The sequence below is a fragment of the Lepisosteus oculatus genome, chromosome 15, assembly GCF_040954835.1.
Source record: "Lepisosteus oculatus isolate fLepOcu1 chromosome 15, fLepOcu1.hap2, whole genome shotgun sequence".
Taxonomy (NCBI): domain Eukaryota; kingdom Metazoa; phylum Chordata; class Actinopteri; order Semionotiformes; family Lepisosteidae; genus Lepisosteus; species Lepisosteus oculatus.
This window is the reverse complement of record NC_090710.1, coordinates 1726910-1779464: the sequence shown is the minus strand read 5'-3', so window position 1 is coordinate 1779464 and position 52555 is coordinate 1726910. Positions and strand designations below refer to the sequence as shown.

Genomic DNA, 52555 nt, shown 5'->3' with positions numbered 1-52555 from the left:
GCTTTTGGGAAGATGGTCCTGTCCCAAGGTGTGAGTGTGTGCATGATTGTGTTTGTGTCTGTGAGTCTGCCCTGAGATGGACTGGAGTCCCACTCAGGCTTACCCTGCCATTCGACAGTTGCTTGCTCCGGCTCCCACAAGCTGCTGCTGCTACTAGTGGTGCTGGTGGACCAGTAGGTGGTGCTTTTGCTTTTCCACTAAAAAGTAATGCCCACTGTGGAGACCAGAGGCAGCTGGCAGGGGCTTGCTGTAGGAGGCAGCATACGTCAAACAAACATGAAGTCAAGGCTCTCAGTACCTGCAATCAGTGCCCTCAATTGTGTACATAAAAGTACTTATAATGTTTAGTATGTGAGTTGTTTGTAATGCCTTACGATTCAGTCTCAAATATACTATTTTTTTAAACAATGTCGTCTTACTTGAGAACCACCAGGTGAAAGTTTTGGGGCAGGGTCCCCTCCTCTTATTAATCAACAGTCTGCTCGCCATTGAAACCTCAAATTCTCAAGTGCTTATGCCTCAGGTTTCAATTTTACCTCCACCTCCTCTTTCAATTTCAATGTTGACTTTGTATCCAGGCTCCTCCATGCTGTTAGTGAAGTTCATTTCTTGGCCTCAGGTTAGCAGTGGCACCTAAGCCCTGCTGGGGACCCCGACCACTCAGTCCTTAGGGGTGCCTATGCCTTCTTCCTTCTCTCCCCAGAGGGCTCAGCTCTCACTTGTGAGGTAGTGCCTCTCGAAGCAACTCAAGCACCACGATTGCACACGGTTTCCCAGCACGGTCCTACACTCTCTAGCCCTGGCTTCTACCAGTGAGATACTCTTCTTGTGTTTTTAATTGATACACCTTATTTTCAAAATACCATTATTGACAAGTATGTATCACTAGATTTTTCAAACAAATAATAATAATGGCCACATTAAAATATTAATACAATGACTGATAGACTGGTGTGCTCTCCAGGGCAGAGTTTTTCCTTGCGCACTGATCTCAGCTAACAGAGAGGGACACAATAAGAAGTCTAGATAGAGCTCCAAGAGGAGCATAGGGTTTTGTTTTGGTTTCTGGAGTTTTGTCACACTGTATAACAAATGAGTATTGATTTTTTTACCATACGGCAGCATTTGTGTGTCTTACAACACCTTCCTGTTTAAAGATACCGGCTACAACAACCTGCTCCCCCAGGTGAAATAAATTTGCTAGACAAAGAGGGTGGACATCTCAGCTTTTGCTACCACCACAATTAATAATGGATATTTTCCCACTTTACAATGCTGTGTGTAATGAGGACCTAATTATTATACAATTACAACACATCCCTTTGCATAACGTTGCATGTACAGATTTTATTTTTTCAAAAGAAAAATTAGTAAGTATAATTTGTACCTTGACCATGGATTAATCTCATTTGATTTGGTTTCCTGATCCATCCATTATTAGAAGGCTGCTTATTCCTGGCAACCAGAGCCAGTCAAAACATATAAGTCTTTATGACTTATGTAAGTACCTCACTAAATAGTAGGGATGAATTAATATTAAGGCTTCCACCAACAGTCCTGCCTGAGAACTTAGAAAACACTAAGTGGGCATTGCAGGCCAGTCCATGATCCACCAATACCTGCACAGAACATAGTTAAATATAGGTTAGGTTGTTGCTGAAAGTACAAAAAATGTGATCTCTCAAAGAAACAAGAAGTTCAAATGTGAAGACGTATACTGTGAATAGAGATATACAGTACAGTGCATATATTCAAATGTAAATAGAGAAACTATTGGGGGTAAAATTAAAATGAACTCTTTAGTATACTTCCCCCTTTCTAAGATTAAAGACCAATTTCTTTACACTAGGTTCGAAAGAGAGGACAGGAGGAGCAAGAGATGGAGTCTCTCTGAGGTCTGCAGTTGGAGACCTCTGGCTGTAGTCTTGTCTTCATTCTTTTGTTAGAATAGATAGAGGTGGACAGAGAATGGGAGCCAGCAGTCCGTTTGAAAGCTCTGTATATCTGCTGCATCATCAGTTCCACAGAGTGATGGAACAAGGCAGAGTGAGTAACAAGAGCCTGCAGGTTGTAAGAGCAGATGTGAACCCAGCAGTTATGCAACTGGAGTCTGATACTTGTCCCTGTCACATGCGGGTCAAATCAAGCACAGCCAAATACAATTCAGTCCTTCTCAAGAACTCCAGTGAGAATATCAGTGTTCTCCAATAGGCCGTTTCGTGCCCTGTAAAAACAGTGATACTCTAGCGACAACTATGTGATCTTACTACGTGCGTATAGCGCCTCTCTTACACAAGCAGCGTTTTAAATAGAAGGCGGGCTCTGTGTGCAGAGATTTATTTGAATGTATTTTTAAATATTGATACAAATAAACATTAAAAGAGACACCAACTTTATAACTATATGTGTTTATAACCACTTTTGTGTATTTAATTGCACTTTTTCAATATTATTAATCTTGTAAACAGATTTCCCAATTTTTTGTAATGCAGACAAAGCTAAACAAAAAAGAAACCAAAAGAAACTCCTGCACTCTGGGAGTTGTAGTCTTTGCAGGTGACCAGTGAAGGTGGCTTATACATTGCCTGAAAATCTAACGCACAAACAGTTCAAAGATACACACTGGAAACTTACAAGGAATCTGTGATAATTTAACTTATTTTTTTGTTTGTAGTAAGAAACCGCAGAACTTGTGAAATGTTTTCCTAAGAAAAAAGGAGAACGGCCCGCGATGATTCACTTCTGAATTGACATAAAATACATTTTAACCAATCAACGTTTACCGGCTAAAACGTTTCCGCGGATGATTGGAGAAAACGTACAAAACAAAAAAGGCGAATAATTCTGACCAATCAAGTGTTAAAAAAAAACACAAAACACATGGTCTGGGTTGTGCGCGGGATTAATTAGATTCGATTTGGGACCATGGCACCTCGGAGAAGTGGTAAAGCTTGCAAGAAGGTTCTTAATTTTCAGAAATATTTGCAAGCGACCAAACGTCAGCCAGCAAGCCCTGGCGCCCGACTGAAAGGCAAAGGTGATGCAAACGCACCGTTTGCGTCTGCTCCGGTCTCCAGAAAGGTCAGCGGAGCCCTAGCCTCAGCGCGCAGGTATGAGGAGCCCGGCGATGACTCCGAGCCGAGCAGGTTTGCGGGCTCCGGCGACACCCTTGTGCTGCAGGATAGCGACGAGAGTTCCTCGGGGCCAGGCTGCGAGGTGCTGGTCCAGAGCGTGGTGATGCTGTGCGGGTCGTGCAGGACGGTGCTGGCGGACTCCTGGCAGGTATGCGGAGAGGACAGGAGAAAGGGCATCATCGCCTGTGCCAGTGAGTACCAGCACCGACGATCGGACCCCAGAACAGCGCTAAAACTGTTCTTAATAATAACACGGATAGTATAAAACAAGAAATAGTAGCTCCAAGTGAATTATGTTGTGGTTAATCCTTAATCTGCACAAGCGTTAAAAATGGCCATGTATCTTTCGTAAAATAATACAAAGCGTTTTGGTGAGCTGTAAATTACATTTCTCAACCGACTTGACAAAAATGGCTAGATTTGTCTATAAACGAGAAGATCAAAGTATTTTGTTAGACTGCGGCGAACTGAAAGCAGCGTATTTACTGGAGATTCTCTCTTTAAGGGATACATTAAAATATGTTTTCCAGGCCTGGAAAATGTGAAAATATATTATAAAACAACAGTGGAAGTCTTTAAATGAGAGTACGACATACTAACAGATAAATACGTTTATCCAACTGAAGATCATGCGATTTGAGAACGGTGTATTCCTAAAAACAATGAACAACCTTATGCATAAAGCGCGAGAGTGAATTATGACTGCTTTAAACAAATATGGTTTGTTGGAACATCAAGAGTTAGCATCCTACAAAATTATTAAATTTTACTTCGGTGACTTCAATAAAAGTCACTAAAGCAAAGTTTTATTATAGTTCTATAGTAGACTATATAAGGCGTTTTGGGTTACAGTAGTATGGTGTTTGGACAAAAAATCATTTCAGATTTTATTACATGAATTTGAAGTCCTGACTCCTGCCAGATGTACTATGAATGTTTGCATGTTTAGTATTGAAATACTCCAAGATGTGATGTATAAATGCCACAAAAAAGCTCCAGCTGTGTAATTACATCGTATGAGTATTTTTAATGAACAAAAAGCATGAGAACTGATAATGCATTGTCCGTCATGCACACTTCTGACAAATGGACTTTCTGGAGGAAGTTTTGTACAGACATTGATTGTATTCCCACTGTCCGCTTCACTTGCATGCCATTCAGGTGATTTTTTTATTTTTACAGTCAACACGCTAGAGGTGGGTTGCAACAGCAAGCCTAGTTAACCGCACAGCTATGGTGACGTGTCCTGCTTCATGATAAACCTGCTAGGTGTAATGTCTTGAATTAGCTATCAATATTCATCCATCTTTCATCTGTCCGTTTCATGCCCATTCAGGGTTGCAGGGGAGCCGAAGCCTGTCCCAGCAGGTAAGGGGTGCGAGGCAGGGTACACTCTGGAAGGGACGCAGTGCGCACTGCAGACAGCCAGACAGTGTCCACACTCACAGCAGGGCCACGCTTCCCAGAAGACAGTGAACCTGTTTTGTCAGAGGAAAACCAGAACACCCAGAGAAAACTCGCACTAACACAGGAAGAATGTGCAAACTCCGTGCAGATAGTAGCCCCGGCCCGATAGTAACCGACATGGCTTCTGGGAAGATTGGCCCCGGTGAGTGTGTGTGCCCTGCAATGCACTGGTGGCCAGGCCAGGCCAGGGTGTGTTTTGTCTGCACCCATTGCTTGCAGGAATACATCCTGGCTCCCTCACGACCATGTACCAGATAACGTGATTATAACACGGATGGATAGCTTTATACACCTTTTAAATTGATTTTTAATATCTTTTATTTTCTCTCAAAACCAGAGTGTTCAAACTGTACACTTTTGTGGTTGAAAGAATTTAAATGTCAGTAAAGACCTGTTAAAATATGTGTTTTTAAAAAAATAATAATTTTAACCAATTATGTTTCCAAACCAGAAGTAACCCACAATGTCAAGATGAAGGAAGATCTTGAACTTGGACTTGATAGCTGGCTGACCGACTGGTATGCACATTTCCAAAATATAATTTTTATTTTATTTTCTTTGGTTATATAGTGGTGTCCAACACTGTTGCAAGTTATACATGTATACATACAACTGTATACATCTTAAATCATGTCCTTTTGTTCAAGTGTATGTAGGGAGTCTTTATTTTTGTCTTTAAGAAATTAAAATGTTTTTTCAGAGGTATATTGATGTTGTTCTTAATATAGAGACAGTAGATTGCAAGAAGTGGTCTCATTTAGTTGAATTCAGAGGATTTAATATTTTTTTTGTTTTTGTAACTGTATGATGTGCCTTGTGGCTTAAAAAGATGGGTAAAATAATGTGGTCCAGCTCTATATGAAGAACACAATTGGATACTACAGTAGCTTAGCAATTTAAATATACATAACTAAGAATACTGAATTGTAAACTGTGTATAGTAGTGAAAGACGCTATACAAGGAGCAAACATTTGGAGTCTCGGAGGAAAAACGCAATCTCTCCACCACCAGCACACTGGCAGATTGTCCTTACAGAGTTAAGTTAATTAAGTTATCTTAAATAGATGTTCTCACTCAAATACCTGCTTTCTATTGGCAGACATTGCATGCATCTGGTCTACTTGTTCAGCCTTTTAAACACAGTTGCTGAGTCCCTAAATCCAGACTGAGATACTTCACTGCCTGGGAAAGTTTAGTTTAGCCCATGCGTGCACATGGGTATCTGATATCAGATGTGCAGTTTGAGAGAGGCTCTGAAGAGGGCTCTTGTTGGGCTCAGGTTTACCAGAGATTTTGCATTTGAGCAGTGTTTCTTGTTGATTGGTCTGAATGTAGAACTTAATATGTGCTGCATTGCATCTGAGCCATAGAGGAAAGAGAATTTATACGGAATGAAGCTTCATGTCTATGTTGGTAATCATTCTGGATTGCAACCAGCATGGAAATAACTTTTATTTGGTTGCAATGTACTGTGCAAAAGCCTGACGTAAGCTTGCTGTGCACTTGTAAGAACACTCTCAGTACAGAACGTGAACAATTAAAGCCTTTGTGTTATTAGCACTAAACAGAATGAAATTAAGATTTAATCTTTTTTTTACAGAACCCTGGTGTGTGCAATGTTATTATATATGAACTTTATTGTTATATAGATCATCAGAAGGGCTGCGAAAAGAGCCAATGGGTATAGAAAGGTTCCTTTCTTCTGCCAAGTGCCTATAGCTTTACCCAAGGGACCTGGGAGGATTGAATCGCTTCAGGATGCAAAAGGATTGCAGTCAGGAGGGGTGGGTTTGTGGTTCCTGAAGTGAAGCAGTTTTACAGTGGCCTGTTCTTTTTTGTTATTGTAGTGTTTATTACAGCCTCAACTGCAGTGGCTGTAAGAGTTTTGTGGGCGTAGTTCTGCATTCGACACCTCCGGCTCTCTCTTCTTTCCGGAACCTCTTCCTTTTGATGAAGGAGCACCTCATCTGGTCAGTAAATAACACCCATTATAAGAAATTGTCCTCTCCCTGTAGGGAAGCATTTATATTCCTGAATATTTAAACCTACGTACTATGTATTTTGTTTATGCATTTTACAGGGTGTTTTTATACATTATTTACATTTCTGGTGTATTTTTTTTAAAGTTTGCTAAAGCATAGGAAACACTAAAAACGCATAATGCATCCAATTTGCTGACATTATACCACTTTCCCTACATTTTAGGATGCCATTGATATGCATGACTTTTAGACTTTTATAAGGGTATGTTTTACACATTTTTGCATTTTATTACATCTGTTTTGTGGGGAAAGTCTGGTATTTGAGATTTTGCAGACAAATTTGCGGAGTTAGACTGGCTTAGAAAAATCTTAGATGATGAAAGGTAACACATATTGCATCGGTGGGATTTCGGTGAAGGAAGCTGAGATCCTGACTGCCTAATCATTAACACCAGGTTTCAGCCCGGACCACTTCAGGTTGATGTGTAAAGTGTTTTGGGAAATTCTGTGTGGAAATGTAAGGAATTATTATTGCACAAAGTTATGTAGGTTCTGTCCCAGATTATTCCACCAATTTTGAATAGGAATTAGAGCTGGCTATTGTTCTGGCCAAGGATAGAAAGAAACACTGTAAATGAAATAGATTTATGGTGCCTTTCATCCCAAAAGATTCCAAATTCTTTCCTGAAGGGAACATGAAGGAAGTCTTTATCATGTTTATTAAGCTATCGCGCAAAGCACATAACTTAGTGTATATGTTTGACAGGCGGTTTCTGATTTCTGTTGTCTGTGCCAGGATATACAGTATTCTGGATTTAGATTGATGGACACAGTGGAAAAACTTAACAGGCTTTTCAATTCATACGTTTTGACAGCAGTGTGCAGAATAGGTCGGGGCTGTGGACTTAGGACATTACTGGAAGGTTGTAGGTTCACATCCCATTTGAAGATCTGCTCTGGTACCCTTGCAAGGGTACTGGAGCTCTGACGGCTCCCATAAATTGCCTACCAGTATTAATGAGAACAAATTTAAGTTGTTTTAAAAAACATCTGTCAACAAATATCATTATCAGGGATCTCAGAAGTTCTGCTCTCAGGTGGACCTTCAATATACTTTGTGAAAGATTAGTCCTCAGATGTTGCTCATTCTTCCTTATCTTTGCAGTTATATTCTGAATACTTGTGAAATTGTGAAGGGTACTGATGTGCTGTTTGACCAGCATCTCATTGGCGATGACATCTCTAAGGTAGGGCTATTAAAGATGGTTTATAATCTAAAATATAAGCTCAGATAATAAAACTTTTTTCTATCCAAAACTCATGTGCAATTACTGCTTATTCAGTGATCTGGTAAGAATGTGAAGCAAACTCTGGAAAACCGTTATTTATTTACAACAATTGAGTATCGCGGTCATCGATATTCTCACCATGTTCGCATAAGTTTTCTCCAGGTGCACTAGTTTCCTCCCACAGTCCAAACTCTTACTGGTAGGTTAATTAGCTTCCTGGAAAAATTGACCCTAGGTGTGAGAGGTGTGCCTTCTGATGGACTGATCTACCCTGCCCTGTTTCGTTTTTTGGGATGGTCTGCAACCCTGAATTGGAGGAAGTGGTTAGAATATGGATGGATTTCATAGAATAAGTTACCTAAACATTGTTGCTGATAAGTGTTTAATAGCACCTGTTTAGATCCAGTTTAAGATCCTTGATCTAACCCGCAGCTGTCCTCGTCACACTGCCTCCCTAGTTTTGGTACTTTGTCTCCATTCATACTAACTCTCATTCTCTCTGCTCCTGCCTCTTTCTCCTCTCTGCTGCACCCATGTGGTGGAGCATTGATGAAGAATTCCCAGCCTAACAAGATTAATCTTTGCCAAAACAGACTATCTTCAGCTTTATTTAATTGGCTAAAACATTAATTTCAGCTGGCACATTGGTCTGGCAGACAGTGCTGCTACCTCTCACCTCTTGGGTCCTAGGACTCAGGTACCTTCTGTGTGGTGTTTGCATGACCTGCGTTTGTGTGGGGTTTTGTCACAGTTCTCTCATTTCTTCCTACTGTCAAAAACATGCTCTGGACGTTATTGCTCTTGTATAGCTCACAAATTGCAACATGTTTGTGTATCCAGTGATGTATGTCAGGTCTGGGCTGTAGTCAGGAACAAGTGGCTTTCTGATAAGGGATGGGTGGAATCTCTGTCACTTAGATGACTTTGGGTGTGTTAACCCAAAATAGGTTTGCTTTTTTCCTTTTGGAGCAATTGTAGCTTCCGATCAAACTTCATCATATTTAGCTATGTTTATGCATGGTTTAATGTAGAGATCGGGATAAATACATGTTTAGATATTCCGCTGCTAAATGTTTTAAGTGTACAGTACCTTTCTTAAATGGCAGGAATACTAAGTCTTAAATGTATTACAAACAATCTGTCTTGTAAAAGCATATGACTGCAATCATGAGCAGATAAAATAAGAAATCAAAACTTTCAATAGAAAGGTATTTAAGATTATTTAAAACAACTTTTTAAACCCCTTTAACAACCTGTTCTTTAGAATATGTACTGCTTAATAATTGCTCGTGTGCATTTCACTAGATGAAGTGATTACTCCTGTAGGCTGTGCCTTTGAACTAAATGAAAAAATGTTATTTGGGCTTTCATGTCCTGGTGCCTTCACAATCAAAAGGAGCAGGTAGCATTCAGTGCCACATGGGTTGTTTACTGATTAAATGTACATTTTGTAAATATGTCTTGAGGAATATTTAATATTGTTTCCTTTGTTTTTCCTTTTGCAGTTAAAGAGCAAGCTTATTCAGCTGCACCAACGTGTTGCGATGATAGAAGAGAAATTAGCCAGGTGTCTGAATAGATAGATCCCTGAGGTGGGCAGCCTGAAGCCAAAGGAAAAGGCATTGCATTACGCCAGTCACCCTGGAGTTCCAGGGAGTGGTGAGAGATACAAGCCATCTCTGTCAGACCGTGTTTTGGGATGCACAAATAAAGAGGCAAAGGTCCAAGTGTTTTTCACTCTGGCAAAAATCAGATTTGGGTGGTTGCAAAAACACCACACTTATTATTTTAGATTTTGTGAGGTATAATTTTGGTTGTCCAGTTTTGGATAATGTCAGACCACCACCAAATGATTTTAGTGATTTGACTGCATTAATAAGGATGTAAAATTTTTGGTTTGGTTGGGCAGATGCCTACAGCTTCTAAGCCTCTGGTTTGGTGCACACCATTGTCAAGAGCTCCAGTCCACTATGGGCATGTTCTGGCTGGATTTGTTGGTATGTTACAGTTAGCAACATGTATAAGGCTTGTAAATTGAGAGGTTCAATTTATAGTTACCTCAGTTAAGTGATGAGTGCCGTGCAGTGCAGCAAGAACCAGGGGATGCTGCTGGCCTTATGGATGGGTGTCTTACAGTTCCAGATCCACCCACTCCAGCTGTGCTTTGTAGTTTCCAGGGCACGGAGCAGCCAGGTTTTTTCATGTTTCCAGAATGGAGTAAAATAAACTATTAGCAGCTAATTGAAACAATGTAGCACAAAATGATTTTATTTTTTTAGGTTTTTAGACTACATGTTAAAGAATAGTTGCAACAAAATTGTTAAAAGAAAGTTCTGCTTCTTAATGTTATTGTTAGTGTTTTTTCCAAGTTGTTCAGACATTTGGGTTATTTCGTTGATCAGATGTTTTTAATAGTTCTGTACAACTTGATTTAAATTAACACCTGCCCATCAGGATGTCCACATTCACTTGATGCAGAGGTCTTGGTGAGTCTGAGGATTACAGTGAAGAAGAACAGTATTGTTCTTTTCTTCAGCCTCACTATATGTTGCTTCAAATTTCTAAATAACCACTATGATTGTATATCTATGTACTGTATATTTATACGGTAAGTTGGTAAGTGACTTACCATATAAATGTAAATGGTAAGTCAGTAAGTGAATTAGTTGTGAAGTCTAATATACTTCACGGACTAATTTGTTATTAGTATCAGCCTCTGGGAAAGTCCTTCACTGGAATCCAGTAGTGTGTGATCTAGATTAAAAGGGGTTTTTGATGCTTAGTGTAGTCCTGATGAGGAAGACAACTGCAGTTGTCGTGTTACAGAAGAACCCCCTTTATAAACAAGCAGCAGTATTGGGCATGTTTATGGATAGGGACTTTGCTAAGGACTCCTCCCAAGTGGCTTAACCAGCACAGTCCTGGGTTTATGATCCAGATGTCATAAATTCCAGCCTGGGTCATGTTGCTAGCTGACTGACTGGTATTCCTCACATCTGAGGGTCAATGGCCAGGGCTCTGTTGGTGATAGGGCAACCTGTGGGGCTTCCTGGGCACTTGCAGACACAAGGTGCTGCTGGTGAGGGATACACCTCTGCTTCAGTCGGTGCTGAACCGCTAGAACAAGACTTTGATGTTTTTAAAAAAAATGAGTGGCTCAAAGGTGGACAAGTTGGAGTAGTCTTATACTGAGGTCACTTCCTTGTTCTGCTCTTTGTATGGTTGTGGGATTCGTAGACTGAAGTCAAGAGGTGAAAAATGAATTGGCGATTCTAATGTTTTAAAAAATCAAAAATAATTATCTGAAAAGATATTTCCCATCTGGCAAGTATATTTGGTAAAAAACTTTACTTTCTGACAAGCATGTATACTGTATATATTATGTATAGATTCTCTGGAAGTATGTTAAATATTTTGTACCTGTTGTTTATACCTATGCATAACCCAGTGCTGTTCCTGTTAGTTTGCATTAAGGTGGTCTGTCTCTGCAGAGATGAGTGTAGCTTGGGAACAGCAGAAGACTTGGACTTGTAATCTGTTTAAATAACTTGTAAACAAGTGTGGTCTTGAGTTGTTAATAAATATTTTCTTAAATTCGTGTCTCTTAATTGCTGTGCCATTTAAACAAGTTACAGTGTTCTGGTTATTGGAGTTTCATTTGAACAGTGGAGCCTGACATTTTAGATTAGCACCAGGATTATTTTTCTTTTGCATTAATACACAACAACCTGTGCTTAATTTAACCTTTTTTTTTAAGCTGCACTCTGGGACCTCTAGGGATATTACCAGGTTAGCAAGAAAGATTTAGTTTGCGTGTTTCATATTTAAGATATACCAAGAAAATAATTCAATAAAAAGGGAATACAATGCTAAAAAACCCATGAGCAAATTAGGGGGGAAAGACGAATCTCAACTGCACCATTTGTTAAAAGTCAGAAGACTTTGATAACTGTGTCCAGAGAAAACATGCATGAAACTAGCACAAGAGTATCATTCACTGTTACCACCTCTGCTCCAGAAATAGTTACTTCTTAATACTTCTTGCGAAATATTGCTCAAGAAGAGAGAGATTGTGAAACATGCTCAACCAAGGCACATTTAGGTGCATCTAATATTGTCTTTTGGGGAAATTTGGTCCTGGTGTGAGTGTTTACATGTCCTGTGTCTTTGTCCTGTGATGGACTAGTGCCCTGTCCTTACCCAGCCAATAAACAGTGCCTCGCACCCACTGCTTGCAGGGACAAACCCCAGTTTTCCCATGACCTTAATTGGAAGAAGTTTGGAAATTCTAGTCCATAGGGAGCAGTGTCATCTACTGGTCTACCAACAGCTATGGAAAAATGTGGTTTGTTAATAATAATTAAGTGATCAATTGTTTCACCGACTTGAATACAAGGAAGTCACATGAAAGATGATTAAAAAAACATCTTAGTTGTAGATAAGGATACTGAGTGAGGTCATCCAGAATATGTAATTTTTTATGAACAGTTTGATCATTTAGAAGTTAATAGGCAATCATTTCAAAGGGAAGGTTTTAATAAATTGAAGCATAAGACTGAATATTTATAGATATATAGAAACAAATATTTATAGATTATAATGTACAACTCTGTTGCCCAAAACATGTATCCATCCTATTCACAAACAATTTCTATCACAGACCAACTACTGCACATAGAGATATACATCATCTGGGAAAGGAAGTCTGATTTTTAAGAATGGTTATAAATTAGAGGAGGCTGGTTAATTTAGCCCACCTAGTACATTTGATAGTTAATTTTTCTGCAGAGCCAATCCAGCCATTTCTTAAAAGAAGATGAGGTGTCTCAAGAAACATGTCTTGGGAAGAAGTGAGAAGACCAGGACGTGATGCCTTCCCTCTGCAGCATATCCATCAGCCAACATCTGTGCAGCTCCATAGGAACCTGACAGCACCTCTCACACGCTGTTTGTCTGTGCCAGGATATATTCTGGCTTTAGACTGATGGACACAGTGGAAAACCTTAACGGGAAGGAGGAGTGGCTTCAAGAATCAATTCATAACTTTTGTCAGTAGTGTGACGAATATGGCAGGGCTGTAGACTCATAACTGAAAGGTTGTGGGTTCACATCCCATTTGAGGCTCTGCTGTTGTACCCTTGAACAAGGATATACTGGAGTGCTGACTGCTCCTGGAAATGGCTGAGCAGTATAAATGAAAACAAATGTAAGTTGTTTGAAGTGTCAAAAATATCGGGGATCTCAGAAGCTCTGCTCTCAGGTAGACCTTCGATATACTTTACGAAACATTCACATTGCTCAGTCTTTTGTCTCTTTGCAGTTATATCCTAAATACCTGTGGAACTGTGAAGGGTACTTATGTGCTGTTTGACCAGCACCTCAACAGCCAAGACAACATTACTGCACATGGAGATAAACATCATTATCTGGGAAAGGACATCTGATTGTTAAGAATGGTTATAAATTAGAGAGGGACGGCTAATTTAGCACATGTTCGTTTGGCAGTTAATTTTTCTGCAGAGCTAATCCAGCCATTTCTTAAAAAAACAAAACAAGGGAACACTTTTAAAATGCCTCCTGTTTTTGGCTTTAAGGGCACTTCCAGTTCATGTTTCACTTTTCATTCTGAAGAAGTTTACCGTGTTTACTTCATCAATGCCTTTGAGAATTTTGAATTGAATCACTTCCCCATATAGTCCTTCATCATACAATAGCATCATACAATTATCAATGGCACACAGATGTATAAAGATAAGCATGAGTTAACTCTTGGAATGCCCCTTCTGAAATGTTGACAGTCCTTGACTTTGTACATCAAACTCCAAAAACATTTGAAGCATTGGAAAAATTCAGCAGTTCTTGTGAACAGCACCAAGGCTATAATAAATAATAAGTAATAGGTTTATTCCATGCTGGAAAAAAGAAGAAAGGAAACAACGTTTCGGCCTTGGAGCCTTCTTCACAGGAAAAAACATCATTTTCTGGAATGAGAATACTACAGTTATAGCTTATGTTCTTCCACAAAAAGTTGTCAAATTTGTTTTAAACCTCTGACCAGTAATACAGCTTGTACAGTGAAGCATTGCAACTTGCCAATCACAAGAAAGCTCGTTAGGTGCACTTTTACCCAATGAGGTCCATACCTTATCAGGTCACCTTTAAAAACCTTAATTCAAAGCTTAGGTCACTTCAAGAAAAAGGACACACTTTTTCAGTTTTCTGTGCATTCAATAATGCGTCAAATGTCACCAGAAGCACCCTGAAGGGAACAAAAGAGGTGTCTCAACTGGGATTTGAACTCAACCTTCTGGGCAAGAGTCCAGAACTGTAACCACACTAACTGCTGCCTCCATCTCATCACAATTCATCAGACATCAGAGTTCTTTCAGAATTGTGCACTCTGATTAAAGTATACCACATTGTTTTTACCACCTGGGAAAATGTGAAAGCGTCTTAGACCTATACCAATTGTTGGGATTTCTATAAACTGGGGTGACTTCAAAAAGCACAGGGGGTTTCATGACTTTGACATGTATGTGATGGAAATACTGTCCAACAGGGTTTTTAATAACTGCCAGGTTCACCAGAAAAGTTGGTGCAGTTTTGTTAAACACAGAAACATGAGTAACATAATTCAATAACATAAAGCAGTAATAGTTTTTGTTCAAAATAATGATCAGAAGCTTTTTAATTGAAGATGTTTATTAAACTTCTTGTGCACATTTAAGATACAAATGTACACATCCTCAACAAAAACCTTACAAACTGGAAAACAGCTTTTGCACATGGATAAACATGTACTTTTACAATAGAAAATGACCTTTTTTACAACTGAGCCAAGCATAATAAGCTTGAAGTAAAAACTGTTCAACAAACTATGGTTTAAAATGACCATTTACTGTTCAACAAACAGTGAAAACAACATTCCAAAACGAATTCTGGAATTTATTCTGCAAATATTGTCTGCAAACAAATTCAAACTTCAACCTCAACTTGAAAACAGCATTACTTTAACTTATTTACATTAACAATGCAGAATTTTAGGAAACCTGTAGAAAAATCACTACTGTTCTTCATCAGCTGAGTCACCGTGGCCCACGAAAAGGTCTGCTATCTGGTCACCCTGCAGGATATGTGTGACAAAAATAGCACCTATGTTACAGACTATGTCTCTTATCTGTGGATCGGTATAGTCCCAGAGGTTAAAAAATAGTGTTGTACAGACTGATAGGCATCAATGACTTTTTCCAGAAGTCTTCAGGAATATCTTCTGAGTAGGGCATTATGTGCCTCTAAATCCTGTGTGCTGAGAACATTATTGTAATGATGAAAGCCATAGTTTGTGAGTTTTATAGACAGCAGGGCTGTGAACAATAAGCCTGTTGATAAATAAAATAATCAGTATGTGAATAGGCTGGGCTTTGATACAGAGGCTGATACACTGGAGCTATTTGAACTGCTCAGCTCTGTGACAGAAGGCTGAATTGTTAACAAAATACATTTTACTTGAGGTCTTATTGTTTCAGAGAAAGAAACGGCCAATCAGAACTAATATTATTTGAACTTACAGACATCTGAATTTGCATAGCTCCCAGATTTTGGTTGACTCAGTCAAGGATCTTGAGCTCTTTCCTAGCTAAACTAGACAATTGTGACTGGATTCCCCAAGCAGAAAGGCACAATTGGTCAAACAAAAAAAGGGTGTTGTAAGCCCTGAGTTGAATACTGTATTGTTGGCTTGCCATATATTGCCTCCCTAGGCAGGGCTGGACATTTTTTAAAATACAAGTTTAAAAACAACAGACACTAGTACTGTTCTTTTAGCTCTTCCTTCAAACACTAAATTTAAATTTGTTAGGATGCTGCAAAAAGCACTGAATATCTTCATATAAACCAAATAACTCCCAGTCTTGCTGGTGGATTTTGTGTATATATGAAGCAAACCATGTTATTAATCTAATCATCCTAATCATCATCTTGCAATTCAACTCGGATTGACTAGTCAAAAATTTCAGTGGTCAATTCCAGTTCAAAATGCTGAATAAATCTCCACTAGGTACAAGAAACGAGAAGTAATCCATTGCAGGACCAGGGGACTAAGACACTGGTCATGTCAGAGGAGAGTACCATACAATATAAATTGTGCTACTGAGTTCACTACATCCTGACAATTCCACAATGGAAGATGATAAAACAGAAAAATCAGAAGGAGTTGTGACTTGCCTTCTACATCATCCTGAAACATCAGATTTCCAGTTCTCTAGAAGTCACAATAGAAAAGAGTTAGACAAGATATCTTCTCAAAAAATTACTGAAAATCAGTTTATTGGCTATATTTCAGTTATTCTGTCTAGTCCTAAATATTGTACAAATTGTCTTATATCTCTTTCAAAGGCAGAAAGATAACCATTTTATGTCTTGTTACTGATAAAGAAATTTGTAGGTTCAATTCCTTATTTGCCTATAAATTAACATGAAGGCAAAAAAAAATATTTTAGAAGATTAACGTAAAGAATGTTTGTCAAATGAGTACTCATACACATTCTGTAAAATAATCTTACCTGAAAAGAATCCAGTCCTGCTGGTGAATCTCTTCAGTTCTGCTTATATTGCTGCAACATACTGTACGAGCTTCTAGAAATTGGAGACATTCCCCCATTGCTTCTAGAGCCCTCATGATTAATGGTGTCAGACAACCCTTGGAATCTTTTCGCCTCGGGATAGGTATGATCTTCAAACTCACCCATCCTTTTCCCCACTCTGGCATTGTGAATGCTGGCAGGAGAGGTGTTTTCGCGTACTCTGTTACCCTCTGTGCAAAATGAAGTACCACTCTTGCCAAGAACCATTCTTTGATAGAGATCTTCAAACTCTGGCTCAATATCTGGTCTGTTGCTCTGCTGAAACACCGAAGAGGAGGAGTGACACCTCTTAGGAATCTGGTTAGCCTCACTTATTTTCTTGACTAGATATCCTTCTGTGGAGAACAGCGACTGCTTTCCAACTGAAAAAGCATTAAGTGGTGGTTTGGAGCTGCTTATCCCTTGCTGTGAGGCAGGAGACCTTGGAAGAAACTCACCCTTATGGACTCCATCACTACAGTGATCCTTAAAGTCTACCATAGGAGCCTTGTAGTAAGTCACTGGCTTGGTTCCGCCGCCATTTTTGTTTCTAACAGGAGTCAGAAAAGATATCTCCTCTGGTCTCCGCAATTCTTTTATATAATGGCCCTTCTCACCCTCAAGGAGTTGTCTTCTTGACTGACTGGCATTCGAAGAAAAAATGTAGGCTCTAGAGGAATCCCTTGTGTCTGGCTGTTCGAAGTCAAATATAGATTCTGCATTCACAGGATGACTCGTTCTAGATGGACCCAGAAGCTCTGAACTGCTGTTATTGCGTCTCATGGCCTTTTTAGATCTCAATTTCTCTATTGGATTCAAAGGGGAGTAACCTTTAAGTTTAGGAGAATCAGAGCCGTTTTGCTTTTCAGAAGAAAGAGACCTCTGATGAAACGCACCTGCTTCCATTACATGTTCACACACAGAGTCTCCCAAGCATGTCACAGCATTAGTTTCTGGAGACCTAATAAAAAAAGCCATTGTCTGGGAATCACCTTGTTTGCACTTAACAGGAGACATTTGCAATTCTTGTCTTGGCTTACTTAAAGGGCTCTTCCTACCCACAGTGAGTGACTGTTTTGTATGAGTGGCATCAGCAGAAATAATGAAGGTCCTAGACCTCATGTCTGACTGCTCTGGAGAGCTGCAGTCAGATGCAGATTTTGTATTCAATGGCAAAGAAGGACGACTGGATCTGAAAGAGCCCACAAGCTCTGAACTGCCATTATCAGTCTTAACAGCCCTTTCATATCTATATTTCTGTTTTGGAGTCACAGTACTGTAATCTTCTGACTTCGGCAAACTGCAGCCAATGGATGTAACAACACTGTGCTTTTCCGACACAAGAGTACGTGGGAGCTGTGGCTGTACAGATGCGACCCCTTCTTGAATGGAATGAGGAGATCGCAGAGGAATGACACTCTGCTTACTTAAAGGGCTCTTCTCACCCAGAAAGAGAGGTCTTCTTGAGTAACTGGCATTAGAAGAAACAATATATGTTGTAGAAAAAGGCCTCACGTCTGATTGCTCTAGAGAGTTGCAGTCAGATATAGATTCTTCATTCAACAGACGAGCAGGATGACTGGATCTGGGATAAAACACCATCTCTGAACTGCTGACTTTGGACTTCATGGCCTTTTTAAATCCCCGTTTCTGTATTTGATTCATACTGACATTACTGTCCATCTTGGGAGAATCAGAGCTGCTGGCACTAATAGCAGGCTTTTTGGGTGAAAAAACAGCTGGGTGCAGTGGTGGAGGGCAGCTGATTCTGTTCTGTTCAGAAGAAAGAGACCTCTGATGAAACGTGCCTGGTCTCATGACATCCATATATTTACTCATGCAATCTTTCCAGTATGTTGCAGAATTAGCTCTTGGAAAGTAAACTAAAAAACTTGTTGTCTGGGATTCACTTTGTTTGCCCTTAACAGATTTTGCAGCAGGAGACATTTGCAACTCTTGTCTTGGCTTACTTAAAGGGCTCTTCCTACCCACAGTGAGTGACTGTCTTGTATGATTGGCAGAAGCAGAAATAATGAAGGTCCTATTGCTCCTCACGTCTGATTGCTCTGGACTGCTCTGCACTGCACATTGGCTGGATTTAGAAAACCGTACAAGCTTTGAATTGCTGGATTTGTTCTTTGAGTCCTTTTTTGATTTCTCTTTGCGGTTGAAACTGAAAGTAGTGTCTAACATGGACCTGTTGGCATTCCACAAGCGCTTCCTATAGGACTTCACTACACTAAATGCAGCCTCTGCGGTGTGTTTTCTGTGGAAGGCACTGCTCATCCGGGACATCAGCTGGGAATACAGATCGATCATCGCACTATCACTGGTGCTTGACTGCAGCTCTGCATCCTCCCTGGACCCGTTTGCATGGCTACTTGAGAGGCTGCTGGATTCACCGTTCTCATCTGTCATGTCACGTCTTAATGAACCTTGTGTTGATGCACCTGAACATGTATTTAAAAAAATGACATTTTTAATACAGATGTTTCAAAATTAAAAGTTTTACACTCCAAGAAAAGAGACTTTTAGGAATAGAGACACTTGATATTATCCAGGGGCAAGAAGATAATGTGCAAAAATTAAAATTAGTGCCCCAGACTGCTGGGGCTTCTCCTGTCAATATGTGACTGCTCAGTTCTCAGCAGCAAAAACTGCCATTTTAGTATTTGTCCTGTGTTAGTACCATTTACTGTATATTGGCAATGGTCTGCACTGGATTTAAGACTATTTTGCAACAGGCATTTCGTAATCAAAGGTGATAAAATGTTTGGTTTTGTTCATTACAGTGAATATCGATTATCTAATGTTATTCTGAACAGAAAGCTGAAAAATAATTCAGATGAGCACATGAGTGCATTGAGGGAATTTTAGAAAAAGGTTGCTCAGATCTAGCATACAAAGGCCCCTATTTTCTGTGCTAACTATCTTGCACTGCCATCATTCCACTGGCCCAGGTAAGAAAAAATGAGGCACCTCACAGCTATTCTTTAAAAGAGTCATTATGGAGTATCCTTCAGCTTCAAGGATGCTACACAATTTCCCTGCTGTGTTATTACAAGGGATCCCTAAATCCCTGGAATATGATTTGGGAATGAAGAATAAATAACAACACCACTCTGTAAGCTTAGCCAGTAAACTCTCAAAAAAACAAAATAATTTAATTGATTTTTTTCACATATCCATCTAAAAACATTAGAGGGAAATGTGAACTAAATTTTGTCTGAGATACTGAATGCAAGAAAAAAATGCATTTACCTTCAATATCTCCATAAGAGGACATATCCTGAAAAAGACAAAAGGATAGGAGGGCAAAAAACATTAATATAAAAAAACACTTTTAAAATCCCAAAGCAAGGTAAAAAACACAATACTTCATTTATTGCATTTCATGGTGACCATGTCACACGGCACTAGGGGTCACAAAGCAGCCCTGGTATTATCTCAGACTATTATATTGACCACTTTAAAAACTCAAAACAATGTATTTTTAATAAATATTTTTTTTAGCAAATCCATGTGTTTAATAACCCCCATCTTATTTTTCAATGCCAAGAAGACGCATATCTCTCACTAAATTAAGCAATTTGAGACAACTTTGATTTTATGACCAATACATGCATATGAAAATGGTAAGCAGCTAGTTAATCTTTCTTTAGATGAAGCTCCCTAACTACTGGCCAGATCAAGGAAAACATCAGTGGTTCTCAATTTAGGTACTAACTAAATAATTAAATGTAAAAACAAGTTTTTATGGATTTTATGCTCAAGGTCTAATGGATAAATAACTTTTAAATGTAACCTTCTTAATGGTCCCTATAGATTAAAGCTGCTGGTCATAACAGCTGAGCACACTGGTCAATATCACCGTGAAGATAAACACAGCTCATATTCAACACTCATTAACAAGTTTATGCAAACATGGCCTGGGAATCTCAGCACACTCTTAATCAGAGGATCAGGGTCACTCTTGGAGCCTTGCTCTAAAAACTTAAACAAGGAACTGACAGACTCAGCACTAAGACCCATCAACCAGCTGATACATAAGAGGTGCAGTACCTGAAACATGATTTGGGCTCCTGAAGGTTAAGGAGAGAAGGAAAAACATGTTTTAATATGTTAAGGTGGCATATGTGTAACTTACCTGAGCACTGCTTCTACCTTCACCTAAAATGTTTTCTGTTTCCAAGGGCAAAACTGAACCTGTTTGTAAACAAATATTTTAAAAGTTATGAAACAGTGCAGGAAAACAAGCAAATAAATCTGAAGTCTGCATTGAAGCAATCTACACCTACACCCCAGGACACACAAGACTAAAAACGTATTTAAATTCACCTTTCCCTAAAAACCTCCCTTGGTCCCATAGTAAGAAATTATAGGAATGAAGAGTTTATGTTAAATGTTTAAAGAATAAGCAGTGCAACAAATTACATCTGCGGATGAATAGCTTAATATAATGCAGTCACCACTAGTAAACACCAGGACGACATTAGGTTACATCATTAGGCGTGCTTTGCTTTCACATTTCTCATCTCATCTTGTGTTTTTTCTTTTAAACTTATGAGAAATCCATACTGCAGTCATGTCAAAAAAGTGATTTTATTAAATCTATATATTGATATGATCAAATGTACAGTATTTAGAAATAAAAATGTTGTTACAAATCTGGTTTTACACAAACAGCGAAATATCAGGAAATGATCAAGCAGATTTCTCAACAAGTAAAATAATCATAACCTCCCAACTTGTAAGGATTTCTCCAAGAATATACCCAAGCGGTTGGTATAATTAGAGGCATGTGAATTCTTTTGTTTGGTGCCACAGATTTGGTGAAAATAATTCAGGCACACTTGGTTAAATTATTCTATTCTAAAATGCAGCCGTTAAGTAAGAGGCTTTTTTAAACCAAGGATTCTTCACTCAGGAACTCCAAGTTCCCTAAAACCTACAGAATAGCAAGCTCTCTTAGCAAGATAGAAATACGTAGCGTGTCCCACAACCAGCACAACTTAGTAAACATCCCTTGATTACTTGATTATATGTGTCTATGCACACCTAAGAAAGGGTGTCTGGAAAGTTACGTAAATTTGATTTACATAAAGATTTGCAGGAATCCTCATGTAATCTGGGGAGTGGGTGTACATTATGCATACATCTTGGACTGTTGAATAAAACATGAGATTTATAATTCTTACCATTCTGCAATTCTTCTTTAACTTCAGGCCAATCCTAGACAGCAAGACATACAGGTTAACAAAAAAGTGATTTTTAACAAAAATAAAAAAAGGAATGTTAAAAAATGTTTGATATATGAGTACATGGGCTACACTAACCAGAAATGATAGTTTGTCTGATGAAGATAGATCATGAGTGGAAACAAAAAAAACATCAATACATGTGACGGGCTTTAATTTTATTTTCAAAAACTCCACAAAATCAGGTGCAAGGCATTAAAATATTGTTTATACAATGACAAACATCACAGTGAACTTTGCAATGAAAGATAATGGACTTTTAATCACTGTTCTTTGTACTTGTCAATATAATTTGGAAAGTCTCTCACAATACTTCATTTTCACAGTTGCTTATTACAATGGACCATGGGAAACAACATAGGTACATAAATACACAGACAACACAGTGATTTCAATTGAAAGAAGTAGGTTCAATTTAATTAATGACCATCTGAAATGTACTTGCTTACTTATTTCTTTGAGGATGTAACTGCAAACAGCTTGCAACCCAATTAGCTCATTAAAATCTTTGTGGGATCATTGTAGATATTTTATAAAGCCTTTCTGCAGCCAATGAATCAATCAAGGTTTATTTATCAATGCATGAACAGTACATCATACAGCGGTGTTGTCGGCAATTAAATGCTTTATCCGAGAACTGGTTAAGAGGGATAGAAGAGTAGAGGGACAGAAATTTATAGGAATGAGGTTAGGATTACAATACAATAAATTATACAATTGCTATTTATAATACAGTAACAGATTGCATGAATGTAACACAAGGTTAGGAGGTATTTAGCGCTGTTCATATGTGTCCTGAGAGTGCAATGTGACAGGAGGGTGCAGGTTTACTGTATCAGTTCAAGTGGTTGCTTATTCGACAGCGGCCGTTTGGGTAATTGCAGGTGTCTGCTGTGGTTGACTGTTTAGCAGTCTTACTGCCTGGGGAAAGAAGCCATTACGAAATCTGGCGGTCTTGGTCTGTATACTTCGTTATTGTTTTCCCGATGGTAGAAGAGAGAACAAGTCATGGTTAGGGTGACTTGGGTCCCCGAGGATAGACCTGGCCTTCTTGAGGCATCTAACAGAGCAGATATCCTCGATATTCGGTAGCGTTCAGCTGGTAGTGTTTTGAGCCAGTTTCACCGCCCTCTGGAGTATCTTGCGCTCTCAGGCGGAGCAGTTATCATATCAGGCACTGATGCAGCTGGTTAGGATTCGTTCAGTGGGGCACCAGAAGTTGGAAAGGATGTGTGACGACATGCCAAACTTCTTTAGTCTGCGGAGAAAGAATTGGTGCTGCCGTGGTGTCTGGGCTACAAGGCTGGTGTGGGGAGTCCAGGTTAGATCGTCCGTGATGTTGACACCTAGGAATTTGAAACTTGCGTTGTCTGTTCATCTAAAGTACAGTGGAGGTAAGGTGTTTAAACTGAAACCTCTAGGACTTTCACTGTAGCCAATGCCTATCTGTTCCTTTACTCCCACGCCCATCAAACAGGGAACCTGCAGAAATGGACCTATGCATTGTGATTTTGCACTACAGAAGAGGTCACACAAATAAGCACCCAGGAAAACAACACAAGCTGATAGAAGCAGCTCATATATGTGTATTATTTAGAAATAGCCTTACCTTCCAGACCTCTTGGGCTGCACCAGGGCTCCATTCTCTGGATTTGGCAGATAGAGGTGCTCCATCCCAGGGCTTAATTCCTGAGTGTTTTGAAAGAAAGTCACAATATCTATTATTACAATATTGTTACAATATCTCAAATCCAAACATTTTTCTACCTCGTTACAAGTAAGATTAAAATTTAGCATAGCTCTCATCTTTTTCTCCATGAAAAAGTACAAAATTCTTTTATCTTACCCTAATCTTTGTGTGCGTTGTGGGTAATTGTGCTTAAGTGCAATATTTTTAAAACGTTTTCAGAGATACATACAAAAGAACAGAACATTTTCTGGAGTGAAAACTGTCCCAATTTAAAAAATTGACTTCACTTACTAGGGAATTATGTAGGCAATCTTCCCTTGGTCTAGAGGGAAGACCGCCACTTACAAGAGCAGGTTGGTTTTCCTTACAGGTCTCCCAGTACAGTAATGACAACACCCAGACTTGCTTAACTTCCAAGAGCTGCGGTACAATGTGATAAAACTTCCAAGGACCTACTGCTATTATTATATTGCTATTACCCATTTCCACATGTCCGAGTTGTCACGTAACCTCACTGTATCAATTACTGACAATATCACTTTAGCATTGGTTGGCAATATGTGATTCTTAACACTTCCAAGCATTGTTAACTACTATACATGCGATCATAAATGAAAACCAGTAGGTGTGCAAGGCTTTTTCCAGTCAACACCTTTATTATATGAATGGATCTATTTTGAATCTTAGTTTTGATAATGTGCTGGAGGGTGAAATGCTGCTACCGAAGCTAGTTTCCACTTGATCAACACTGTAGAGTTTAATGCCCTAATACTTAGAATCACATCTTTTAATGACGGTAAATGGTAACACCCAAGGAGTACTAATAATTCAATTATATAACAACCTGTTTAATTATGGAACACTACAATGTAGGGTAATAAAGCTATAGTATTTATAACTGTGCTAAGATCAATTATCTCTGTCCAACATTTGTAAGCTTTATTGTACATTTTAAGTGTTATATTTGGGTTTAATGATTAGAATTTTCATTCAATGTTCTTTCAAATCTTCCTTACATAAAGGTAAGTTTCCTTCCTCTCCCCACCTCATAGGCTGTAACTGCTGCTACAATCTCTGTTGCTCTCTGCTCTACTCCACAATCAGCAAACAAACCTGGGACAACTCTTTCTGCATATACCAGAAGGTTCTGTATTACTATGATGGAGCCAGGAATAGCAAAACCATGTCCTATTAGAAAATCCTAACTAACCTAATAGTTTTCGAAGCCCCTTTTATATACAATGCATTGGGAAATTATTCAGAGTGTTGCACAGTTTTCACATTTTGTTGTTTTAAAAGCTTGCAGTCATTACACTTTTTCAATTGATTTATATACAGAACTTATATACAGTCCACAAAGAACAAAAATGAAACAGATAATATGAAGTAAAAATGGAAAATACATGTATGCACAAGTATCCAAACCTTTTTTTGCAGCAAATCGAAATTAATTTAGAAAATTAGCTAGCCTTAGTCCACAATGAATTTCAAGCCTAAATGCAACCATGAAGATAAAAAAATTAAAAACAGATCAGAAGAGTACAAAAACATTTCGAAGACCCCTCATAATTTCTTGTGCATGGTGATGTCCATCACTATGAAGTGGAAGGCAACCAAACACTGCCTAGATCAGAGTGCACCTGCAAACTCAGCTGCTAGGTAAGCAGGAAAGATCAGGGGTCAAAATTTTCCCAATCAATCCACCTAGCCCCTTGTGTGGAATATCTCAAATCCTGCAGGGGTTTGCAACAAAGCATCTAGTTCAAAAATAAAAAAAATTCTGATTTGTTCCAAGCTAATGTACAAATTTGGCAGAGCCTTAACCAACTGTAATTACTACTTCCATTAATTATTTAGGTCTGAATACCGATCGATTTATTTTGTTGACATTTACTGTAACGTATCTTACCCTTAGAAGTCGGTTTGAGTAGTCAGGTTATAAAATGTGTATCCTTCCTTTTGTAATTTCACAAAATGGGACAAGAAATAGATCTCACTACAAGCAGTGTTAACGTATATCATGCATAATGCATATAACAGTTGAAAAAATATTTTAATTTAATTCGTCACAATAAGGTGTATGAAATGATACTTTTCACTTATTTACCATATTCTTCTCATATTAGAGCTGCAAATGATAAAATGTCTAATAACAATGACATTTACATGAAGTATTAGAAAGAAGGAACATAACTTAAATCATCCATTTCTGGTTTACAGATGCTTTACAGAGAATTTCACAATTTTTCTGGAAGTTTTACTGAATGGCAAGACTTATGATTTCCACCAGGAACAGCTCGGTGGTGCATTGGTTTGCTTTGCTTCCTTGCAAAAGGATATTGCTGGCACTGGCTCCAGCTCCCACAAGACTCTGTATTGGATAAAACTGTTAGAAAATGGATGGATGATTTCCACCAAAGATGTTAGCACAAATTCAAAGCTACTGATAGAAATTCAGTGAAGAGACTCTCCTGAGAAGGCTACAAAGTTAAAAGGAAAGGTGAAACACATCTGAGCACTGGCATATTGCGCTGGAGAGAGCAAGGCTGCTTTTCTGCATTCCAGGACAGACTATATAGTCTTACCTTTTGAGGAGCAACACGTCATCGATGAAAAACACACCACCTCATCATCTTCCAATTGGGAGTACTGGGAAATGACCAATTAAGAAAATAATTACAACAGGCAAAATAAATGAAAAAACTCCTAAGCGTATTGAAAAAAATTTTTTTAAGGGAGAGGTTTTCAAGTTATGTCAGCTATTTTCAAGTGTAACACATACCACAGCACCCTAACTCCATATTTTTGATATACCCAAGTATTAATCAGCTGCAATTTTGCCAACATTTTGATTTTCAGTAACATAAGCCTTGTGATAGGCAAGGGGTGGTGCATTTACCCACTGAAGTAGTTCACTAGGGCTGCACTTACTGCACAAGCAGTAAGGTAGTTTATGTTACGTTACAAGGTTTTATGAATTTATATTAATAAACTCTTAAATGACCAGCTTTTAACATTTCGGGTTTGGTGTTCTTAAATTCACAATTTTCTACTTTTTTCTACGACAGGAACTATATAGACTTAATAGCACATTCATGAAACTCCAATGATTAAAGTGAAGAAACATGCTTGATTTCTTATAACTGCCAATAGATAAAATGTTTAATCAGTGTGCAATGGGGAACCACTACACTTTCAGGGTGGCGTTGTGGTCAGCGTTGCCGCCTCCCTGTCCGCATGGAGTTTTTTTATGTTCTCACTGTGTTTTTGTGGGTTTTCTCCCACAGTGCAAAGACATCCTCGCAGGTTCTAGAAGATCTGTCCCTAGTGTCTGTGTGATGTGAAACACATGCAGCCTATAAATACTACATCGCAGTGTAGCTTGATGCAATCTTTTCTTAAATGTTTTAAAACCATCGACACTTTCGATTTGCCGCTACATTTTTAAAGAAAAAATACTGAAGAAGTCTCTTAAGTCATAATTTGTTTCCTTAAAGCTCAATAATAATTTGAATTAAGCACTTTGCCATAACCGTTCATAGTTAATTTACAGTATTTTGTGCTTGCTGTGAGACGGTCGAAGGATACATTTTTTTAAAAAACGGCCACATCTGCAACTGCCCCGATCAGTAACGGCCTCACGGAGGTTGCAGGAAAAGAAAGTCCTAGCGTTTTTTTTAATAAACGTCTGTTAGATTTTATGCAGTCCTTTAGCACTGCGTAGTCTTCATGGAGAGCAAGCTGGGGTATGCGAAAAGATAATTTCTAATGCAAGAAATTGTAAAGGGTAAATAAAGTAATGTTATATTATATTATAGTCGTGTGTGCTCATGAGCCGAATGCACGTAGCGAAAACGCCAGCAAACATTTTGATTTGAAAACATAAACCCACCTTTTGACAAATCTCATCCAATTTATTCTCATAAGCATCGGCATTCTTATCAACCTCTTCATAGAAATCTTTCGAAAATTTCACCGAATCGTCCATCTTTAATCGATGCAAACATTCACTGCGTTTAGAGCCATCTACGCGCGTAGTCACACACCACCAACTTCAAATTCAATCTGGCTTCATCCAGCAGGCACACCACTGATTGGACATCGTTAGGCGACAACGCGAGCATTTTACGCCATCAAAGGGCGACAGCATGAGCTCTCAAAACTTGAGGATGAAGCTAACAACTTTAAACTTTTGTATTTTATTTGGAGGAATAAACCCCATTACCTTAAAAATATATTATTTGTCGAACAAAAGCAGAATAGGACCAAAATGCTAAACATATCATTCTATTTTTAAGATAAAATGCATGCAGAATTATTTAAGAGAATTTTTATCAAGAAGTATGTAAGAAGTGTATAGAAATAAAACCTTAAAGTTCTTTGAAAACTTAAATGTTAAACTGGTATCATCTGGGTAAAACAATTAATTGATGTTGATGGTGAAATGTGTAATTAAACAGATTTTGTGGTCTACAAAATTATATTGTATATTAAGGATACTGATATTGACATTTCTTTTAGAGAAATAGATGTTACGTTACTTTCATGTTTTAATGTTAATCACATTGATAAATACAAAAATATAATAAAAATATAAAAACATAAAATGGAAAGAGACCCACATTTAAACAATTTAAAATAGAAATGGGCGGATATCTCCAGACTAAACGTGAAAGCTGTACGTATCATATCTTTACTTAATCTTTTTTATTTGGTAAAATGCAACTGAATTATGTATTCTCGATGATGTTATACGTACTTTTATGTGTATTATATATATTTTTGTTTTTGCAATACAAAATAAGGATAAAGCCACCATCTTATTGCCGTCAAATCACCCATATAATGCATTGCAGTTTACACATATAACCAGTACTGTAATAAAATCAGCATTTGTGTTGACAGTGTCTTTAATTACAATTTTCAGTTTTTAAATACAGATAGCCATATGTTGAAATTAAACCTATCTAAAAAGACACCTTCATAACACTACAAACTCAGCTTCAAATGCAAGTACTACATATGATCTGGATTAAAAATACATGTTCAGCAGTTTAAATAAATTATAGTGTATCTTGTTTAGTTTAAATTAGAATTTAAAAATGCTGTGGGTAGACCACTAATAGTACCTTTGTCAATAGAAAACACACCATTCAAAAATAACCACAAGGTGGTTGCTTCTGTAGTTATTTCTCAGCAGTTCATCTGCATAATTAATATTCAGGTGGGTAGCTGCGTCAGCATGCGTAGGCTGCAAAGGAACAAGTAAAAGGTTTATTCCATGCTGAAAAAAAGAAGAAAAAGAACACAACGTTTCGGCCGTGGAGCCTTCTTCAGGTGTGGAAGAAGGCTCCACGGCCGAAACGTTGTGTTCTCTTTCTTCTTTTTTTCAGCATGGAATAAACATTACTTGTTCCTTTGCATAATTAATATTCTGTCACTACCTGCAGTAACACCCAAGGCCGCTAGGTGACACAGAATGCGCAGTAAAGAACTTGAGAAAGGTTATAATGAGAGGAAGCTATTCAACTAGATCTAGATCAACTATTCATCTAGATTATTTGGTAGTTAATAGCTAATTTTCCCAAGTATCTTATTCAGCAGTTTATTGAAAGAAGGGAGAAAAGTGACTTGAGCAACACTGTTTTGTAGCTTGTTCCATACTACCACAATAATTTGGGTGGAAAAATACCTCCGCTTCTTGGTTTTTAAAAATACTTTCAGAGTTTCCATTTGTGTCCTCTGATTCATGTTTCACTGCTCTAGGCTTCCAGGCTTTATTATCAACTAGGGGAAAATTACTTCGTGGTACATTCCAACACAATACAAAAAGAAATCTTCAGGAAGGGTTTACTAATTGGTCTTGTTTAGTCTGGTGTTCCTCAGGGCTCAATACTTGTCTGGTGTTCCTCAGGGCTCAATACTTCTTTTTATGCTGACGATACTCAAATATACATCCATACCAAACCTGACACTGATGTGGCTGTCTCTATTCTATCTAATTGCATCTCTGACATAAAAATTTGGATGACTCAAAACTTCCTTCATCTTAACTGCGACAAGACTGAAGTCATGCTTATTGGCACCCCCCATCAACTTCATAAAGCCAGTCCTGTAACCCTATCTGTAGATGGTTCTGTACTTGAGCTTCACTCAAAATTGAAAAACTTGGGGTTATATTAGATTCTGGCTTAACATTCACAGCATACTGTCAAAACATCTTTTATTTACCTCAGAAATATCGCTCAACTACGCCTTATGCTATCACTAACTGTGGCTGAAAAGCTGATCAACACATTTGTGTTCTCTCTAATTGACTACTGTAATGCTCTACTCGCTGGGGTATCTAAATCTACTCTGAACAAACTGCAGTATGTCCAAAATTCAGCAGCCAAAATCCTGACCAGGTCTAGTGCAAGTGTTCACATTACTCCTATCCTAGAGTCCTTGCACTGGCTTCCGGTCAAATTCTGTGTAGACTTTAAAATCCTCATGCTCACCTATAAGGCTCGGCATGGCTTGGCACCTCAGTACCTGTCTGAACTATTATCGCCCTATTCCCCACCTCACAACCTTCGCTCTTCTAATTCTGCTCTCCTTACTGTCCCCCAAGACCGTCTACATTGTATGGGTGACAGGGCCTTCTCCTGTTACGCTCCCAAACTCTGGAACTCTCTCCCCAAGGATATCAGAGAGTGACCTTCTCTAAACTCCTTCAAATCCAGACTCAAAACCCTCTTCTTCAGAAAAGCCTTTACTTCACTGGTTCCATTCTTCACCCCCCTGCTTTTCTTAGTACCACCATCCACGGTCTCCTCTATATATTGTAATTGTGTTTTATCTTGTGTATTCTTCTTATTTATTGTTGTTGTCATCCTGTAAAGCTCTTTGAGAAGCCACCTTTAAAGGTGTTATATAAAATAAAGTTTTTTATTATTATTTCTATAACAAGTTTCAGGAAATTTAATTTAATATAAATAATAATTATAAATAATATTATTCTACTGTACTATTGATTAATTTACCTTACTTATATAAGGTTGCGATGAGATGTTGATTTGAGATGTGTTGATTTCCAAGTCTATTTCTGTTACATTTTGGGGCAAAGAGGCATCTTCTAGATGAGAATAGTGTAAATTCTCAGATGAGGGGTTGTGTAGCACATACTGTAATGCTGTTAGCCTTCTTTAGAACCCTTTGCTCAAGAAATACATTTAGATTGATTTGATTTATTTACCTAATGACTTTGATGTGTATTTTCACTATTCGCTGGCACAGTGGTTGGCATTGCTGGCAGGTAATACTACAGCACTGGTTTCCATTCCAGACTTGTGTTCTACGAGGAACTTTTGCAGAATTAGTAAAAGGAAATAAGGTTTAGAAAAGAAGAAAAGAATACAAATGCACTAGAAGTTTATGTGTTAACTACTAAGAAGATGAATAAATCAAACAACAAACAGTATAATAAAAACAACCATAGAAGACTTGATGATGTCTGGTGGCTAAAGCAACATGGAAGAACTTACAAAAGACTCTATTTTTCTGTACTATTTTCTAGAACAGGAAATTCTAGGAAACTAACTATGACCTGGAGAACCACATTCATATTCGTTTACATTCCAGTCAAGCATAATTAATAAATTGAAGAGTTAATTGAACCAAAAATGTATGTGACTGAAACATTTGTAAACTTTTCTTTTACTCAGAAGTTAGGAATTGTATATTAATTATAAAATGCAATAATTAATAGTTACAATGCACCTCCCAAGAATTTTAAAGGCTGGAATCAGTCAAAGAGATTTAAATGATCATAGTATTGAGTGAAATAAAGGATCCATAGTTTAGCTAAGAGTTTCATTAAAATCAGGCAAGTGTGTAGGTCACCAGGACCAGGACAGGAACACTTTGATTTAGGACACCTTGGAGTCTCAAAACATTCTGGCAGATGTGTGACATGCAAGATCAACACCTATTATGCAGGGTTTGTGTCAAAACGGAACACGGATTATGAAGTGTGGGTTCATCGTAGGGCCCAGGATTAAAATTGAAGCATTTGCAGAAATTCCATTCCACTAGCAATGGAATTTGGCAAGATCATGTCCAGCATTTTATGGGATAAAGAAGTGGTCCTTCTGCTACTGTACATTACCCTCTGCACAAAACTTGTATTACCGGCCCATATTGTGCAGTGTTATTAGTGAAGTTAAGTAAGGGCAGGGTGTTGACTCTGTGGCTAAGGATCTACGCCTGTGGCTGGCAGAGGAATCCTACTCCATTTGGCCCCCGAGTGAGGCCCTTAACCCCAACTGCTCCAGGGGCGCTGTGTAAATGGCTGACCCTGTACTCTAACACCAAGCTTCTCTCCCTGTGTGTGCGTCTCATGGAGAGCAAAAATAAATTCCTAATATAAGAAATTGTATATGGACAATAAAGTGATCTTATTTTAAACACACCGGCAGATTATGACATGCAGTGTTCTGCTGCTGAGAAGAAACAGGGTTTGAGTAGAAGAGACACTGTTTGTGTGTGGGTGTGAACAATGGAGCTGTAGGGGAAACATGGCCTGTTATAGTTATGCAAAGGAACACGTAATAGGTTTATTCCATGCTGAAAAAAATAAGCAAGAAAACACAACGTTTCAGCTGTGTACCCACCTGAACTGTTATAATTATAATTACTATTTTCAACACCTGGAGTCTAAACTCTGTGCCATGTGGAGTCAAGACAATAGTTCTGTTTATGTCCGCTTTTTACAAGAGGTTAAAGAGGAGTAAGAGAGTTTTAAGTATTGATTATGTAACGTTAATTGATGGATCATTTTATAAAAAATCAGTTTGTCATACAAGATATGCAACAGGCAATCCAATAAACAAGACGACCATCTTTTTATTTATGCAACACACACAATGAAACCATTCTTTATTAAGCTATGATGGACAAGACCACTCTTGTCTGACCCAGTTAATACATAGCCACCAAAAAACCCAGAATCTGTTCACAGTAAATAAACCCAAATGTAACAGCAGCTTTCACAAACCGACCAAACAAGACCAGGTATACAACCTTATATAGTGAGACCTTGGCCACACTCAGTAGTTTCATGATAGTTTCAAACAACTAGTTTTTTAAATACATTTATTTCAATTATTTTGAACAATATGCATATACATACAATAAAACACATAATCAATAACATCACTAGTTCCACAGAGCTCAATGAAGTCCCTCACCTCTCCATAATAACAGGCAGAGGACAGAAGAATTCCTGAAGGGCACAGACGGCTATTCCAGCTGACACAAAGACATATTGGAGCCAAGACCAACAACTCTAAACCCTGGGTAGAGGGGCTCCGTGAAAACAGTGTGGAAAGTGTGCAGGTGGATCATTATTTCAGGAGAGACACTGTAAAATGACAGTGTGCCGACTGGCCAGTCCAGATAAACTCCTGTTTTTTTGGTGAGTGGCACAGTTATGTCAGTCTTACTGTTATTGTGCCAAGCTGAACTATTCGAACCCCAGCGCTGCAAACACCAAGACTTGTCATTGTGCCCAAGGTGAGTGTCGTCACCCTCTCCTTTCCTCTTTATTCCTTTATATGTCACTCCAATATAAGCCCAGTCTCCACTCCACTCAGCCTCCCAGTAACAGCGCCCAGTCAGTCCCTCGCCGCACAGCACTTGTTGCCAGAAGTCAAATCTCTCGGGGTGATCAGGATATGGCTGCTTCTCTCCCCTTGTCACCTTTCTGTTCTTTTCAGACAGAGACAGCAGGCAATGTACTGTGTTAGGGTCCAGTGTGAGGTGACAGGAACCTGCAGACAGGAGGGAGGTTAGAGTGAAGAATTTGATAGTGAAACAAAAACAGCTGAGTCAGAAGTAAAGCCCAACACTTCCTTTTTTTAACAGATCAGGACATACGAAAGCATTTAAACCTAAAATAGTGATATCACAGGATACTTTTCTCCCCCTCTGTCTATTCTCAACAAATTAAAAATATACACGCCAAACTACATATCTATCCCCCATATCAGTGAAACAATAAAAAAAGCTTTCAGGTGTCAAGGGTTTTTAGTGGAAAAATATATTTCTGGAAATGGCTGGATAAGCCACACTTTGGCGTGGGATATGTCCACCCCTTTGAGCTGTTTTGTCACCTAGTTGTATGCTTAGGTGCAGTCAGTCCAGCTGGAGGCCAAATTAGTGACAGGCTTTCTCAAAATGTATTAGTTTAGTAGTAACCGTATCCACTGTAACAGAAGGGTGGCAGAATGGCACAGTGGTTAGTATTGCTGCCACACAGTACTGGCCTCTTGGGTTCAAGCTGTTGGGGAGCTGTTGGTGTGGTGTTTGCATGTTCTCTCTGTGCTTGCATGAGTTTCCTCTGGGTGCTCTGCTGTCCTCCCACTAAGACCTGTTAGTAGGTGAATTGGCTTTTGTAAAAAACTGGTCCTGGTGTCAGTTTGAGCATGGCTCACTGCTTCATCTCAGTTGCTCCAGCTGTACAGATGGAGACCAGCATTACTTGAAGTAACTCTGCGATAGACTATATCATGCATTTATTATCAACAGAAAGACTTGCCTGCTGCACTGCGCACCCACTGTCGTTCTAGAACACAAACACAGAAAGTATTAAACATATTTATTTAGCTATGTATCAGTTAAACCAAACTGAGACATATTCTAAAGTGCCTACATTAACAATTTTTTGCTCCAGAACAGATTTCAACTGAAAATAAACTTCAGGACAATTATAAGATTTCTGAAATTAAGTCATAGAATACAATGTAACGGTCTTGACAGAACTAAAGTAGTTTGAATAGGCATTGTTCAGTCCAGGTACACTGTGAATATACAATCACATGAAGATTTTACATTTTGGACTAAAAAAAGACATCATTTTCAGTGCTAATAACAGGGATCGAAACATTTGCAGCTGTTATCCATACAGGGTACAGACCTGATTTAGGGATAGGTCTCTCTGCACCTGTAAAGATAAAAGAACATTATTATAAGAACTTCATTGCATACAGCCCTACATTTCCAATGAGCATAACTGGGCTTCTATTCAGGACACATAGTGGAGTTACACAGAAGTCGCCAGCAGAAGGAGGAGGGTTTGTTAACTGTGTGAAGATGGCGGCCTTGTCTGGAACACTTTCATCAGACCTCTGGGGAATGAGCTGCTGCTGAACTTAGCCAACTGACCAGTTGTGGGAAGACAAATGGTCCGGTAAGAAATTAAAATCCAGGTTCAATGATATCTGCTGCCTGGAAAGAGAGGGAAGAACCTCTGTATGCAAAATAACAGGAGAAAGGACTGTTCTTGAGATGTTGGGTTGTCCTTAAGTTTTGAGATTTCTATTTCTTTCAGAGACTGAGACAATGTTTTGTGAGAATTCTTGAGAAAAGAGTTTGGAAAACTGGTAAGTATCTTTGTACTCCAGTTATGACTGTAAAGAACAGAAGACTACAAAAGCTCTTCTGTTTTGCTGTTTGATATAGTTTTGTTGTCCTGGACCCGACTAGTTTAAAGGTTATCCTGTTATGGCACACCCAACAGAGTGTCACAACTGTAGTTTGTAACTTAAAAAATTGTAGAAGTGTTACACGTTTCAGAGTAAAACTCTCAGGTTAGTTTAACTGATCCATGTAGCACAGGTTCTTTTTGTAACTCTTTACATTATTTTCTAAAGTACACATACATCTGTCTCTTGCTAACGCCTAGCCCAAATATTAACAGCAAGTCGTGCTGTATGGCTAGGTTTTTGTATCAACACAAAACTGGTATATTTGATTTGCATGTAATTTATATTTGTGATTGATTGTGAAAGAGAAGTACAATATATTGCACATGTACAAGTAATAGGTTTATTCCATCCTGAAAAGAGAAGAAAGAAAACGCAACGTTTCTGTCGCGGAGCCGAAACATTGTGTTTTCTTCTCTTTTCAGCATAGAATAAACCTATTACTTGTTCTTTTGCAGCCTACGCACGCTGACGCAGCCACCCACCTGAACTACTTCATATTGCACATGTTGTCTGCCCAATCCATGAAATTGACTATATTTTTATAATTCCCTTAATTCTTTCCCTTTTGGTAGCTATTTCTGGACTTGCTACCCCCCTATTTTTGTGTCATATGCAATTTTAACTAGCTTTTAAACATAGTCAAAATTTAAATTAATAATATAAGAATCCTAAAGAGCAATGGGCTAAGATTCCTTACCCTGAGACTGGAAAATTGCAAATGTTACACAAGTTAGAAAAAACTAACTAGTACAGAAAACTATAGATCAACCAGTCTTGATTTTGTCACAATGAAAATTTTGAAGTTGATAGTGAGTGTTCCATAATTACAAAAGAAGAATTCTTGCAAAAATTCATTTTATGAGAGTCCAGATGAATTTTAAAAGGAAACATCCTGCTTGCCAGAATTCTTCAATGAAAAGGAACAGCAGATGAAACTAAAGCATTCAACATTATTTATCTATATCTATATATTAGACTACCAGAAAGCTTTGATAAAGTCCCTAATAAAAGACTGAGTCTTGATTCAAAACCCATGGGAGTTCAATGTAATGTTGCACATGGATCGAGTAGTGGTTAACAAGTAGAGAAAAGCTTACCTCTAACTGGGCATTTGTAAGAAGTGTACTGTGTACTGTTGAGATGAGTTTTAGGCTTCCCAATCAATAGTAATGATTCAGACCCTAATACAATTTGTCAATTACATAAAAAACGTAACTATTCAGACTTTTACCAATACAAAAATGCTCTACTCAACGGCATTTCTCCACAAACAAAATCATCCATTTTTATGCTGATATAAAACTGTTCTCACTTCCCAGTGCCATGAGAACTTGGTTGGGCAAACTGTCCGTGCTACCTGCCTCCACTTAACAGGTAATTATCTCATCAGCTCCAGGATAACTTAAACCCGGCTCTGTCCATAAGCACACATTCTGTTATTGAGCTTCCTACCAAGGGAAGTGCTCCTTGCACTAAAGAGCTCATCAGAACAACAAGGAATCTGTCTGAATCAGTCCAACTACCTGAGCCCAGTCTCAAGGTGAATCGGCACAGCAGCTGGATCCCCCTGTTCCACAGCTGCTACACTTCACAGCAACCAGCTAGACCCGCGGGACTATGCAGCTTCCCTGTTCCCTGCTCAGTTGTATCGTATCTTCAGCCAGACTACAAAGTGCATTCTCCATTTCATCCATCTTCCGTCTACCTGAACAATGTCTCTCCAATTTGTCCAGTTTTTGCGTGCACAGCGCATTACTTGTTTCACCCCTCTTCTGTCTCCCTGCACAGCTCAGCCCAAGCTCTTGCCTTTCCGCTTGCATTAACCAGTGTAATGGAAAGTTACTGAGAAAAGGTGTTTTATCCTAAAAATGTTGTTTATAGACAGAGCTGTGCTGCAGAAGCAGCTGGATACTTGGAACAAAGTGTGAAAGCACCCAACTCGTGAAGGGCACGGGATGTTTTAATAATGTTTATCTCTGCTTCTTGAAGAAAGGAGTATGAGAAACTATCTGAATAACTGCTCTTCTTTGCTTAAAGCAGAAACCTATAAGGAATGGAAAATTACTGCTTTGCCTGTCCTTGAAGTGTGGCATCATCTTAAAAAAGATATAAAACAAGGGCTCTCCCTGCTTGCTTTTGAATCAGCTTTCACTTCTCTGCACAGACGGGTGATGGCTTTTTCCCATATTGCAATATGAATAAAGACCTTACTGAGTGAATGAGAATACCTCTCCTGGCTCTTCTTCGATAAAAGTCCACGACACCAGGACCAAGTGGACTCCTTAGCCTGTTGTACAGTACGCGCTGCGGCACTTTACCAGCTCAGTGCTGTGTCATAACACCATCCTGCCAGCTGACCACGCTCACAAACAGTATAGAAATATTTACAGTCATTAACGTGGAGTATTTCTTAAGTATGTCAGTGCAAAAAAACACAAAACAATCCAATGTTTTTATGAACTAGTCCAGTTCAGTAATATTCAGAACATATTTCAGATTTAAAACTGCGGAATTCTGTTCAGTTTAGAACGACTAACGATTTCCCTCATTTCAATGTAATTACATGGACATGATTGTTAGTAGTGTTAATGATATTGAATGTTGGTGGTGGCGCAGTGCTTAGCAGTCTTGCAATGCTGGGGCCCTGGCTCAAAATTCCAAACCTGGGATGCAATCTGTGTGGAGTTTGTATGTTTTTCCCATTTTCGTGTTTTTTTTTCCAGGTGCTCCAGTAGGTTAATTGGCCTCTGAAAAAAACTGGACCCAGAGTGAGTATGTGCATGTCAGTGTTTGTGTCTATATGTGTCTATAATATCTCTGCAATAGCAATTTCTTTTTATTTACAACTGGTGCCAATCCATACAATCTTCCATTAAAAAAGGCCCAAAACAACTGAAGAACAAAAAGTGCAAAATATCTTCTAATCTGCCATTGGAATGCTATGAAAACATGCCAAAATATGAAAATAAAATTGTGAGGCTCAATTAATTTGTACTAAGGCTGTATTAAACCTCTTCTTCTTCTTCTTCTTTTTCACAGCCTTAGTCCCAGACTGTCCTGGGGTCAGCTGCTTTGGTTGCTCTTCTCCACTTGTCTCTGTCGAGCACATCTTCCTCACTCACTTCACATACCTCCATATCTTTTCTCACACAATCTATCCATCTCTTTCTAGGCCTGCCTCTTCCTCTGTTACCTTCCACCTCAAATTCCATTACCCTCTTTGTTACTTCCTCAATGTCCCTCCTCATGATATGTCCATACCACCGTAAGCTCGCCTCTCGCATCTTCTCAACCACATCCACCACCCTACATCGTCTACGGATTTCTTCATTTCTGATCTTATCCTTCATTGAAATCTGCAGAATCCATCTCAACATCCTCATTTCAGTTCTTCTCATCAAGTTCTCTTCCCTCTTTCCAACAGCCAAGCATTCAGCTCCATATAGTAGGACAGGTCTAATCACAGTCTTGTACATTTTGCACTTTAACTTTCTAGAAATTTTCCTGTCACAGATTATTCCAGTTATTTCTCTCCACTTGTTCCATCCAGCTTTCACTCTTTGTTTTACTGCCTCCAGTGTTTCTCCTCCCTTTACCAGTTTTGATCCAAGGTATTTAAAGCCATCAACTTGTTCCATTTGTCTCCTCAACATTGGTCATAGTATCTCCTCTTCTCTCCATTACCATTATTTCAGATTTTTCTGCATTCATTTTCAGTCCACCCTTTTCCAGACTCCTCTGCCATTTGAACACTTTCTCCTGTAGTTCTACTTCTGAAACTGCCATCAGTGCCACATCATCAGCAAAGATGAGTTCCTAAGGCACTTCTGTTCTTACCTCCTCTGTCAATGTGTCAATATGAAAAGGAAAGGACTTAGTGCTGATCCTTGGTGTACTCCAACTGTGATTTCAAACTCTTTTGTCTCTCCCCGTTGTGTTATCATCTTCGTAGTTGCATCTCTATAGGTTGCTTGAACTAACTTCACCATGCTTTCTGGTACTCCTTTCTTCCTCAAGCACCAATACACCACCTCTCTGGGCACACGGTCATATGCCTTCTCCAAGTCCAGAAAGGCCACATACAGCTTTTTCCCTTTCTCTGGTGTCTTCTCCTGTAACTGTCTCATCACAAAAATGGCATATGTTGTGCTTTTCCCCACTGAGAATCCAAATTGTGAGTTGTGGATCCTGACTATCTTCCTGAGTCTCTTGTCCAGAATTTTTTCCAGGATTTACAATCCATGTTCCAGAAGTTTTATTCCTCTATAATTTTTACACTCTATTGGGTCTCCTTTCTCCTTGTAGATGGTAACCATACTGTTTTTTGTCCATTCTTCTGGAATTCTCTCATCCTTTGCAATATTGTTTAGCAATCTCTTCAGCCACTGAATCCCCTCTTTATCGAGATTCTTAAAGTGTTCTGCTGCTATTCCTGGTGGTCCAGTTGCTTTGCCCACTTTCATCTCTTTGATAGCTTCTGTCACTTCCTTTACTGAAATTTCTTGGATTGGTCCACACACTACGTCTGCCTCCACTAGGTTCTCCCTCTCATTTTCTACATTTAACAGATTTTTGAAGTACTCCAGCCATCTTTGCTTGATCTGTTCTTCTTTAATCAAGACTCTGCCTATCCACCCGGATAATATCTTTTTTCTGTCTCGCTCTATGTTTAGCAATCTTGTATATTTGGTCCTCTCCTTCCTTTGTTTCAAGTTTCTCATACCATTCTTTCCAGGCTCTTTCCTTTGCTCTTGCTACACTTCTTTTTGCCACCTTCTTTAGTCTCTTATATTCTTGTAATTCTCCAGTGCCATCTTTCAGTGCCTTGTATGTTTTTTTCTTTTCCTTCAGTGTTTCCTGAACTTCCATATCCCACCACCACTCTTCATTTTCCCTCGGTCTGCCTCCTCTTGTCTTTCCACAAACCCTGGTAGCAGCCTCTTCTAAGATGTGGCTCATCTCAGTCCACTCTTCTTCAACTGAAGGCTCCTCTGTTTCCTATGTGTTGTTTTTCATTTCTCTCACCAGCCTGTTGAAATCTACTTTGTTTTCTCTCAGTTTCCACACTTTTGTTTGTGCTGGGTGTTTCCTCTGCCTTATTCTTCACTCCTTCAATATTGTGATGTCCATCACCAGTAGCCTGTGTTCTCTGGTAACACCCTCATAGGGCAGGACTTTAGCATCTTGGACTTTCGCTCTATCAATTCTTCTCACTGATATGTAGTCTATTTGGGTATCATGGCCTCCACTCCTGTATGTCACCTTTTGCTCATAATTCTTCGTGAACCCTGTGTTCACTGCAAACAATTCAAGAGCTTGGAGTATTTCTAGTAGCCTTCCTCCTTCTTCATTTCTCTCTCCTAGCCCTCTCTGACCATGTTCATCTGGATAATCTGGGCATTTCTCTCCTAAATGTGCATTGAAGTCTCCTCCAATTACCACCATTTCATTTCCTGGGATTCTGCTAACCACTTCTTCGAGATCTTCCAAGAAGCTATCCTTTTCCTCCTATGGTCTTCCTACCTGTGGTGCATATACAGAGATAATATTCCACAAACCACTCTCAAAACCCACCTGTACATTGATAATCCTGTCTGAGTGTCTAACCACCCTCACTATCTTGTCTGCTAGGTCTTTGCACACTATCACACCCACTCCATTAATTTTTGTACTCTTTCCAGCATATAGAATCTTGTATCCCTCTCCTAGGTGTCTTGAGCTGTTTCCTTTCCACTTGGTTTCTTGCACACACAAGATCTCCACTTTTCTCCCTGCTATAGTTTCAACCAATTCTCTCCCTCTCCCTGTCATGGTACCAACATTCCAACTCCCCACTCTCATTGACTTAACATTCCTTCCAGGCCCCTTCACCTTGTTTCTTTTCTGTAGCCCCCACTCTACAGTTTTCCCCACAGTAGCATAATTTCCATTAGTACCCTGTTGGGACACAGCACTAATGGCGGACGTTGTTAACCCGGGCCCCGACCGATCCGGTATGTGCTTTGTGTTCTTTGCAACCATGGTTTTGGCAAGATGGTTTTACGTCAGATGCCGTTCCTGACACAACCCTTTTAGTCGCCTCTTACGACAGGCAGGGATACCCAGGAGGTATTCTGATCCCCCTCCCGAGGGATATAAGGCTGTATTAAACCTGGGCTACTTATATTTCTACCCATTTATACAGGGACATTTTATGAGTGAAGCAGCTTGCATGGGAATAAAATGTCTGCACCGTACTCATTTATACCTACAGTATAACTTCCCATTTATGAGCCCCCAACCTTAACAACATATACTTAGGTGTATCTTTGCTTACTATAAAAATCGATGAAATTCCTACACAAAAATACCTATGCAAACAGGTTTTTAGAACTACAGCAGATATCATTACACAACAGTACAAGATACATTTGTGTTTTTTCTTTGTATTAAAACATCACTTACCAAGTTCTCTACGCAGTAAAGGAATAGCTGTGGACAAGAAAATACTTATCACACTCAAAGATCCAAGTTCTGAAAACTGATTTAGCAAAACCTTACATCACACCATTGTTTAAGATATTACATTAATGATTTTAATTATTATTCGATTTTTAACAGTGTTTAAGATGTTAATTTCTGCACATAACACATTACTATAAAAGTCAGAAAAGGCTTGAGTAATGCTCTTTAAATCTATTAGGAAAGAATACAGAGCAGCTGCAGACAATAATGATCATTTACTTGCCTTTATATTCCACATTTCTCTCATTTTCTGTAAAGAAACACAAGGAGGGAAACAAATTACTGCCATCAGCACATTTCACTACACTAGAAAACTGCTTTTCCTGTTATATTTAGATAAGAATATGAAACAGGCAAGGAGAAAAGGAGTGGATTACCTTTAAAGAATAATGGAACAAACACAAACTCTTTGGTAATATCTCCTTTAAATAAATACACAAACATTTGTACTCTATGTTTAAAAGTTTAAATACCACGTTTCCCACTCCTCAACTAGTATTATAATCACAATATTTGGAGAAAAAAAAACCATAGTATGCCTCTTCTGTTTTCGTATAACACCATACACTGTTTCCAAACTAATTCTCAATATACAGTAGCTTGGCAATTTTTGTACCTATTCTTTTTATCATAATCTACTTACCTTTCTGCACTGAAAGCATGACAAACCAGTTAACAAATTTAGTTATCAAGTGTAGTCAAGATCAGCTGTTTCACAATCTTTTGTGGTGATGAAATTGAAAACAGGTCAATGTAAGGCAAAGTTGGGTACATAAATAAGAGGAATACAGTCGCCTTTATCTGTCTCTTAATGTGATGTTTCATATAAAAATCTGAACACAAATATAAACATTGAAATTACCTAGTCCTGTTTGTAAACATAAGGCTCCTACAGTATAAAAGCTTCTGAGCTGAATCCTGCTTGAGTCTGAGTTTATGTGGTGTGAAGTGCTCCCCAAACAGGGAGAAATGTAAGGTTCCCATTGGATCTGATGTCCAGAATTCTGGGCATGGAACAGGCTTACATTATAACATTAGGACGGTTATCCACATTTTGGAAAGGTTTTAATTATTTGTTTAATAATACACACATTTTATTCACAAAAATTTCAAAAATGTAAAATTAGATTCACTAGAATTCACTAGAATAGCTTACACACATTCTTAATATTTCTCAACTGATTTACTGTTTAAATTCTGACATTCACCATAATTCAATAGTAACCTAATCGAGGAACAAGTTAAAGGTTTATTCCATGCTGAAAAGAGAAGAAAGGAAACTCAATTTTATGGCTGTGAAGGCTCACATCCAAAGAACACATCCAAAACATTGTGTTTCATTTCTTCTCTTTTCACCATGGAATAAACCATTATTTGTTCCTTTGCAGCCTACCTATGCTGACGCAGCTACCTACTTGAACCACTGTAACCTAATCTATTCAACATCACATGTGATGTTATTTTAACAAACACCATGGAGTGCATTTGCTATGTATTTCAGTTTCAGGACTGTTTCTGTTAAAGAATAATTCAGACAAAATGGCAAAATACCTGCTTGCTATATATTAGACCCTGTTACATCTGTAAGTTTTGAGGTGTGATGTGAACATGCCAACACGTAAGAGTCACTTTTCCCATGTTGGAAAGTCAGAATAACCCAATTTATTCCAGGGGTCCCCATTCTAGCCCTGGGGGGCAATGTGTCAACAGGTTTTCAGTCAAGCTGAGTTTATTAGCTGATACTTAAAAGATCAGCAATGAACATCAGCCAAGGGACTGCTTTCTCTTATGAGCAGCTCCGGGCAGGCCAAGGATTACAGTGAGAACTGAGAAACTCCTATTTTACACACCCAATCTACTCAAACACATCACCTCCCAACTGGTACTTGTTTAGTCTGTCAGCATGTTCAGCTAATACTGCAGCCACTACAGCGGTTAAATTATAAACAGACATGAGTACATACCATTCATTTTCTTCCACTGGATTACCAGAAGTACCACTGCTACAACAGAGGCAACTGGTATCAAAAAGAAAGCCACCATGAATCCACTGTGTGCTGAGAAACTTTCACCTGGGAAAAAACAGAGGTACTTTAGCTCACAGTAGAGGTACAGTAAGTTAGTTGGCCCCAGCTTTTTGGGGGCCCTAGGCAAGATCCTGGAAAGGGGCCCCTACAGATCTGAATCTGTACTTATACTACTAATATCAGCTCCCACCCCAAAATTTAATTTACTGTTTAGAACAACTAATTACAGTATATTAATTATATAACTACAAAACTGTTATAAACCAGCTGTGAAGAACACATAATAACTTTAATAAATAACACAAAGTACACTTTTTATAAAGATAACTTATTTTAACATTGAAAGTAATAAATAGGAACATCAATATCAATAAATAACGATGAACCCCAGATAAGATTTACTTTAAAATTATAGCAAATCATAACCTTCAAAGTACTGCACTGAAACCTTTGTAATTTTTTTTTTTTTACAGCAGCATGATAGAAAGCTTCCTCACTAGTGTCCTCACTGTGTGGTATAACAATACTACAGTACCATGCATGACAGAGATGCACTACAAAGGGTTGTGGCAACTGCCCAGAGGATTATAGGATGTGATTGACCATCAATCTGTGAGATACACACCATCTGCTGCCGCAATAAATCCCAATCCATCATTCAGAATCCCAGCCATCCCGGCCACAAACTGTTCTCCCCCTGTGCTCTGGCAAGCGGGTACCGCACTGTTAAAGCTGGACCACTAGACTCAAGAACAGCTTCTGTCCCATTGCAGTGCGCATCCTCAACAGCTGACTGCAGAGCCTCAATACACATCTGCACTAAACACATTTTGCATGTTCTACCATGTTTTTTTGTCTCACCACTACATATTTATTGTTCCACAACATATTTATTGTTGTCTACATTGTGTAGTGTTGTCTGTTGTACTGTGTATGTCCTGAGAGATCAGCGCGATTAAGAATTTTAATGCACGTGTACTGTACATACAGTATGGTAATAAACTACTCTAGGAAGTAGTATTATCTAGCTAGAAAAGGTGGCATGTCTACTGTTCTCTAGTTACATGGATCTGACAAACTCAAAACCAAATGAAATACATTTCTAATATTTCTGTCTATTTTGCATTTTTGCAATGACTTGATTTGGCTTAGCCCGCTCTTCCTTTCTGCGCTTCAGAAACATATCATGTATTTGATTATTACTGGTCATTTTTTATTAGGCTTCCATTAACATAATCAACGTAAAGAAAGCAACAGAAAGAGGCACTCACGCACTCACTCGCTCAGGTTTGAAATTGCTGATTAAAACAAATATTGTTACAGCTTTGGGTGACTGAGAAGTGTCTGATTTTAGATAAAGCTTGTGACACCGGGAAGAGTACAGTAAATACTTCTAACTTCAAAGCAGAGAGGAGTTTTGATGAGGTCTGGGAGGGTCCATTGAGCAGAAACAATAGTAAAGTTTATCTAAGTATGCCTAGGCAAGTTGTGGATTAATGTTTGGCAAGAAGCAGCACAGAAAGAGACAATATAAGATCACATTAAGAGCACAGAGGAAGGAAGAGGGGGGGAGATGGAAGAAACAAGGAGAGCACGGAGAAGAGAGAGGAGACCAGAGGAGCTGTGAATTAAAGCTTGCGCCAGGCGAGAGCCCCTACTTCTTGATCATCCAAATCACACCTGACTGGAGCTAAGTATTCAAACCTTGTTAGAAAGAACGTGCTTTTCTGTATTTTTAGAGAACTTGGGTTTCATAGGTAAAGGATACCTCAGTTAGAAACGTCTCTCCTGCTTAGGGTGCATTTTATGGAAAGGGGTATAGGCTCCCATTTATTTTGTAGCATCCAGGGTGCAGAGAGAGAGATTTAACTGCAGGTTGCTTTGTATTTAGTTAGAAGGCAGCCCATCTCTTGTGTGGCCTCTGTAGCCATATTAAGAGTTTAGTGCTTAGTCTGGGGTTTTCTGGGTGACCAGAATGTTAGTGTAATGAACAGTTCTTTCCGGACCCTATGTGGATGACACGATCCAGGGAAAAGTGAAGAAACACAGGGAAAAAAGTCATGCAGGATACAGAGATGAAAACAGGGGGCGTGTCCTTCGTGCGCTGGTATTCGGGGGAGGTGTGGCCAAGGCAAACAATCCAGGAGAAAATCCAAGGTGGAATCCAAACGAAGGCAAAAGTCCAAAACCGGGCGGTATATCCAAGACAAACAAGATTTAAAAACGGGAACCGGATCGGAACCAGTGGGGGACAGGAACAGAAAATAAAACCTTTAACGGGACCAGGCGCTTCCAAGTCCCAGACTCGCCTGGTGTGGAAACCAGAGCCGAGCCCGGAATAGAGTGAGCACCTGGCTTTTAAGGAGAACTGAAAGGGGGGTTGGAACAGGGAGTAGGTGTGGGAGATGAGTGGAAAACAAGGAAGGGCTGGAGTGTCCTTAAGAGGAGGGGTTTATGAACGTGACAGTTAGGCCTCTCAAATGTATCGTCTGTAAATACTGTAAATAATATAACTTTGTGTGTTGTATGTTTTGTGTAGTTTATTGTAATATTTGATTTAACCAAGTGAGCCTGGATTATTACTGGATTATCAACAAAGCTGTGCCAGAGAATTAAGAATTCACGTGTTTCTAGTTATACCAGCCATTCGGGTAATAATCGTTATAAATCACGTACAAATTGGGGTTTTGAATAATTATTTCACTTATTGACTAAACCACTCGGTTTAGTTTCGAAACTCCCATTTGTAACAACATGTTGTACTGAACACGGAGGGGGCCCTGCGGTGGCCTGGGGCCCTATGCAGTCGCCCAGTTTCCTTTGCCCAGGGCCGGCCCTGCACTCAGCAATAGCCTGCTGGTTATGTGAGAACTTCAGATACGACATCCACATCATATAGTTCCTAACAAGGGGCATATTGTAAGATTTACTGCCGGTTTGTACCTCAAATATTAGTTTTGAAAGTGGTTTGAAAGTAACCACTGTGGACGACCATTCTCCGACGTTCCTGTTTATCAGTCAAACTGCCACTAGAGCCAATTAAAGGTCACCATTATTATAGATACAACAGGTGAAAATTAGTTAGCTAACCGGTGAAGGGTTCAGAAATGTAGAAATCTGACACTGGCTTGGGGTCATTACTCCTGACCTGGTTTGAGTGTGATTCAAAAACAGACAACTGCTGTTGCATGTGACATCTCAGGAATAACATTATCCCATGGGCCACAAGTGGAAATGTTTTCTATGAGGACAAAGGAGGCGCTGTTGTGGTGTGGTGTAAGGATCTATATATCTTTGAAGCCTCTAGACAACTGACACTTTTGCCTACCTCCCTCTCAAACAGGACCCTACCACTGACTGCCATAAGGAAGTGGTATCCATCATCTCCCTTCTTATCAGCAGTAAGGAGCTCCCCCAGGAGGCAAACCGGCTCATCATTGAACATCCACAGGTATCTCAATTTTACGTCCTCCCCAAAATCCACAAACCGGACACCCCTTGGACGCCCCATTGTTATCAGCATGCAACTGTCCGACTACTTACATCTCAGCCTCACGAGACCGCTGGTTGAAGGTCTTCCCTCATACACCAAGGACACCAACCATGCGCTCCAACTTTTTAATGATTCCCAATTTCAGGGCCCCAAATGCTACATTTTTACCATGGACATCACATCTCTTTACACCGTCATTCCCCATAATGACGGCCTTACAGCCCTCAAGCACACGCTGGACAAATGCACAGTGCTTGATCCACCCACCCACACCTGGGTATGCCTTGCAGAATTGGTCCTCACACTGAATGCATTCTCATTCAATAACCTCTTTTACCAACAGGTCAGTGGAGCTGCCATGGGCACCAGAATGGGACCCAGCTATGCCAATATTTTTGTCTGCTGGGTAGAAGAACGCTTCTTCACTTCCTACACTAGCTATGTCCCTGACCTCTACAAGTGATACACCGATGACTGCGTTGGTGCCGCCACATGCTCCAACGGCCAGGTTGAGTGCTTTCTGCATCATTTCACCAACTTCCACCCGTCCCTCAAATATACGGTTAACATATCTTCCACAACTCTTCCTTTTCTAGACATCAGCTTCTCCATCAACTACCCCCGACTCTCCACTTCGGTCTATTACAAACCAACGGATTCACACAGCTATCTCCTGTATAGCTCATTTCACCCCAAACACCCCAAAAAACTCTCTCCCATTTTCACAGTTCCTTCGGCTACAACAATTATGCAGCAACGACATTGACTTCCAGAACCAAGCCCTCAAAATGTACTCCTTTTTCATCAACAGAGAATACCCCAGCAGTGTTATTGACAGGGCCCTTGCCCGAGTCAAAAACACCCCTTGGACCACCAACTCAAGCAGGAACTCCCATTGTAAAAACCGCATTCCTTTGGTGCTTCCCTACCACACCAACACACTTTCTATCCCAGGACTATTAACGACAACTTTTCCATCCTACAGGATGATCCCTCCATTGGGGCCCTCTTTTCTGACTGCCCCATCATCTCATATCGCTGACCACATATCTGCGCAACCTTCTTGTTCACAGCTCCCTTGACCACCCTCAGCAACCATCCACAACAGGTACTTTCCCTTGCAACAGAGCTCACTGTACCACCTATACATCTAACACCACACTCATTCAAGGTCCCTCAGGACAATTCCGGATCCCTCAGATGGCATCTTCATTGGAGAAACAGGAAAGAGACTTGGAGACCGCTTCAGAGAACATGTTAAGGCTGTGAAGATTAAATATCTCTCCAAGCCCATTGTTTCCTGACTTCAAACCTCATGATTGTCCTCTCTTTCTGTCCCCTGCTCCTGCCCCTCGCTCCTCCTCTCTCCCAGCTTTTGTTCTCCTGCTACATTACCTTTGCTTACTGCCTTGTCTTTCTCACACCTGAAGAAGGCTCCATGGCCAAAACGTTGTGTTTTCTTTCTTCTTTTTTTTTAGCATGGAATAAACCTATTGCTTGTTCCTTTATAACCTTACTTATACACTGTTATGTGTATTGTTTGTTTTTTTTCTTTATATCGTCTGCAGTTGTAAAACAAATTTCCTTTTGGGGATAATAAAGACTGTCATAAGAGAGTATGACGGAATAATAGAAAACAATCATGTTTAATTATGGAAATTCAAAGACATAGTAATTAAAAAAAACTGAAGGCAACATAGGACTATTTAATGATTCTTACCTTTTTATTATATACTGCAATAGCTGCAGTACCCCTAGGTGTCAAGAGACTGTTAATCCTTAGAACTCACCAAATATATAAAGCTGAGATTCCCAGTCTGGTTCAGGTAGCGGACTTCTAACCATGCAGGAGAAGACAGTAGACTCCTGATTGACTGGGATGTAGCTGCTGACACTGAAGAGGCCTTGACTGTCCTGCTTAGCAGTAGTGGTGGAGAGTGAAGTAACGTTGTTTCCATCCCTGTCTGTCCAGATCACTACAGGTTCAGGGTACCACCCTTCTGTTCGGCACAGCAGCTGTGACTGCTCCCTTCCAGGTGGAAGGAGAGAAACTGAGGGATGTGTCCCCAGGGCTGTGAACAATAGTTAACAGATGTAAACTCTAGAACAAGTCTTGTCATTCACTGAAACTACATGTTTCCAAACTGCTATAACATCAGAAATGTTAATGTTAGCTGCTGTGCCCTTTTACAACAAAATGTGTAACATGTGAAATGGGTAAAATTGTTTTAAGCATAACCCAACTAGTTTCCTTGTCAGGCTATAAGAACAGTTTAAAGCCATTAAGGTGTAAAACCATATTACTGCATTTAACTAACTGATCACCGCTGTAATACTGGCATTCTCCTGGAAACTACCCCGAAAAACGAATATTAATAAACTTTATGATATTTAAAAGCATGATAGGACACTTACCTCTAACAGCCAGGTAAATATTAGCTTCTTCATACCACTGCTGAGATTTAACCATGCATTTATACAGTCCATGATCGGAATGTCTCACACTTTTCAGTTTTAATGACACATTAGATTTCTTAAATTCCTCTGGGAAAAGCTCTGCCCTCCCCCTGTAGGATGTGATCTGGTTGTTAAAATTATACCTGCCATATCGGTATAAACAAACAGGGGCTGTGTAATCCTCTCTAAACCACCTGATCTCTAGGTTCACAGCACTGATGTTGGGTGAGAGGTAACATGGTAGAACAGTGTCTTCACCACGGAAAACAACAACAGGAGCAGATGGTCCAAACACCCGAAACGTATCTGAAAGGGGAACAACACAGGGTTAATGGTGGTTTTTCTTTTCCGTGCATGTCAATATAAAGAAAACAATTTAAGTACAATATAGTAATACAACTTGCATAAGACACTTACAGTATCAGTCTAAATGCTTGTATGATTTTAGAAAGGTACATAAGTTTTGGGTAATTGTTTTTTGCTATTATTTGATTAATTGTTTTGTCATGATTGGCCATGGCACACTTGAGTGGTTTTGGAGCATAGGCACCATGCCAACAGTGTCTTGGAAAAACACCTCAGAATTGCTTACTATAGAAAATTACAGTTGTGTAATATACCACCTTAACGGGTGTCAATGAGTGTGGCACAGACATGCATACTGGCTAATTGATGACCAGCTGATTTGGTGGTTTGGTGATCGTCTGAGAAGGAGTGTCCAGTTGCTACAGAACTCTCGTTGATTGATCAAGTCCTCCTAACTTGATAAGTTGTGTTGAATATCCCAATGCTCTCTTTTCTCAGCTTTGTTTACTCTGTATATACCTCTACCACCCAGGACCAACTGAGATTGTGCCCTGCAGAAGTATACCCCACACATATACCACTGGTATTTACAGGTTGAACCCAGTTTGCATTCTGGAGGAAAGATATGCCTCGCTAGTTATTTTGTGGTTATCGTTTGGTGTCTCTTTACAAGGGTCATAAAATTAATGACCATGTGGACGGCACAACTGTATATTTCTGCATCTCATTTTTCAAGATGCTGTACTTTGAGGCATCACAGGGGTCAATTGGGTGCTTAGGACACAAAGGGCCCTGCCCTCTTTAAAAACCAAGCATAACAGAAATGCCAAACTACATTTTCTTACCATTAATTTCAGCCTTTAGGTTGCACCACACATCTATTTTAAACATGTGAACACATGTTCTTGTTTTTTAATGCCAATATTCCTCCAAAATAAAGATTTGGTTCCACTTGAATAACTTAAGCCACATTTGCAGAATAACTTTAAACCAAAGCAGAAAATCGGTTGTGTTATTTTGAATATACCAGCTCCAGTATGTAGAAGCAGTAGCTCTCCTTGTTAAATCCATGAGGAACCAAATCTTTATTTTGGAGAAACATAATGTCCATGGTCATTCTGCCTGTCCTCAGTCACTGGGCCATGAGATATTTCTATCAACTCAGGCTTGCTTCACTGGTTTACCATTTTAAAAGGTTTTTTATACAGTTCACAATAGCATCTTAAAAGATAACACAGTATTAATGTCACATGATCTCACAGGGTATGCAGAAACAAAAATTAAGAATGCTAATCCGCAAGGTTCAAAGACCACACCACTGGAGAAGGTGACTTTTGCCTTGCAACTTATGTTTTGATCCATAACAGTCACTGTACCTGATTGTGACACAGAACACTGGTGGACAAGCAGAAAAGTCACATGAAGCCACTTCAATTGGTCAGACTTCATTTCTAAAAAAAAAAACTCTGAGTGGTCAAACTTTATCATTGAACAAATGGTCACTAAATGGTCTATGTTCTAAATAGACTCATTTTAGTGCATCCTACAAGATTTACATAATTTGTTTTACACTATAGACTTGGATATATTCTAGCATTCTGTTTGACTTTTTTAATTCTTCTCTGCAATGTCTATAAGGTAAAATGATTCAGACTGGAATGTGGAAATAAGCATCAGTCAGGTCCAATGTAGTGATCCAATTTGCTTATTGGGGTATTCGTGTGGTGAGATAGAATTAGACTGTCTACCCTTTAACAAAGGCTGTTTAAAAAACAGCTGTGAAGCACTCAGTTTATTCAGGACATCGGAAGCTGCCCAATTCGACTCTTATTGTCGCACTTAAAATATAATAGTGTAGTGTGCGAGTGTTGGCGGATGATTATAACTGTGCTGGACACAGTCTCATGTCATCTAAGCCAAATACCAATGCGTTGCCGCTGCGTTTTTACTTTGGTCTAAATCGTATACGTTATATAGAAAATAAATTTATAAAAATATTTAATACAAACTGTTAAACGAAATGTGTTATTTGCACTTACCGTTTTCTCAGAAAGAAAACTGTAAAGCCCTTTCCGGTGGCACCAGAATGACGATACCCAGTTATGAATCTGCAGCCTGTGAATAGCGTTGAACGTTGGCAACAAGAACTGACTTCCTATTCGCATTACCTTTCAAAATAAAAGTCTTCCTAACCTATGCCTCAAGGAAAAAAAAAACTAGACAGGGTTAAGTTACATGAATGACAAAGAAGTTGTGCATCCTTTAAACTGGGTGGATTGTGATATAGAGACCCACAGCTAATAGAAAATTACCGTTCTTTGTTCGCTTTTGCGTCCTTGCTAATGCTATTTTTAAAGATCACTTCCTCTTTCCAAATTGGCTTAGTGCAGAGCAGGACAGCGAAAAGTATGATTTCTGACCAGACCAAAATTTGTGCATCTCCAAAAGGGGTGACATCTAATACACAGACCCACAGCTAATAGAAAATCACCTCTCCTCAGATGTGCATATTTGTCAATGTTGCCAGAATACCACCAAACAGTAGCACATCTTGATGTGAGGTATTTGTCTGCAGCTGAATACTTCCCAATGACTTCTGACCTGTACATGTACCTCAGTGACAAATTCAGCATGCCCATCTTTTACCAGCTACTCTGGTGCTCAGCATACATGCAGCTACTGTATGTTGTCCTTAATGTACAGTATACTGATGGTCATTCCAGCCAGGGGCAGATTAATGAACAGGCTAGCATAGGCTGTAGCCTAGGGGCCCAGATTGATCAAGGGCCCCTGACTGG

At 39.2% G+C, this 52555-nt stretch overlaps 3 protein-coding genes across 6 annotated transcripts; 1 reads left to right on the top strand and 2 right to left on the bottom strand.

Annotated features, from left to right (window-relative positions):
* Window positions 1-2798: 2798 nt before the first annotated feature.
* On the top strand, window positions 2799-11467 carry LOC107079419 (protein Mis18-beta-like). Of its 3 annotated transcripts, none has more exons than XM_069179074.1 (5): window positions 2799-3325; window positions 5056-5119; window positions 6450-6572; window positions 7750-7831; window positions 9379-11467. In XM_069179074.1, the coding sequence occupies exons 1-5, from the start codon at window positions 2926-2928 to the stop codon at window positions 9454-9456; spliced, it is 747 nt and encodes a 248-aa protein (XP_069035175.1). In that variant the 5' UTR covers window positions 2799-2925; the 3' UTR covers window positions 9457-11467. The 3 variants fall into 3 exon arrangements, with proteins under 3 accessions (XP_069035175.1, XP_069035176.1, XP_015219027.2); XM_015363541.2 differs by having other exon boundaries at window positions 2803-3325; window positions 5053-5119; XM_069179075.1 differs by lacking the exon at window positions 7750-7831 and having other exon boundaries at window positions 5053-5119; window positions 9379-9465.
* Window positions 11468-14557: 3090 nt separating this feature from the next.
* On the bottom strand, window positions 14558-27516 carry LOC107079426 (uncharacterized). Of its 2 annotated transcripts, none has more exons than XM_015363596.2 (9): window positions 27335-27516; window positions 26028-26091; window positions 23362-23441; window positions 21693-21726; window positions 20642-20700; window positions 19756-19783; window positions 16435-18944; window positions 16097-16133; window positions 14558-14996 (listed from the first exon to the last, which is right to left on the bottom strand). In XM_015363596.2, the coding sequence occupies exons 1-7, from the start codon at window positions 27428-27430 to the stop codon at window positions 16468-16470; spliced, it is 2838 nt and encodes a 945-aa protein (XP_015219082.2). In that variant the 5' UTR covers window positions 27431-27516; the 3' UTR covers window positions 14558-14996; window positions 16097-16133; window positions 16435-16467. The 2 variants fall into 2 exon arrangements, with proteins under 2 accessions (XP_015219082.2, XP_015219083.2); XM_015363597.2 differs by lacking the exon at window positions 20642-20700 and adding an exon at window positions 20557-20576.
* A 4792-nt stretch (window positions 27517-32308) lies between these two features.
* On the bottom strand, window positions 32309-52113 carry LOC102694377 (butyrophilin subfamily 1 member A1-like). The gene is made up of 10 exons (XM_015363539.2): window positions 51797-52113; window positions 51134-51208; window positions 49410-49757; window positions 48785-49066; window positions 43439-43546; window positions 41698-41724; window positions 41415-41441; window positions 34400-34426; window positions 34022-34048; window positions 32309-33254 (listed from the first exon to the last, which is right to left on the bottom strand). Exons 2-10 carry the CDS (start codon window positions 51204-51206, stop codon window positions 32725-32727), a joined length of 1449 nt encoding a protein of 482 aa, XP_015219025.1. The 5' UTR covers window positions 51207-51208; window positions 51797-52113; the 3' UTR covers window positions 32309-32724.
* Between the last annotated feature and the right edge of the window lie 442 nt (window positions 52114-52555).

Excerpts from the sequence above, each read along its gene's own strand:
- LOC107079419 (XM_015363541.2), top strand. The coding sequence starts at position 2,926 with ATGGCACCTCGGAGAAGTGGTAAAGCTTGCAAGAAGGTTCTTAATTTT. Across the intron at positions 5,120-6,449 it reads GATAGCTGGCTGACCGACTG|TGTTTATTACAGCCTCAACT; the intron begins GTATGCACATTT and ends TTGTTATTGTAG. Across the intron at positions 7,832-9,378 it reads TTGGCGATGACATCTCTAAG|TTAAAGAGCAAGCTTATTCA; the intron begins GTAGGGCTATTA and ends TTCCTTTTGCAG.
- LOC107079426 (XM_015363596.2), bottom strand. The coding sequence starts at position 27,430 with ATGGACGATTCGGTGAAATTTTCGAAAGATTTCTATGAAGAGGTTGAT. Across the intron at positions 23,442-26,027 it reads GACGTGTTGCTCCTCAAAAG|GAATTAAGCCCTGGGATGGA; the intron begins GTAAGACTATAT and ends CAAAACACTCAG. Across the intron at positions 18,945-19,755 it reads CTCTTATGGAGATATTGAAG|GTGCATCAACACAAGGTTCA; the intron begins GTAAATGCATTT and ends ATACATGTTCAG.
- LOC102694377 (XM_015363539.2), bottom strand. The coding sequence starts at position 51,206 with ATGAAGTCTGACCAATTGAAGTGGCTTCATGTGACTTTTCTGCTTGTC. Across the intron at positions 49,758-51,133 it reads GTGTTCTGTGTCACAATCAG|ATACGTTTCGGGTGTTTGGA; the intron begins GTACAGTGACTG and ends TTCCCCTTTCAG. Across the intron at positions 33,255-34,021 it reads GTGGGTGCGCAGTGCAGCAG|GTTCCTGTCACCTCACACTG; the intron begins GCAAGTCTTTCT and ends TCCTGTCTGCAG.